Here is a 71703-nt window from a genome sequence, read left to right as displayed (position 1 = left end):
TGCATTTGTAAAAAGCCTTGAGAAACTCACCAGGAAGGTGCCAGGGAGAAGGGCAAAGTGAAACTCTCTTGACAGACCACCCCATGCAGCAAGAGAAGAATGGCACCTTGTAACAGAAAACGAGAGAGCCGGCCATAAGCACTGCATTCACAAGCAGTGGGTCCAAAAACAGACCTTTCCTTTCGTGGGGAATGTTGACATTTCAAAATTAGTTTCCGGATCGGAACAAAAAACTGAAATGTCAGCATGTCTGGTCAAAACTAAACAAGCCAACGTGGCGAAACCAAAAGTGTTCCTTTGGCATGTCACTTTCAATGAAAAATGTGGCTTCCATTTCTCTCAATCGAAAAATCAAAAACAAATCTAGAAAAAAAATCACCGTTTTTCTGCAAACAAGTCAATTTTGACAAAACGCACACTTTGCAGTGGGAACAAAACTTTTCCCGTGAAAAATATCAACTAACTGCAGTCATTGATGCTTCAGAAGGAAGTCAACTCACATCTGCCACATGGCTTCCCCCCTGCCACGGTGCGCTCACGCATCCATAAAGCAACTCTGTCAGTGGCGGAAAAACTCCCTCTCGACCCTCTGCAAATGATTATACACCTCTTTCCCTGAAACCATAAACACTGATTACCTTATTATCTTAGCATGAACAGCTGCAAATGCTATTATCGGTTGACATTATCAAGCCTTTATTTATTTTAATGCTGTCCCATTGATTGCGATACTGACATCCTACTGAGGTAACTACACACAGCATAAAGAAATGCCTCCTCTCTTGCTTTCTGTTTGCTGCTTTTTAAAGTCCCTTGAACAATTTCTTACCTTGTAACTATTTACAGGGTTGGTTAATGATGGGTAACACACACTTACTCTGGGTGGCTCTCTGTCCCCCTCTAGGGGAGGACTGCAGAAATGGGAACCTGCTACAGCCTTGAGCTAACAGAGCTTAAAGTCTTTTAGCTCAGACAAAGGCTGAGTTTTAAGTCCTGGGTTTGATTCCCCCTGCCAATCACCCAAGCAGGTGTCATGCTACATATGTAGTGAAAATTTTTGCGATAGCTGGAAAATCTTGAAACCAGAAAGTGGTAGACAGATTGAAAACATCCTTATTTCAGCACATGAAGGGAAGCTGATAAATGTAACAGGAGGGCTACAAGAAACCCAGAAGGAGGCAACTGTTTCTATGCTCTGCTTTTTGAAGAGCCGTAGTCTGTTAGGTGTATCATAGCACCAACAGGCAGGCATCAGTCAGGACTGATCCCCCCGCACTGTGCAGGGTGCTGTACACACACACAGGAACTTGAAACCTAATCAAAGCCTAGATGAGGTCACCGACTATCAAAGGCCAAGAGCACCCTCTCCTGCAGAGAAAAACAGGAGGATGAGGCTCTTCTTCCAGAAACACACCGCCACATCATCCCCGTTAGGGAACAAGGTTCACATCCAACCCCTGAAGAAGAGCACATCAGGGCACACCTCAAACCAAACACATGCCCAGGGATCTGTGGGAAGCCAGGACCATCTATGTGAGGGCTCTATGCCTCCATCCTGGCTCCATGATCTATGGTGCCCGTTCCTTTACAGCTGCTCCCACAGGGACTCCCAGGACCCTTACCAAGCCAGCACATCTTCTTTTCTAATTCCTGTTCAGATGACAGAGGAGTGTCACATCCCCAATCCCATCCCCACCCCCTCTTCCACTTGCCCTGACCAGTGTCCACCTTGTCCCCAAGACCATGTGGAGAAGCCTCCAGAGGGTCCAGGGTTAGGGAGAGGGTCAGACAGGTCTCAGGAGATACCTGAGCCTCCTTCCATCAGCAGTAGGGAGAGCTACACGAGCACAGTATGAATCAAGGGAGCAAGCGCTGGCCCAACAGGAGAGAAGCAGCAGTGTGTGTGTGTGTGGGGGGGGAGGATAACAGTAATGAACTATGCACATAAGTGAACAATGTGCACAACTCCATCGTTCAGCCCCATTCACACCTCTGCCTAATTCTAATAATGGGTCAAGCGCAGGTTACAATCCTTGCTCCGATCACTGCTCCCTCTCTGGCTGGGGGCAGGTCTCTTACCCTTCCTCGTTCTATTTCCCACTCTGACAAATAATGCTTACCTACCTCATCGGGTGCTGGAAGGAGTAAAGAACGTTTGCAAGGTGCTCTGGATACTACCAACACGCAGGATGTGCTAAAGATGGTAATTACTGCTCCCAAGGGGGTTGAAATCCATTTGAGAAACGCTGCCGTTTTATTCGCCTGCAGCTACAGCTGCAGAGAAACCCTGGCTGCCTTTCGTTTACTTCTCGAGCTGGGCACTAGCATCATATTATCAATGAGCTGTGCACAGCCTTTGCATCCTCACTGTGCATATCGTTACGGCCCTTGTTCAAGGATTCAGTGGCTGCTTCCCACAGTCATTGCAAACAACAGGACTTCAGGCAATGCTTGAAAGATCCTTGCAGGAAAGACGCTAGTTTCACCAGAGATCACCCAGGTTTATTAAGGCAGACTCACTTTAATGGCTGCTCAGTTATATCATGTGTGATACATTCACTCCAGTGCATATGAGTTATCCCACGGTAATCCTGAACAGAATTACAAAGCTCTCTATTCCCGACCATTTTTAATGTTGTATACAGTGTCTTTCCCAAATGATAAAGGAAAGTTATATTTTACCCCTTTCAAATGGTGACATGTTTAAGAGCTGGCTGTCCAGACGATATCTGAAAATGAACTAGTATGATTTCTAAAACGATTTAATTATCTGCTGGACCACTTTAGAAAGCCCAATATGCAAAAAGAAAACCCCATTTATCACATCCTGTCATCAGTGAAATGATCTCCAATACAGTCCCCTAACAGCTGGGCACCTGAATGAAGTTCATGTCTCAATTAAAAAACTTGACATTCCCAGAGCCAAATCTAAGTCAGCTGAGTGTTTTTTGTCCTCAGCTGCACCAGCATAGAAAGCAAAGCATGCATCTTATGTAGGGAATCCCACACATTAATCAACAAAGAGGAGCCTGTCTTGGATCATCAACTGCATTATCTTTTTACGGCTGGATGAAAGAGGGGAATTTATCATCTTCATACAAGATAAAAATCACTGACCCGTGCAGTTATAGTGGAGGGCAACTTCCAAATAGCTTTTACTGAACACAACCATCCTTTGCTCTCTCTCTCTCCCCCCAGTGGCTGACATATTCCCGCAAGTAACCTCCCTTCTCTCATTTGATTGATCATTTCCAAAGGAATACAGCACTCAGGCATTAGATATTGAAAGAGTTGTTTTGATGAGATTGTGTTAAGGTGCGTTGTTTCCATTCGGCCCTAGTTAGGCTGCCAAATTTCCTTGAACCGATACAAAATAGTCAGGGGTGAATATCACTCCCTGAATCTTTCTTCTGTCCAGCCCAACTCTGGAGCAAACAGGCCCATATAAAAAGTGGAGTTTGCCCCCAATTAAAAAAACTCCTGTGTCAAGGACCCTTTCCAATGAGTAATTTCAGTCGCCTCTGGCCCAGATGCTGTGCAAATCAGACACTATGCTTTATCAGGGTCCCATCGAGGTCTCAGTTCTCTTCCAAGTCCACTCTGCTCAAGCTCTGCTATAACGGCCATGTACTTAAACTCATTAGGTCTGTGGTTGAAGGTCTCCACTAATCCATAGGTCTCTGGACGATCTGTCGCATAGAAAAGCTGCACCTGATTGGCTATGCACTGAGCTTCGGGGACATTCTGTAAGGTTTAAAAAAGAAAAGAAAGAAAAAAAGAACTTATCAAAATAGCGCAAATAGCAATTCTGGCATGAAAGTAAGTTCGCCTTTCAAAAAAGCTCTGCGGTTGCTGAAAAGCTGCAAACAGATCCCTCTTCAGTCTGCTTCTGTTGCCTTAGCAAGCTTCCTACTCAGCTCCTAACTCTATTCAAAGTTCACATTTTTCAAAGTTCTCCACAAGCCTGATCCATCTTGTCATTGACCTACTTACCTCTGTGTTGCTCCTACTAACTTCATCTCCTTATAGCTACGCATTTCAGGAACCACAGCTCCACCACCCCTCTCATGCTCCCCTCCCTCCAAGACTCTGAACGCCTTAACTTTCCCCTCTGCTCCTTGTCAGACTTCCTGCGTAAAAGTTTTCAGTAATACTCTGTATTAAACACAGCTAGGCAAAGAACTCAGAACAAAGTTCTGAACAACACAGTTTTTATAGCAGTATAAAATTCTGTCAGTTAGGGGTGAGATTTTATTTTGTAGACATAGTTATACCAGTACAACTGCTAATGTGGACAGAGTTATACTGGTATAAAGGTGCTTTATACTGGTATGGCTTATTCCTAGGGTGGCCACACTCAGTCAACCAGACATTCAGGTACTTCAGGGAATGGTATAGTCCTGCCTGCCCACCATGACCTCGCATGCATGGTGTGTGGGAGGTCACTCCACACGGTGCATTCAAGGTCACGGCAGAGGGGTGGAGTGGCACGCTCTTAAAGACGGTGCCCTCATCCAATACCAGACACAACTATGTCCGGTTTTGATCCAATATTAGACAGAGGACAAATCAGCCCAAATGAGGACGGTCTGTTTCAAAGCCAGACAAGTGGCCTCCCTACTTATTCCCCTTCCCGTATAGGAGTAAGCGATACTGGTGTAAGGAACCTTTATATCAGCATAACAGCATCCACGCTGAAGTGTCCTACTGCTTTAACTAGACAGATATAAGTTAGAGTGGTTCAATTCTGTGTGCAGACATGGCCCAAAGAGAAGGACCAATTTCACCTGTTTGGAAAGTATAAGAGAAAAAGACCAGAATTTTCTCAGTTTTATTAATTATAGAAAATTATTCAAAATGTTCTGCTTGGGAGCAGTTCTTCACACATATCCAATAGCCAAGCTGTGCTGGTTCATTTTGATTGGACTTCTGGGTCACATGCCTCAGTTTCCTGACTGGATGAGTAACTAACAATCAGAACAGGTAATCATCAAGTAATCCATCCCATTGCTCATTCCCAGCTTCTGGCAAACAGAGGCTAGGGACACCATCCCTGTCCAACCTGACTAACAGCCATTGATGGACTTATCCTCCATGAATTTATCTAGTTCTTTTTTGAACCCTGTTATAGTCTTGGCCTTCACAACTTCCTCTGGCAAGGAGTTCCACAGGTTGACTGTGCGTTGTGTGAAAAAATACTTCCTTTTGTTTGTTTTAAACCTGCTGCCTATCAATTTCATTTGGTGACCACCTAGTTCTTGTGTTATGAGAAGGAGTAAATAACACTTTCTCATTTACTTTCTCAGTCGTGACTTTATAAACCTCTATCATATCCCCCATTAGTCATCTCTTTTCCCAGCTGAAAAGTCCCAGTCTCAATCACTCCTGATATGGCAGCCGTTCCATACCCCTATTTATTTTTATTGCCCACAGCATGGTTTCTGAATTAAAAATCCATTTTCCTTGAATATTCTCCAATTTCCACACTAACTATTTCTATGAACATTTGTGACCCAGGAACTTCTTGGTGCCGACAGAGGACACACGGGGCACACAGAGTTTTACAGTGATCCCCTGTGTCAGATGTATGCATAATAATTCACTAAAGGGTGGCATTGGAGGTCTCTACCGAGATCCGGTAGCCCACTAGACATCATAATCACTGTGAAATGTGTGTACAGATAATATTTAAGGAGTTCTATGTCTATACTGAAAATTATTTTCTTAAGGCAGGTAACCAGGATGTGACACGTCCCCAACAGGTTCCTTTCACAGCAAGAGATAACAGACTGTTATCTCTCTGTCTGGTCATATGTGTAGTGGGTACTGTATGTCTTACAACGGTTGCTTGTTTGTATAGTGAGCAAAATGCTAATAAAGAGATTGTGAAATATTCAAGAGAGGATATTTACAAGAAAAAATAAACAGCAGCAGGGGATCCTGTGCACAAGTAAAGACAGTGGAATGAGGATGTAAAATTAGTTTATAGAAACATTACAGAAAGCAGAGAGATGAAACAAATTTGTTTAAAAATTCATACAAACATTCACTAAAAGGTTTTTATTTTGAGTATTTGCCTCACTCTAGTATTAAGATAGAATATACTTATATATAATATATAATTCACAGACAAAACTTTGGTGATGGAGTTAAAATTGGAAATTATCAACAACAGAACATTGGGGTGATTGAAAATAAACTAACATTGGAGGAAAAGAAAACGTGCATAACAGTAAAATGTCACACTTTGTTTTGCCAATGTGTGGAAATGCAGAATTAAGGTATCTACATTCATAGATTTTAAGACCAGAAGGGACCATTAGATTATTTAGTCTGACACAGCACAGACCATAGAATTTCATCCAGTTACCTCAGCACTGAATCCAATAACTGTGTTTGACTAAAGTACATCTATCAGAAAGGCGTCCAATATTGATCTGACCACTTTATGAGATGGAGAATCCATCACTTCCTTTGGCAGATTGTTCCAAACAACATGAAACGACCTTAAACTCTCACCCTTTAACAGCCCATCCTCTAATAAAACATTCTGCACGCGTGCTAGTCATGTTATTGGCAACATGAGTCCCATAAGCTCATTACATGTCCTATGAGAGCTATCCAAGTGGCAGTACATCCTCACTCAGGGGAGGTACGGGAAGGCACAAAGAAAATCCACTGCAGGCTTAAAAAAAGGGCCTCCTGATTTGTCCATCAGTGATAACTTTAAAAAGTGTGTTTTAACATTGCTGGGGAGTGCCAACTTTTTATTATTATTCTTTAAATCCCCTTCCCTAAAAAAGAGAAACAGAGGCTCCAAAATTCTGCACTTTTCTAAATTATCCTTCTGAATTATGCTACCGTCAAGAATGGGGGGCGGGGGGGAATTAGACGTGGCATAAAATACAATCACTAGACACCCAGTCTGCAGACTTCGGGAATTTTTCTGCTGTTCCCTAGATTAATTATTCAATGGATAGCTGTAGATATCAGATCTTAGAAGAACACTAAGGAAACAATATGAGATTCTCTTACCAGGAAACTGGAGTCCATTTCGGCTGTCATTAGCACTATTCCCTTTTCCTTCTGAAGTTCAGGATAATGGTACAAGATCAACTGGCTAGAGGCAGTTTCACCTCGGGTCTGCAGGAGATAAGAGAGAGACTTAACAGTGCCCTAGATTTATTGCATATTTAATAGTCTGCTAATAAAGAATCTGAATATCAACTGAGTGCATAGACTCACTCATTCAGAGTCTCCCCACTGTCCTCCTAGCAAGGTCAAGGAGACGCCATTTTAATTAAGAGTCAATTATTTGCATTTCTGTGTGTCTGTAGCCAACAGTAAGTCACAGATTAAGGCCAGAAGGGACTATCAGATCATCTAATCTGACTTCCTGTATAGCAGAGACCATTAAATTTCACCCAGTTACCCCTGGATTGAGCCCAATAACTTGTGTTCAGCTACAGCATAACTTCCAGAAGGCCCCCAGTCCTGATTTGAAGACAGCAAGAGATGAAGAATCCACCACTTTCCTTGGTAGTTTGTTTCTACGGTTCATCACTCTCACTGATAAAAATGTGTGCCTCGTTTATCATCTGAATTTGCTGGCTTCAGCTTCTAGCCATTGGTTTGTGTTCTGCCTTCCTCAGCTAGATTAAAGAGCCCGGAGTACCAGGTATTTTCTCCCTGTGAAAGCCTGTATATCTTGTACTCAAGCCATCTCTCAGTTGTCCTTCTGATAAACTAAACAGATTGAGCTCTTTAAATCACCCACGGTGAGACATTTTCTCCAGCCTATGAATCGTTTTCTCTCTCTCTTCTGCCTCCTCTCCAATTTTTCAACATCCTTTTTAAAACGTGGACCCTATTCCTTTAGTCAGGCTTGGTTTCACCAATACCATGTGCAGAGGTAAAATCCTTTCCCTGAACACCTCCTCATTACTCCCGTTTACACATCCAAGGATCTCATTAGCCCTTTTTGCCACAGCATCGCACTGGGAACTCATGGTGAATTGCTTGTCCACTATGACCCCTACATCCTTTTCAGGTCACTGCTTTCCAAGACACAGTCCCCATTCTGTAGATATGGCCTGTATTCACTGTTTCTAGATATATATCTTTGCAAATGGCTGTATTAAAGACATTTGTTTGAATGGGTCCATCTTACCAAATGATCCAAATGCCTCTGTACGACTACCCTGCCCTCCTCATTATTTACCACTCCCCCAATCTGCGTGTCATCTACAAATTTTATCAGTATTTACTTCTAGACCACTGATGAAAATGTCAGGCCTAGAACCGCTGCCTTCAGAGCCCCACTAAAAACATCACCATTTGATGACGATTCCTCACTGAAAACCACTTTTTGACATTTGCAGTCAGCCGGTCTTAATCCATGTAATGTGTGCCTTACTGATGCTGTACGGTGCTAATTTTCAAATCAGACCGTCATGGGGTAGCGAGTCAAATGCCTTACAAAAGTCTATTACGTCTACTAAGTTATCGTTATCAACCACACTTGGAATCGCCTCGAAGAATGAAATCAGGTGCGTTTGACAAGACCTATTTTCCTTTCAACCATGTTGACTGACATTAATTATATTCCCATCCTTTAATTGAAACTGGCACAACATTAGCTCTCACCCAGTCTTCTGAATTTCCCTGGTATTCCAAGTTTTATTAAAATTTAACATCAGAGGACTAGAGATCTCATCAGCCAGCTCTTTCATTACTCTTGGGTGCAAGCTATCTGGGCCTGCTGATTTAAAAATATGCATCCGTAGTAGATGTAACATCCTCAGTCACTAATGGACTAGAAAGTACTTCATCATCCTCATGTGATAGGAGTACATTATCCTGCTTTGTTACAAATACAGACCAGAAATATTTAACGAGCACTTCTGCCTTTTCTGCACCATTAACAGTTTTACCATCTACATCTAGTAATGGGCGTCTCCCATTGCTGTGATTTCTTTTGTTCCCAACATGTTTAAAACCTCCTTCTCATTGTCCTTAGCCCTGTCAGCCATTTTTCTCTGATATTTTTAGCTTCCTTGATCAATTTTCTACCCTTCAGACTTTCTAATGTATATTGACTGCTTTCCCCACCCCCCTTTTCCATTTGTTATATATTGCCTTTTTAATTCTAATTGCCGCCTTCACTTCACCACTGAACCACGATTGGCTTTTGGGCAAAAATGTCCATTTTATTGATTGTGGAATCATGGCTTTTTGGCTATCTAATAAACTCTTCTTACATAACTCTCAATTTTCATATTTTTCTGTCTAAATTTTTCCCCCTCAATCAATTTCTCTGATAATTTGCCTCATCTTTGGAAAATTAGCCCTTTTAAAGCACCACGTTAAATATATTACTGGTTGGGATTTTCCTTTGTTTGCCCAATTTGAATGCAATCAAGTCATGATCACTGGTCCCTAGGCAATGACCAGCTTCCAGTCCACTGATTCATTCATCTTTATAAAAAGAAAAGGAGGACTTGTGGCACCTTAGAGACTAACAAATTTATTTGAGCATAAGCTTTCGTGAGCTACAGCTCACGTCATCGGACCAAGTGAGCTGTAGCTCACAAAAGCTTAATGTTCAAATAAATTTTAGTCTCTAAGGTGCCACAAGTCCTCCTTTTCTTTTTGCAGATACAGACTAACACGGCTGCTACTCTGAAACCATTCATCTTTATGTGTCACAATTAAGTCCAAAACAGAGTTACCTCACGCTTGGGACAACACCTTTTGTGTTAGAAAAGGTTTATTCTAGATGATAATTTAAGTACATAATATATAGGTGTCAAACTAATCATAGAGAGGAGAAATTAGAAAGCCTGTCTAAAACGAACAAGAATAACTATGCTGGTATACAACAAAATTAAATTATAGAGGAGTTAGAAGCCAAGGTCTTTATAGACATTTTATTTATGACTCAAACATTTTCATAAGGCAGTAAATACAGAACCACGGAAATGCTAGAGAACTGCTTAATATCCCTATATTAAATTATAGGACTCCGCTGAAGGGTCCACATATCTATTTCATCAAATTTGTAAACTTCACTATGGAATCATCAGAACTGGCACCATTTCTATTATTTGAGAGTCAGTGGCATAGTGCCAAAATTGAGAAAACAACAACAGTGACAATTTCCATGTCTATGGTACTACTTTAGGTCGGATGTGATGAATTTACGGACTCCAATGCTGCAAATGGTCAAAATATAATCATTCAATTTGATGTTTATATAGCACATTTCATGCTCAAGGATCCCACGATTGTTTAGAAACCAAAACCAGGAAACATTTCATCCACTAAAGAAATGAAGCTTCCTCTGGGGTCAACGACATCAACTGTTTTACAGCACACATCACTCTATTTCAACTGAGAATCAGAAGGGAATACCTTATCCAATTAAAAATGGAGAGGCCATTTATAGTGTCAGCGTCTGAATGACCAATCAGGATTAGCTTCTCTATTCTTGCAAGAGGTACCAAGGAACGTTTAGTGGCTGTAAACCGTCAGCTCTTTGGTTGCAAGTCCGAAAATATGGCACTTCCAGCAGTGCAGTACCACCCTGCAGCATGGGTTGGAGATAATGATTCTGATCTCCTTTGTAAAGTGCTTCCAGATCTCCTGATGAAAAGCACTATCTAAGAGCTAGGGACTATTATAATTATTATTGTCAGAATAAGGAGTAATGGTCTCAAGTTGCAGTGGGGGAGTTCTAGGTTGGATATTAGGAAAAACTTTTTCACAAGGAGGGTGGTGAAGCTCTGGAATGGGTTACCTAGGGAGGTGGTGGAATCTCCATCCTTAGAGGTTTTTAAGGTCAGGTTTGACAAAGCCCTGGCTGGGATGATTTAGCTGGGGACTGGTCCTGCTTTGAACAGGGGGTTGGACTAGATGACCTCCTGAGGTCCCTTTCAACTCTGATATTCCAGGATTATTGCACCACCACCATAAGAGTGCATGGTGCTTTACTCACAAACCCAGTGCTGTCCTCCGTGTTGAGGAGTTTACAATCTAAGCTAGACAAAGGTCAGTGAGTGATGATAAACTGAAAAGGTCACAAGAGAAGCTTACGTTAAGTATATTGTTGGCCCTGTGGTTCTCCCCACACTTTTTTATTTAACTTGTTTATTAATATATTTCAAAGGTTAAAGGGAACAAAATAAGGCAAGATGGCAGAAGTGGTGGAGGGAAAAGCCAAACTGGAAAGCAAATGAAAAAGAAGCAACTCAGAAAAGACTTGAAGGAAGAGTGAGGCGGCTTAGCACACTGGGTCTCAGGGGTGTTTTGCTAATAGATGAACCTAAAGAAAGCTTGTGGGAGGCAATGAACAAGGGATTATCAAGTTCTGATTCAGAGGAATGAATGTCACAAACTGAATCTTGGAGTCTCCCATCCATGTATTGAGCCAGTCCGAGCCTGCCTAGCTTGCCGAATCTGAAGACTGTAACATGTGGACATGTAACTTGCAAATCAGAGAAAAATCCCATGCACGGATTTTTAAAAGGTTGGGATGATTTTCTGGACTCATATGCACCGGCTAAGAGAAGAGCAGTCAAATACTTCATGCATAAACTGATTGCTGGTGGGTGTGTGAAAGGAAACCTTGCTTAATTGAGTAGACAGACTATGAACAGGTAGGGTAAGGCTGCAAAACACTAGAGCAGTTGTTTGATCTAGTATGGCAAATCAAATGGAACAAAAACCGTTAGGGCCTAACAAACATCTGAGACGATTACAACCTCTTTCATTTACAACACCAAGAAGAAATACACTACCACCGAACTAGAATGCCTCATTTGAAATCATACACCAGTCCTGTACATGCTGCATGACATGGAGCTGGAGGAAACCATGCAAACTATTGCCTGGTTTTGTAGTTTTGTTTAAAGATACCTCTGTGTCTTGACGTCACTCAGAGTTGAATACAGCTGGAGTCTCAAACCTAACCCTGGAGAGTAATACAAGAAAATACACCCACCTGAATGTTTATAAGCGCGGTGAAGTGCAGTTCTGTCCCTGACCACTGCCCCACAAAAAACTCATAGCCTTCTTTCCTTGGCAAAGCACACAGGAACTGCGGAGAAAAAGACAGTCAGCATTATATGTGCTCCCCGCCCACGTCAGCGTAAATGGGCACCCCACTGCACGAAATGGGACCTAACTGGCAACCTTGTTAGGAGTCACAGCGGGGAGTTGGTTACGGAGACAGAGCTTGCGGCTTTTCTGTGCTGGGGCTGGAGTGCAGGGTATGTGTAGCTACAGTGAAAAATAGGCTGTGCCCACGTTGTGGTGTGTAGCTACACACCGCACTGAAAGGGAGCTGATAGAGCGTTTCCCTGCTGCCAGCCTCCTCCCGGAGCCTTTCCCCACCACCAGGAAAGCCTTCCCGATGGGGAGGAAAACACACAAAGGCTTGGGTCGAGCCTTACTAGCAGGGCAGCGTAGGGAAGTCTGCACTGCTGCTTCTTGTTTACTACCTGCTTTGTGGAGAGAGGGGGCATCCATCTTCCAGGCAGACAACACGCCAGCTTCACATTTCCTAGTAGATAGTTTTAGAAGCTCAGATTTAAAAGACTCATGACCCTAAACTTTACTGTGTTCTCAGAATCGCTTGATTCACTGCCACGGGAGGGACTCCTGGAGGATGTTCAGTAACAGTGTTTTGAGACATTTAAAACCGGACAGTGAACAGTATGGTACAGGAACTCTTCACTTAAAGTCGTCCCGGTTAACGTTGTTTCGTTGCTGATCAATTAGAGAACATGCTTGTCTAAAGTTGTGCAATGCTCCCTTATAATGTCCTTTGGCAGCTGCCTGCTTTGTCCACTGCTTGCAGGAAGAGCAGCCCTTTGGAAGTAGCTGGTGGGGGCTTGGAATCAGGGTGGACCAGCAGCCCCCCTATCAGCTCCCCACTCCCTAAGGTCCCTGTGCAGCAGTCGCCCAGCAGGCTATCAATTGCCAGCAGTTCAGCTGTCCCTCCCCTCACTGCCATGTGCTGCTCCTGCCCTCTGCCTTGGAGCTGCTCCCCGAGTCTCCTGCTTGCTGGGGGTGGGGGGTGGGGGAAGACAGGGGAGCTAATGTCAGGGTGTCCCCCTCCCCCCGCCTCCCCGCTTACCCCTTCTCCATAGAGCAGGGGGACACAGGACAGGGCTCAGGACAGAGGGAGCTTCCTGGCAGCAGTTGCTGCAGTCTCAGCTTGCTGATTAACTTAACAAGGCAGTGTACTTAAGAGTGGGGTCAGTGTACTTAAAGGGGAAATGCGCATCTCTCTCTCTCACACACAGGGTGCGTGTCTCTGTCTGCCATGCTGTCTCCCCTCCCTCCATTCGTGCGGCCTTGTAGAGCGTGAGGCTACATTAACAACGAGTTAACCTTTGAGGACTCAGCCAATTGCTAATTCATCATTTAGCAGTAAGGCATTCCCTGGGAAATACCCCACCCTCTGACTCCTCCACCTCAACCAAGCTTACCAATCATCATCGCTGTGTACAGTATTAAATTGTTTGTTTAAAACTTATACTGTGTATATGTGCGTGTATATATAGTCTTTTGTCTGGCAAAAAAAAAATTCCCTGGAACCTAACCCCCACATTTACATTAATTCTTATGGAGAAATTGGATTCGCTTAACATCACTTTGCTTAAAGTCGTATTTTTCAGGAACATAACTACAACGTTAAGTGAGCAGTTACTGTACAATGAGACGGTGGCCTAGCACTCCCGACATTCTTGCCCTTCTCCCCAGATGCTGCAATGAGGGATTAAAGTCACAAAAGGTCAGTCAGGGACGAGGAGAGGCGAACAGCTTTCACATTTGTTTAGTTTTTCTAACTCTGTCCCACAGCAACTTGAAAGCAACTTCTCTCTGGAGATTTCTGGTCTATTTGGCTTTATAGGCTTCAGTGTTGCATCTGTAACACTATCACATACAAAGAGAAAGGATGACATGGGACCTGAAAGAGAAGTGACACACCAGACAATGTGCTGATGCACAGGGTTCTCGCTGTAGCATACAAAGCTCGCTTCTCCACAGAGCCGCATGCAGGCGATTTAACAACATGACACCTAGTACGGTGAATGCGAGGCATGTAGCTAAATCTCCATCATAAAACTAAGCTTGAGAGACTGCTTGGTTGTAGAACTCCTTGCCTGTTATGCCCATACTGAAATGTTTGACAGATATGAGCATCCTGCTGTCTTTAACTGACCGCTAAAACAAATACTTGATCAAATGGCTTTTACAATCAAGTTACGACAATCTGAATAACAAAAGGTCAAAAGTTTATAAACTTCTACTCTAACTTCTATGTAGAAGAAATCCATTAAAGCTGTATATGCATGTAGTATCTATCACACTTACTGATGGACAATTCTGGGCCCGCTTCCATATTACATCGAACGTCTCTGCCTTTGGAGATGAAACAAGATCATTTAATTAACTTTCACAACATGAAAATAATGGATACACAGTTATCACTCTGTCACTCCATTAACCTTTATACGGTTCAACCTGCATATACAGTCGGTCTCAAATATGTAAATATTAACAATTAAGCAAGTCAGGCTGCCTTAATTGGTAAGGTTTGCAGAAATGAGCGAATGGAAAGTTATAGTTAGCTCTTAATTTTCTAAGTATCATCAGCACCCTTTCTAGACAATGCAGTCCCTAGAAGACAGTAACAAACTCTTGGAATTCAAAGCTTTTATCTCTTGAAAAATGTCTACGCTTCAGACTTATACTTTTTTTTCTCCAATATAGTTCCACGGAGTGCATGGTGGTGCTTTATACACAAGCAAACAGGCAGGTTGCTGACCCATAGGAACTTACACTATAGATTCTCTTCTGCTCTTTATTACAGTACAAGCCAGATTATCATTCAAGTGAGTCGTACATCATATTTATCTTATTAAGTTATATTGTTCCCCACAAACATGCGAGTTCCACCATGCTGCACACATGCCTTTCCTGCATAACAATGTAATTTCGTTCAAGTGTTCCCCAATATCCCCTCCCTGCTGTTTTCTTTGCCCCTTTGCTGTATCATATGCTAATACAGATTATAAAATATTCAGGGCAGGAGAAATGTGCTGTTCAACTGTACTATGAATAGAGCTCTGCGCTGATACAAAATTTGTATCTGCACCCGATCCACAAAAATGATCCGTGGATATTAAGCAGATATCCGCAGATTTGCAGGGCTTTAGATATAAAATTTGGATCCACATCCATCCGTGATCCGCAAACATGGTCTGCAGATATAAAGCGGATATCCGCGGATTTGCAGGGCTCGAACGATGAAGCTCCTAGACTCCTTTTGGACACTGTAAAGAGATAATTCAGCATCCAGCCAAGTAAAACTGCAGGCTACTGAAATGCAGCTGCTTCCTTAAACAACATGCACCATGCATTGCTCCCCTACTTATACAAGATCTGGTTTATACTGAAGTTTTAGAACCATCCACAACCTCTCAGATAAATAGGGGGTGCAATATATAACAAAAAGATTGTTTCTCTTCTGAGATCTACTCAGCTTTAATTGGAGACACATCTTATTGCCAATAATAGCAATCTCTTTAAGTATATATATTTTATATTACCCACAAACATTATGTTAAAAGGACATTAAGGTTGCAAAGTCAAGCAGTCAAAAGTTAGGAAATGCCAGAATTCAGGTTGCTTGTGCAACCTTAATTTGACCCTCTTGCACATAGGCATGATCCAGTCTTTCATTACAGGATCATAAACGATTTTTTCCACGGGACCTCTGCCTCATCCAGTGCACAGGATGGACGGTGCTCAAGGAATGAGCAACTATGATTAAGGTTAAGATTTTGTCACAGTTGTTTTTAGTAAAAGTCATGGACAGATCACGGGCAATAAACAAAAATTCATGGGAGCCCGTGACCTGTCCATGACTTTACTAAAAACAACTGTGACAAAATCTAACCCGGCGTGCAGGGCTAGGTAGGGGGGAATGACAGCAGGAGTCCCATGGTGGGGAGAGGGGGGTGGGGGGGGAACACTGACAAACTGAGCCCCCCACCATTGGGGGGGGGCAAAGCCCCGGCTCCAGCACCCATGGAGGGGGGGACGCACAGCCCCTGCTCCAGAGCTGGCTGCAGCTGCGGGGCAGGGGCACACAGTCCCAGCTCCAACCCCAGCCACAAGTGCACAGCCCTGACTGCTGCCGCGGGGAGGGAGTGGTGCATGACCCTGGGAAGCTGTCAGGGGAGCACACGGCCCCTGCTGCAACCATGGCCATGGAGCAGGGGCCCTGGCTGCAGCCCCCACCGCAAGCCACGGGGCAGAGGTGCATGGCCCTGGCTGCAGCCCCCACAGCAAGCCGCTGACAGCTGAAGCTGAAGAAGTCATGGAAGTCACGGAATCCGTGACTGCCATGACCTCCGTGGCTAAATCGCAGCCTTAGCTATGATGAACTGAGAATTATCTATATTATATTTTATGAATATGATACATGCCTCTGTGTTTGTTTATGGTGGGTTACTTGCTATGGAGTAAGATCAAAAGGGGTTGTTAAAAAAACCAAGCAGGAAAGGTAAAACACTGGCCCAGATAAGGAGTCCCCCCCTCCAAAACACAACAGCCAGGTTTATAGCTGTGATGGGAAGAGAGATCAAATCAAACAATAAGCCATTTCCAGACCAAGGGCCTAGAAAAGAAAGACAGGCTGGCTGAATGAATTGGGAGACAGGCAGGCAGGCTGAATGAATTGGGAGAGGCTGCTCATGGGGTGTCACTGAAAAGCTGGGATTGTCTAAGACTGCAGTTAGTTGAGGTGTAAATCTACCCTGCAGCAGCCTGACACACACTAACTGTCCAAATGGATCCAGCTGCCGCACACGAAAAGTTCCACAGTGCGCTTTGATCTGCCCTGCTTCGAAACAAGGATTTTTACCGAATTTGGGCATATTTTCTTGGGGACACACAAAACTCACCCTGGACACAAAAGCCACCTTACTACCAATTTTCAAGTCTTTACTCCAAAGCATGCGGCACTAGAGAAAAGGTCGCCAGAACTGTTTAACATGGGAAAAGCTATATATTTTCCCCTAGGCTCATTCTTGGCAATGGATAAACCATTCTGGCTGAAATTTTTCGGAACTATTCTGGTCTAACAGACCACTGGCTCAACACTGCTATGAGAGAGACCTGGGTGTGATCCCAGTGCTGCAGAAAGGAGATTGACACCACAGGCATTACTGATTCTGAAAGTCAACAATTGGGAAAGTATGAAGACTATGCATTTCATATACACAAGGGGCCTTCTCCAAAGACCACTGAGGTCAACGGAAGCCTAAGAAGCTTGACTTTCAAATTACTGATCTTACATGCAGAATTATGGCTGGTCAGCTTAGGAAGGAGACTGGGGTTGGAAACTTTACTTTCATTAAGTGATTGTTGTTACAAGCAACAGACACCTAGAGGAAAGGAAGCTTGTATTGCAAAGCTTTTTATGCTGACCTCCCTGGTGTACATTTTGTTAAAGTAACTACTTACAGGAATAACCGCATAAACTGTATCTTTTGCAGAAAAATACTGCTTCCAGATCTGTAAGAAAGGAGGGAAGCCATATATGATTAACACCATAAACAAGCATCTAGCATTTAATATTAAACACCTTTAAAAGTATTCATTTATCAACTAATCTTCGTTTGTAAGTACATCAGGGCAGGGGGAATTTTTCCATATATTTTTGAAAGCTGTAATTTCAAGTTCCAATACTATTAGTATCAAATAATACATATTTCAACCAGACAACTGCCATAAACAATGGGGTCAGATTGGGTGGCCCACAGTTTAGTGATGGTGAGAAATGCTTCAGACCATGTGACTTTTCACAAACACAGAATTCAAGCAAAAGATTATTTCTAAGTAAGGAATGTACAAGACCCTTCCCATCAGAAGATAGTACTTATATTTTTAATGATTCTCTGTATTTGCATCGTGTTTTGCTTCTGAGAATTTCAAAACATTTGATTCTTTTCATTATGCATGCAGGGAAAGTGATTTATACGACCAGCTCAAAGTCACTAATAAAGTCAGTGACAGAAATACAACCCACACTCTCAAAACTCTTTTCTAACTGCTAAACACTGCCTCCCTCTAATCCTTGATACTTAATCAGAATCTTCAGAAGGGCCTTTAACAAATGAAATCTTGAAGTGTGGTGCAGCCCTAGAGACATTTGTGCACACAAGGTACCCTATTATATACCATTGCCTCACAATCTGATGACCAAACAGAAAAACTCTGCTTGAGTTTGGCTGCTTCAGATATGTAGAATGGAAGCAGATTTTAAAAAACAAAAAGAGGAAAATAAATCTCAGTGGAATGCCCACAACTGTACCAGGAAAACCACCTTTCATCTTACTGTTGTTAATAAACATTCACTTCCCTCCCCTCCTCCTCAGCGTTGTTAGCGCTAGCCAGGGCTGTCAGCTCTTCTGAAGAACCGCAGAATAGGTGTAGCCCCGGCGACATTAGCTTCCTGCAAGATGTCCTACCAACATGCTTCAACTCTGACTGCAGCTGGTGAACAGACAATTCTGTCGCCACGCTTCTCCAATTGTTGGGACACTGCCAGTTGCACAGACGGCAACTGTTGACTGATCAGGTCGAGATATAAACTGCTGATCTACCCAAAGGCGAAAGGTCCTATGTCACGTTACCTAACCCCGAGACAACTTTCATTTTTGTTTCTATTTAATTTTTTTTTTTAATGTTTGGCTGAAAGAGATGCCTTTATTTTCACAATTCTTCTTAGTACACATTCCAACCTCACACGTAAAATACTAATAAGTGAATTCCAGAATGACAATTAACATTTAATTGTAAAATTTCCATGTAAATGTATCACCTGTTTTATTTCCTCTGGTGTTTTCTCTTTCACCATTTCAACATTAAGTATTGAATCAAGTGTCTGCAACAGAAAGCACAAAGAAGTCACTATGAAGGCAATTCACTGGTACGTTACACAGGACAAATGCAGGCTGCAGAAAGTTCAGAAATGACATCTCATTTAAACCATACCCTGGTACACTTAATTGTCCAAAAAAAAAAAAAGGTAAGTCATAAGATAGACCTACAATGAAAAGAAAAGGAAATATATACTGAGCTAAATAACAGAATCCATAAGGATACAAGTTGGTTCCAGGAATCTAACTGCAACAGGACCCATGTGCTCGTAATATGTTTTGTGACCTTTTCCCTTTCAACTATTACCTGCATGTGCTCTGTTAGTAGCTTTCACAATTTTAAACAAGGAGATTGCTGGCACTGAAATATTAACCACAATACAGTCCCTCTGCAGCATCTCCTCTGATGGAACTAGGAGAGGCATCAATAAGCTCTAAAGGGAGCTTAATTTTTTGTATCAATTTCTGTGTGCACTCAAGTCTGATCCCCAGAATAGCACAGATTTCCAATATTTCACAGAGACAAGGATAGGAATGGAACCCTCTGAACTATTCTGGGATTTTAAGACTATTCCAGTACTAAAAAAACCTCCTAAAATGAGATACAACACAAGGAATTTTGGATTCCTGCATCCCACACAACAACTGGCCTACGGATAATGCAGTGTTTAAAATTAATCTCCATGCACACCACAGCCAGATGTGGAGGTCCATGTTATCTTACCTTATCTTTTGTGAATCCTTCCTTTGATGCTTTTGTGCCCAAGGTTTCTGCCTAAAATTAAAAATAAGCCTTCAAAGTTTGTTTTCATGTTATTTATACTGCCATATCCAGCAAGCATAATAGGCCCATTGACAAAACCTTTCAAGCACGTGCCCTGTGAGTGGAAGTGAAGAAACCAAAGGACATACCTATGTAGTTAGTAACCTTGGTTGTTAAAGGGGCATTGACAAGGTCTAAAATTAGACCTACAGGCTTTCTTTAACATGAGGTCATACCCACGGGATTGTTCCTCTGCTCTGTTCTTGAAGCACATTGGGGTATTACAAATAAACAAGAACAACAGAAATTAGCAAAGGAAATATCAGTTAAGACGACATGCCCACCCTTGTAGCTAATGAAGGATTGCCCATTGCTTCAAAACCTTGTCTCTTTTAAAGAGCCTCAAACAATGGAGATTCCAGCACTTCTCATGGCCCTTGTCTACACACTGTTCACAGCAGATGGCTGCCTGTATTCGTCAGCAACCGTCTCCACCTTAACTGGTACAGAAAATTATTTAACTTCTCGTGTGGACAGGCCAAAACTAGTTTCAATACCTTTAAAGCAAGCAAGTATATTCCAGATCTAGTAAAACAAGATTTCAAATCATGCTCACTGTAACAGTGGTGAAAATGAACCTGGAGAAACTAGTATCAGGGGGCAGCCGTGTTAGTCTGTATCCACAAAAACAACAAGGAGTCCGGTGGCACCTCAAAGACTAACAGATTTATTTGAGCATAAGCTTTCGTGGGTGAAAACCCCACTTCTTCAGATGCATGGAATGAAAATAATTCCTCTCTCTTCTTGGTGTTAACAACTTCAAATACTTATAGGAAGTTAAGTCTTCCTTTAGTCCCTGCCTAGCCAAGCTATAGGTAGTTTTTTTTATGAGCTGACCCAGCAAGGTATGTGAGCATAAATGGTCTCATTTACTTTAACAGGACTATTGACATATATCCTACTTAGGGCCTACATCTTTCCACACAGCTCAGTCCCTCCAGCCTCTTAATCAACCAGTGGAGGATTTCCACAGTTCTCAGACCTGAACTCCTGTACACGTCCATGCAACTCAAGCTCATAAAAATGTGAAGTCCTAATGGGATGCACCCAATGTGTGAATGAGCACAACTTCAGCACCCTACGTGTGATGATGGTGGTGGGTCACCTGGTGGAGCAGTCCTGTAATTGGCAGTGCACTTGAAGGGAATACACTCAATACACCAGTCTAGACTGGGTAGGTGGTGCACTGATACTTCACACAAAGAAAAACACTGTAGAAAAATTAACTCTGCATTAGTCTTCATGCCCACCAAGAGAAGATGGTGTCCCTGCAACATTCTAGCAGTGTCTCTGGAAGGGAATAAGTAGTAAAGATGCTTAAAATGCAATTAACTTAGATAAAATACTGGATCAGGACAAGTAAACATCAACAATAGGAGTACATTAATGTAGATTATTAATTACAAAATCAATATGCAACTGCCTAATCACTCCATTTTATTAATTGTTCAGCATTAAGTTGGGAAACGTCAGAGGCTCTCTAAAGACCCATTCCAGATCCAATACTATTCAATAGTTTGTTTCATTCATAAAAAGAGAATGAAGGTGAGAGAATATGTCAACCAAGTTGGACCTCATGGATCTGGGACTGATCACAAACACTTTGAATAAGATTCAAACACAGCATTTACTAGCAATATCACCATTTGGGGCAAGCACCTGTCTTGCATATCTTCAGTGAGCCTTGTACTTTCAGGCACCATATAAATAGCAAACAGGAACATTTTTAATTCCAGACAGTAATTCCCATTCCAGGATTACAGCTGTAAAAGATGACATTTTGAAGCTAATTTGAACATGATACTGAACGAAGTTAACAACTGGTCTTGCCTTTTCTTCCATATATCTGATAAATTCCATTTGCTTGGAATGTCCCACTGGCTGCTTTTTCACTTCACTTCGTTTCTCCATGCGGGATTCAAAAACACCTGGATTGGATCTGAAACAAAACTGAGACTATTACTACATTTTGGCTACTACCATTCTGGCATTTTAAAGGTTTCAGAGTAACAGCCGTGTTAGTCTGTATTCGCAAAAAGAAAAGGAGGACTTGTGGCACCTTAGAGACTAACCAATTTATTAGAGCATAAGCTTTCGTGAGCTACAGCTCACTTCATCAGATGCATATCGTGGAAACTGCAGCAGACTTTATATATACACAAAGAATATGAACCAATACCTCCTCCCACCCCACTGTCCTGCTGGTAATAGCTTATCTAAAGTGATCATCAGGTGGGCCATTTCCAGCACAAATCCAGGTTTTCTCACCCTCCACCCCCCCACACAAATTCACTCTCCTGCTGGTGATAGCCCATCCAAAGTGACAACTCTTTACACAATGTGCATGACAATCAAGTTGGGCTATTTCCTGCACAAATCCAGGTTTTCTCACATCCCCCCCACCCCCATACACACACAAACGTGTGGGGGGGTGGAGGGTGAGAAAACCTGGATTTGTGCTGGAAATGGCCCACCTGATGATCACTTTAGATAAGCTATTACCAGCAGGACAGTGGGGTGGGAGGAGGTATTGGTTCATATTCTCTGTGTATATATAAAGTCTGCTGCAGTTTCCACGATATGCATCTGATGAAGTGAGCTGTAGCTCACGAAAGCTTATGCTCTAATAAATTGGTTAGTCTCTAAGGTGCCACAAGTACTCCTTTTCTTTTGGCATTTTAAAACTTGACTTTCCGTAGCACAGATTTCTATTCTCAGTGTTTCTAGTTAAAGCCCTGCAAATCTGCAGATATCCAGTTTATATCAGCAGACTGTGTTTGTGGATCCCGGATTGGATGTGTAATATCTAGACCTTTGAGAAAACCATGTCCCAGACTACGTTCTGGAGGGTCCCATCTACCGCACCCCAGAGCTCTCCACAGCTCCCTCCTCGTTCCCCCTGCAGTGCCCCATTCCCGTCAGAGCCCCAAGCCCTCACTGCCCCCCAAACTCTGAAGGCTTTATCTGCTTCCAGGAGACCCAAACTCTGGGCCTCTCCCAGCACCCCTGACCCCCAAGTCCCACCAAGCACCAGCCCCCCCCTTTCCATTCCCCCTGCTCCCAATGCTGTCAGAACCCCAATACCTGAGGACTCCAGCCCCAACTCCCGAGGGTGCTCCCTCCACCCGGGCAGCTCCCCATCCCCCAGGAGTGTCCGCTCCCCTCAATGGCCCGGGGGGAGCCCCCTCCATCCCAGTGACCCCCCCATCCCCCTGGGCAGCCCCCCCTCCATCCCAGTGACCCCCCCATCCCGGTGACCCGCCCCATCCCCCTGGGCTGCCCCCCCTCCATCCCGGTGACCCCCCCCACCCCCCTGGGCTGCCCCCCCTCCATCCCGGTGACCCCCCCATCCCCCTGGGCTGCCCCCCCTCCATCCCGGTGACCCCCCCATCCCCCTGGGCTGCCCCCCCTCCATCCCGGTGACCCCCCCATCCCCCTGGGCTGCCCCCCCTCCATCCCGGTGACCCCCCCATCCCCCTGGGCTGCCCCCCCTCCATCCCGGTGACCCCCCCATCCCCTTGGGCTGCCCCCCCTCCATCCCGGTGACCCCCCATCCCCCTGGGCTGCCCCCCCTCCATCCCGGTGACCCCCCCATCCCCCTGGGCTGCCCCCCCTCCATCCCGGTGACCCCCCCATCCCCCTGGGCTGCCCCCCCTCCATCCCGGTGACCCCCCCACCCCCCTGGGCTGCCCCCCCTCGGCGGCCCCCTCCATCCCAGTGACCCCCCTCCCCCGCGGCCCCCCCGCGGCCCCGCACCTGCGCAGCGCCTGGATCTTGTCCCGGTACCGCCCGTAGAAGGGGTTCTCCTCCAGGCCGGGCCCGCCCCCCGCGGCCGGGCCCCGCGGCACCGCCAGCAGCCGGGCCGGCGGGGAGAGCAGGCCCAGGGGCCGCAGCACGGCCCGGCTGCGCAGCGCCAGCGCCCCCCGGTACAGGCCGGAGACCTGCTGCAGAGCCCCCGCCATCGGCTCCCCCCCGGCGCCCCACATGCGGCGGCTCCGCCCGCGAACCCCGCCGGCTCCGCCGCGCTGCCCGCGCCAGGGTTCCGGGCACCAAAGGTTCCGGGAGGGGCGGGGGGAGTTGACAAGGGGAGGGGAAGGTGGGGTGAAGTGTGTGTGTGGGGGCGTGGGGGTGAGGATTAGGGGCTGGAAGGGGGAGAACTGCATTATGCAGCACATGGGAAGCCCAGAGCTTAGGCACCCATTAGCCAGGATGGGCAGGGATGGGGTCCCTAGTCCCTGTTTGCCAGAAGCTGGGAATGGGCGACAGGGGAGGGACCCCTGGATGATCCCTGTTCTGTTCGTTCCCTCTGGGGCACCTGGGCGCTGGCCACTGTCGGAAGACAGGACACTGGGCTGGCTGGGCCCTTGGTCTGACCGAGTAGGGCCGTTCTTATGTCTCTAGGGGTATGTCTACACTACGAAATTAGGTCGAATTTATAGAAGTCGGTTTTTTAGAAATCGGTTTTATATATTCAAGTGTGTGTGTCCCCACAGAAAATGCTCTAAGTGCATTAAGTGCATTAACTCGGCGGAGCGCTTCCACAGTACCGAGGCAAGCATCGACTTCCGGAGCGTTGCACTGTGGGTAGCTATCCCACAGTTCCCGCAGTCTCTGCTGCCCATTGGAATTCTGGGTTGAGATCCCAATGCCTGATGGGGCTAAAACATTGTCGCGGGTGGTTCTGGGTACATATCGTCAGGCCCCCGTTCCCTCCCTCCCCCCGTGAAAGCAAGGGCAGACAATCATTTCGCGCCTTTTTTCCTGAGTTACCTGTGCAGACGCCATACCACGGCAAGCATGGAGCCCGCTCAGGTAACCGTCACCCTATGTCTCCTGGGTGCTGGCAGACGTGGTACGGCATTGCTACACAGTAGCAGCAACCCCTTGCCTTGTGGCAGCAGACGGTACAGTACGACTGGTAGCCGTCATCGTCATGTCTGAGGTGCTCCTGGTCGCCTCTGTGAGGTTGATCAGGAGCGCCTGGGCAGACATGGGCGCAGGGACTAAATTTGGAGTGACTTGAGCAGGTCATTCTCTTTAGTCCTGCAGTCAGTCCTATTGAACCGTCTTATGGTGAGCGGGCAGGCGATACGGACTGCTAGCAGTCGTACTGTATCATCTTCTGCCGAGCAGCCATGAGATGTGGATGGCATGCAGTCCTTCTGCACCGTCTGCTGCCAGCCAAAGATGTAAAAGATAGATGGAGTGGATCAAAACAAGAAATAGACCAGATTTGCTTCCTCCCCTCCCCTGTCTAGGGGACTCATTCTTCTAGATCACACTGCAGTCACTTACAGAGAAGGTGCAGCGAGGTAAATCTAGCCATGTATCAATCAGAGGCCAGGCTAACCTTCTTGTTCCAATAACGACAATAACTTAGGTGCACCATTTCTTATTGGAACCCTCCGTGAAGTCCTGCCTGAAATACTCCTTGATGTAAAGCCACCCCCTTTGTTGATTTTAGCTCCCTGAAGCCAACCCTGTAAGCGCCCCTCCCAGCGTCAGAGCAATGGCAAACAATCGGGCATCTGAGAGTGCTGTCCAGAGCACTCACAATGGAGCACTCTGATGGGGCTAAAACATTGTCGCGGGTGGTTCTGGGTACGTGTCGTCAGGCCCCCGTTCCCTCCCTCCCTCCGTGAAAGCAAGGGCAGACAATCGTTTCGCGCCTTTTTTCATGAGTTACCTGTGCAGACACCATACCACGGCAAGCATGGAGCCAGCTCAGGTAACCGTCACCCTATGTCTCCTGGGTGCTGGCAGACGCGGTACGGCTTTGCTGCACAGTAGCGGCAACCCATTGCCTTCTGGCAGCAGATGGTGCAATACGACTGGTAGTCGTCCTCGTCGTGTCCGAGGAGCTCCTGGCCACGTCGGCTGGGAGCGCCTGGGCAGACATGGGCGCAGGGACTAAATTTGGAGTGACTTGACCAGGTCATTCTCTTTAGTCCTGCAGTCCTATTGAACAGTCTTATGGTGAGCGGGCAGGCGATACGGACTGCTAGCAGTCGTACTGTACCATCTTCTGCCAGGCAGGCAAGAGATGAGGATTGCTAGCAGTCGTATTGTACCATCTTATGCCAGGCAGGCAAGAGATGAAGATGGCTAGCAGTCGTACTGTACCATCTTCTGCCAAGCAGCCATGAGATGTGGATGGCATGCAGTCCTTCTGCACCGTCTGCTGCCAGCCAAAGATGTAAAAGATAGATGGAGTGGGTCAGAACAAGAAATAGACCAGATTTGTTTTGTACTCATTTTCCTCCTCCCCTGTCTAGATCACACTGCAGTCAGTCACAGAGAAGGCGCAACGAGGTTAATCTAGCCATGTATCAATCAGAGGCCAGGCTAACCTCCTTGTTCCAATAACAACGATAACTTAGGTGCACCATTTCTTATTGGAACCCTTCGTGCAGTCCTGCCTGAAATACTCCTTGATGTACAGGCACACCCTTTGTTGATTTTAGCTCCCTGAAGCCAACCCTGTAAGCCGTGTCGTCAGTCGCCCCTCCCTCCGTCAGAGCAACGGCAGACAATCGTTCCGCACCTTTTTTCTGTGCGGACGCCATACCAAGGCAAGCATGGAGGCCGCTGAGCTCATTTTGGCAATTAGGAGCACATCAACCACCACACGCATTATCCAGCAGTATATGCAGCACCAGAACATGGCAATGCGATACCGGGCGAGGAGGCGACGTCAGCGCGGTCCCGTGAGTGATCAGGACATGGACACAGATTTCTCTGAAAGCAGGGGCCCTGACAATGCATGCATCATGGTGCTAATGGGGCAGGTTCATGCTGTGGAACGCCGATTCTGGGCTCGGGAAACAAGCACAGACTGGTGGGACCGCATAGTGTTGCAGGTCTGGGACGATTCCCAGTGGCTGCGAAACTTTCGCATGCGTAAGGGCACTTTCATGGAACTTTGTGACTTGCTTTCCCCTGCCCTGAAGCGCATGAATACCAGGATGAGAGCAGCCCTCACAGTTGAGAAGCGAGTGGCGATAGCCCTGTGGAAGCTTGCAACGCCAGACAGCTACCGGTCAGTTGGGAATCAATTTGGAGTGGGCAAATCTACTGTGGGGGCTGCTGTTATGCAAGTAGCTCACGCAATCAAAGATCTGCTGATATCAAGGGTAGTGACCCTGGGAAATGTGCAGGTCATAGTGGATGGCTTTGCTGCAATGGGATTCCCTAACTGTGGTGGGGCTATAGACGGAACCCATATCCCTATCTTGGCACCGGAGCACCAAGCCGCCGAGTACATAAACCGCAAGGGGTACTTTTCGATAGTGCTGCAAGCTCCGGTGGATCACAAGGGACGTTTCACCAACATCAACGTGGGATGGCCGGGAAAGGTGCATGATGCTCGCATCTTCAGGAACTCTGGTCTGTTTCAAAAGCTGCAGGAAGGGACTTTATTCCCAGACCAGAAAATAACTGTTGGGGATGTTGAAATGCCTATATGTATCCTTGGGGACCCAGCCTACCCCTTAATGCCATGGCTCATGAAGCCGTACACAGGCAGCCTGGACAGTAGTCAGGAGCTGTTCAACTACAGGCTGAGCAAGTGCAGAATGGTGGTAGAATGTGCATTTGGACGTTTAAAGGCGAGCTGGCGCAGTTTACTGACTCGCTTAGACCTCAGCAAAACCAATATTCCCACTGTTATTACTGCTTGCTGTGTGCTCCACAATATCTGTGAGAGTAAGGGGGAGACGTTTATGGCGGGGTGGGAGGCTGAGGCAAATCGCCTAGCTGCTGGTTACGCGCAGCCAGACACCAGGGCGGTTAGAAGAGCACAGGAGGGCGCGGTACGCATCAGAGAAGCTTTGAAAACCAGTTTCATGACTGGCCAGGCTACGGTGTGAAAGTTCTGTTTGTTTCTCCTTGATGAAACCCCCCGCCCCTTGGTTCACTCTACTTCCCTGTAAGCTAACCACCCTTCCCTCCTCCCTTTAATCACCGCTTGCAGAGGCAATAAAGTCATTGCTGCTTCACAGTCATGCATTCGTTATTCATTCATCACACAAATAGGGAGATGACTACCAAGGTATCCCAGGAGGGGTGGTGGAGGAGGGAAGGAAAATGCCACACAGCACTTTAAGCACAGCACTTTAAAAGTTTACAACTTTAAAATTTATTGAATGACAGTCTTCTTTTTTTTGGGCAATCCTCTGTGGTGGAATGGCTGGTTGGCCGGAGGCCCCCCCACCGCGTTCTTGGGCGTCTGGGTGTGGAGGCTATGGAACTTGGGGAGGAGGGCGGTTGGTTACAGAGGGGCAGCAGTGGCAGTCTGTGCTCCAGCTGCCTTTGCTGCAGCTCAACCATACACTGGAGCATTCTGGTTTGGTCCTGCAGCAGCCTCAGCATTGAATCCTGCCTCCTCTCATCACGCTGCCGCCACATTTGAGCTTCAGCCCTGTCTTCAGCCCGCCACTTACTCTCTTCAGCCCTCCACCTCTCCTCCCGTCATTTTGTGCTTTCCTGCACTCTGACATTATTTGCCTCCATGCATTCGTCTGTGCTCTGTCAGTGTGGGAGGACAGCATGAGCTCGGAGAACATTTCATCGCGAGTGCGTTTTTTTTTCTTTCTAAGCTTCACTAGCCTCTGGGAAGGAGAAGATCCTGTGATCATTGAAACACATGCAGCTGGTGGAGAAAAAAAAAGGGACAGCAGTATTTAAAAAGACACATTTTATAAAACAGTCGCTACACTCTTTCAGGGTAAACCTTGCTGTTAACATTACATACATAGCACATGTGCTTTCGTTACAAGGTCGCATTTTGCCTCCTCCCACCGCGTGACTACCCCCTCAACCTTCCCCCCTCCCTGTGACTAACAGCGGGGAACATTTCTGTTCAGCCACAGGCAAACAGCCCAGCAGGAACAGGCACCTCTGAGTGTCCCTGAAGAAAAGCACTCTATTTCAACCAGGTGACCATGAATTATATCTCACTTTCCTGAGGATAACACAGAGAGATAAAGAACGGATTTTGGTTGAATGCCAGCAAACATACACTGCAATGCTTTGTTCTACAGTGATTCCCGAGTACGTGTTACTGGCCTGGAGTGGTAAAGTGTCCTAACATGAAGGACGAAATAAGGCTGCCCTCCCCAGAAACCTTTTGCAAAGGCTTTAGGACTACATCTAGGAGAACCGCAAATGCCAGGGCAAAGTAATCCTTTCACATGCTTGCTTTTAAACCATGTATAGCATTTTAAAAGGTACACTCACCAGAGGTCCCTTCTCCGCCTGCTGGGTCCAGGAGGCAGCCTTGGGTGGGTTCGGGGGGTACTGGCTCCAGGTCTAGGGTGAGAAACAGTTCCTGGCTGTCGGGAAAACCGGTTTCTCCGCTTGCTTGCTGTGAGCTATCTACAACCTCCTCCTCATCATCATCTTCTTCGTCCCCAAAACCTGCTTCCGTATTGCCTCCATCTCCATTGAAGGAGTCAAACAACACGGCTGGGGTAGTGGTGGCTGAACCCCCTAAAATGGCATGCAGCTCATCATAGAAGCGGCATGTTTGGGGCTCTGACCCAGAGCGGCTGTTCGCCTCTCTGGTTTTCTGGTAGGCTTGCCTCAGCTCCTTCAGTTTCACGCGGCACTGCTTCGGGTCCCTCTTATGGCCTCTGTCCTTCATGCCCTGGGAGATTTTCACAAAGGTTTTGGCATTTCGAAAACTGGAACGGAGTTCTGATAGCACGGATTCCTCTCCCCAAACAGCGATCAGATCCCGTACCTCCCATTCGGTCCATGCTGGAGCTCTTTTGCGATTCTGGGACTCCATCATGGTCACCTGTGCTGATGAGCTCTGCATGGTCACCTGCAGCTTGCCACGCTGGCCAAACAGGAAATGAGATTCAAAAGTTTGCGGTTCTTTTCCTGTCTACCTGGCCAGTGCATCTGAGTTGAGAGTGCTGTCCAGAGCGGTCAGAATGGAGCACTCTGGGATAGCTCCCGGAGGCCAATACCATCGAATTGTGTCCACAGTACCCCAAATTCGAGCCGGGAACGTCGATTTAAGCGCTAATCCACTTGTCAGGGGTGGAGTAAGGAAATCGATTTTAAGAGCCCTTTAAGTCGAAATAAACGGCTTCACTGTGTGGACGGGTGCAGGTTTAAATCGATTTAACGTTGCTAAATTCGACCTAAAGTCCTAGTGTAGACCAGGGCTAGGAGGTGGCTATGGGGCCTCACCTGGATGCTGGGTGGGTGCAGGGCACATGGGGCTGTATAAGCCCCTCCTGTCCCCTCATGCTTCATGACTATCCTATAGCCCAGTGATTCTCAACCAGGGGTAAGTGGACCCCTGGGGGTACGCAGAGGTCTCCGGGGGGTACATCACCTCATCTAGATATTTGCCCAGTTTTACAACAGGCTACATAAAAAGCACTAGCGAAGTCGGTACAAACTAAAATTTCATACAGACCATGATGTGTTCATAGGGCTCTATATACTATACACTGACATGTAAGTTCAATATTTATAGTCCAAGGGATCTATTTTATAATTATATGGTAAAAATGAGAAAGTCGGCAATTTTTCAGTAACAGGGTGCTGTGACACTTTTGTATTTTTATGTCTGAACTTGTGAGCAAGCAGTTTTTAAGTGAGGTGAAACTTGCGGGGTGGGGGGCAGGGAAGAAAAGAACATAAGATAAATCAGATTCGGGAAAGGGGTACAGTAGTCTGGGAAAGGTTGAGAACCACTGCTATAGCCCACCAAGTACACATGGTAAATCTGTGATAGAGTGATTTTGGGAGAGGGACTAAAAATCTCCCCCACCCCCGGGCTGAAAACCACAGGGTTAGGCTAGGCTGTAAGATTCAGCTGTAAAGGCTCGTGGCTGTATGATCAGTAAAAAAAACAGACTTCTGCTAGGTTAAATCTGTGTATAGGGTGGGGTGGGATGGGATGGGGGCATGCTGACTAAGTGGACTTGGAAGGTTTAGATTATCATCATCGATAACTGTCCATGAACGTCAGTTTCACCCCAGCACACCCACAAACCCAGAAAAAATATTTCCATGGATAACAATTGAAATGTACAGATAGGCAAAGGAAGCAAAATGCTGCTTTAGAACTTAACAGAGACTGATGTGAGGATATTTACTTCGTATATTTTGATATGCGATGTTGGTAGATTGTGTTTTAACCGTTGTAAAGGTTTAACTTTTAGAATCTCAACATCTGCTGTCATTAAATAATAATCTTCCCCTTCCTTTCCCTCCACTGTGAAAATTTAAATCAATAGAAATAAAAAATGCTTAAAAATAAACATTGATATCCATCAAAATTATTATATATATATATATATATATATATATATATATACACACACACACAAAAATCAAATTCTGCCAAGCCTATGAATATACCACCCCAAATCTCTGCGGTGTCTACAGTGATAGATCAGCCCCTGGCTTTGGTGCTAGCTGGAGGAAGTTCTGGCTTTGTATAGAGTAAGGCTTTGTCTACACTATAGTTTTGTTGATAAAACTTGTTGGTCAGGTGTGAAAAAACACACCCCTGCTCGACACAAGTTACACCGAGAGAAGCACCAGCCCGTGTGGACAGCACTACCTACCGCTGCTCATTGGGGGTGCTTCAATTATGCTAACAGGAGAGCTCTCTCCCATTGGCATGGAGCAGCTACAGAGAGACCTTACAGTGGCACAGCTGCAGGGATACAGCTGTGCTGCTGTAAAGTCTCTAGTGTAGACATAGCTTTAGTCACATTTCTAGTATCTGTTTCACTCCTTTCAAAGGGAAATTTCCAAGACACAACATGGGTTAATTTTATGCCACCAGATATTACTGAGGCCCTCTGCCCCAGGAGGGCCCTGAACACCCTAGGCTGATGGTCTAGCTCTTGCTGATGCAGCTGTAGCAGCCGCCATTGTTTCATTGTGAGACGCAGAATGCTCAGCGACTGCAGTTCTGTTACAGCAAAGGCAGCAGCTGTAATCTCAGTGTGTTTGTGCCTTCAAAATCCCTCCTTGTCTCCCCGCTCCAGAGCGGGGATGGGAACCAGCACAGACCTGTGATTACCACCCACACCTCTTCGAAGAGCACGCTGTGGGTGGGTAAACAATGATTATCCCCATCAGTGAGTACCATATTTACCCTCTGAAAACTAGTCATCAGTTCTCTATTACCTCTTTAAGATGTTCTTTTTCTGAAACCTCAAATGATAATATTATGTAAGTGAAATGGACTAGCAAATAAGATCACTCACCCCTCCCACAGACTACTATGTACGGTGAAAGACAATCTCGCTGCTAAGCCTGTACAATTGTTCTCTTGTGGCAAGTTCTAAGAAATGCCCTGGCTCCCCGGAAATTGGGAAGGTCACATTAGCAAGTGATTGTCTGAAGAGGCAATATTTTAATCTAGGTTCTTTAAGCATCTATGGATTTTATTAGCTTTAATTATGGACCGCAGATAGATTTGCTATGTTCAAAAGGCATTTGGTAACAGTACAGCCGTAGGTTTTAAGGCACGAAGGACCCAGTATGCTCATCTAGCCTGAGCTCCTCATAACACATGCCAGAAGTTCACCCTGTAATTCCTGCATCCAGCTCATAAATGGTCTTTTTTACTTGCCTGGTGATTATCCCATCAACCAGATCCCACTATCTGTGTCTCCTTACTGCTGGCTATGCACTAGTTATGCCCCTCACAGACTGAAAGCAGCTCTTTCAATTAGCCAAAAACAATTGTTTCCCTGGTGCCTAAACTATAAAGCCAGGTGTTGACATTACATTTCTCACTGAAGGATCCCGAAGTACTTTACATCGTAACAACATTGCTATTTTTGCACAACAGGGTAGATTTTTGAGCCAGAGACCAGGCCCTTCCCTTACCCAAAATACCACATGGCCATGGTGTGGATCCCCCATCACTGGAGGTTTTAAAGAACAGGTTAGATAAACACCTGTCAGCAATGGTCTGGGTTTACTTGGTCCTGCCTCATGGGCAGGGCAGGGCAGGGCGGATGGACTGGTGCCTCTTGAGGTCCCTTCCAGGCCTACAATTTCTATAATTATACACAGTAGACAGGTCTTTATTTTTAAAACGATTTCTTAAAAACTTTTATACAAACTGCATGTTCAATCTAAACTGGCACTTCTGGGGTTTGAACCTGGCTTTCCAGATAGCCAGGGGAAAGTCTAAACACAGAGTTAGGTTGGTTTAACTAAAGGTGTTACTTAAAACACTTAGTAAAACCATTGCAAAAAAGGCTGCGTGGACCCTTAGCTTAAGTCAATAAGGAACAGCTTAAGACAAAGAAAGAATGTATAGACAGGGGGCAACACCAGTTTCAACTGGTGCTCATTTGTGCAGGGCAATCACATACATGTTTTAAAGCTGCAGTTTAGGTTCATTCAAATGGACCCTATTCTAAAAATATAATTTGACTTATTAACACTCAGACATTGCTTGAGCCCTAGCCTCGAACACCAAGATCCACACATAGAAAGGGAAAAAGGGGAAAATTTTCTCCTATACTTAATGGAAGTGGGTTAAAAAAAAAAATCAAATGACTGACAGACACTTCATGGCATTTATAGCAGGATAGCTCCAAAAAGGCACTTATCAGACTTAGGTCTCCTATCATGCTGGAGAAATGCATTTATAGATGTGATCCCTGCACCAAAGAGCTTACCATCTGCTCTTGCTTTTCAGGTTGGCTGCCTCTCTACTTTGCGAGCCTAGGGCTATGTTACATCTTGATATTCAGTACCATGTTTTTCTTTCACTGGAAGAAAGCCATCCAGCGGGAGCAAAGTGCAAAAGCGTGGGTTGAGCTGATGAGGAGCGAAACATTCTTCCCCAATGCAGTAGTTCACTGGGCAAACAAGAGAGCTCATTATGGGATTAAAGCAGAGGTATGCACTCCCAAGTCCAGTGCCAGCCCAAAGCAAAATGGCAAAAGCTTGAACAGAGAGACCACCACAGACAGGGATGGAGCTTTCTTCCCTTCCCTTACAGGTGTGGGTTCATACAAACTGGTGTTTCAGGAACTGCCTTGTGCTCGTTCACTCTCCAGCCTCCCACCGCTGCTCCATCATTCAACCTCTTATCCTTTTTCAGCCATTCCATCAAGGACCGTTCCATTCAGCTCTCTTCCTGACTTCGTTACATTAGGAAATGGGAGATGCCACCTCAGTAACGGCAACTCTGCTTGTGAGATCTAATTCATGTCAAACCCAGAGTGGACTGCATCACTTGTGATGAAAACCAAAATAAAACATGGAAAAAATTTTTAAAGTCAAACAAAACAAACTGTCACCAGAATACTTTCAAAGCCAGCTTAAATGTGTTTTCTTTGTTACTCACAAGACACATAGGGGCTGCAGTAGAGATACTTCCCCCTTTGAGTGAATTAAACCTGAACCACCCCAATTTCAACTTCCTATATGTAGGGGGGGGAGGGATAGCTCAGTGGTTTGAGCATTGGCCTGCTAAACCCAGGGTTGTGAGTTCAATCCTTGAGAGGGCCATTTAGGGATCTGGGGCAAAAATTGGGGATTGGCCTTGCTTTGAGCAGGGGGTTGGACTAGATGACCTCCTGAGGTCCCTTCCAACCCTGATCTTCTATGATCTCCACTTAGAGTTAAACCAGCTATTTGGTGCCCCAGGAAATCACCACAAAAGCCGTTTGCTCAGCTTGGCACACAGTTTGCTTTTCATCTTCACATCATTCTGACTAGTAGAGAATGCACCTTCTCTTATTTTCATGTCCAGAGCCCTGACCAAAGCACTGTATCAAAATAAGAAACTGAGAGCTTAACCCACCAATTAACTGAGCTGCAGACACCTTCCCCACCCCCCTTTTCTTGAGGTTTAATTAAAAAGTATTCAGCCACACAGGTTTGGTGTTTTTCATCCTTTCACCCCAAATCACGTCCCCACCCAGCCATAGCTGGGGTTAAGCGCGGCAATCCATGCTAGAGCCTTGTTTTGTGTTGCTAATTTAATTATGGAGAAAATTTCTTCATAATTAAGGTTATAACCATGGTTCCATTATAAACCAGGGGTGAAATCCTGGCTCCAGTGAAGTCACAGGGAGTTTTGACATTGACTTTTAATACAGCCAGGAGTTCAATCCTTGATATTCAAACTCCCTCAACCTTCAACTTAGGCTAGGACATTAGTTTGCCCATCAAAATATGCATGGTTAATGTTAGATTGGAGCAGAATTTTCCCCACATACATTTTGGGTAATTTCCTGAATGTTTTAGAAGTTTGAGATGCCCCTTTAAAAAACAAAAGCACACTTTTTTCCAGCCCCCTCTAGTTTAAAAGCTGAAAGGACAATGCTTAATTTCATCCAGAGAAACTTGTCCATATTTTTTTAACTCCTTTTTATCCCAATCATGGAAGACACCGATGAAAGAATTGCCTCAAACATCATCACTTTCCAAGTATAAAGCATTTCTTTGTTCTTGCCTTCAATAGCACACACAGCAGATACAAACTAATTAAAATCAAAATTTTCCCCCCAGAGGAAAAATGGAGGAAAAAATTACACATAATAAATGTGTGTCACATTGCTTAATGCACTTCTGGAAGGTTCTATGATACTCTGATACTATGGCAACAAGGGTGGGATAAGAACCCTGAATGAAATAAAAAGGTTTCATCAGTACCCACGTGCTGAAGTTGAACATTTGAAACATCAGGGAAAGTGAAGCTAATCTCAATTTGCAATGTCTTCTCACTGGTTTTATTTAAATTTTATCTTCTTATCACTAGTATTGTTTATTCCACAAATGATTTACTCAAGTACACACTACAAAAATGAAATATTTTATTTAGATAAATTAAACAGTTATGTTACATGATGACATGTGCAGAACTATAACTAAAATCAGCTTTAATTTACTCCATATACAGCTCTAAAAAGCTTCTGTACATTTCCAAAATAGGTCCAACTTTATTGAAATAAAATCCAACATTTCACTTATTGTACAGGAAAGGTCAGGTAAACTAAAATTAACAAAATGGTCCTTATACACTGTTGAGTCTAAAAATCTGAGTTTAGTAAATCTAAGTTTAAAAACAAGTTAGCAGGCAAGAACATAACATATATGGAAACAAAACTTCAAAAAAAATCACTGCAAAACAACTTGGTAATTATTTACAATTCTAGGATAGGTTATAAAATGGGTGTGTAAGAATCCTGGACAGCAGTTGGCTACACCAGTGCCATGCTTTAGTACTAGTTTAACAGGAGCATCCAGAGGTTTCTCTCATGTAGGTATTCTCAAACAGGAGTCTACATCACTAAGTTAAGAGCATTGAAAGTCAATGATTTTAAAAGCCCATTTAATAAAGTGACGTACCTTCTCTCCTGTCCCTTTCCCAATGCTTAGAAGCAACCTTTTTCAAACTTCCACTGCTGCCAAGACCTCTGTCAAGTCCTCTTCTCCATCCGCTCTCCCAAAGTAAACCCACCTCTGCTTCTCAGACTTAACCCTTTCCTGCTTGGGTTTCCAATAGCCAATGTCTAAGAAAGTTTCACTGGTACTTCTGTGGCAGCATCTCCCTTTAAGTACCGCATCCTAGTGACCATGGTTGAGCCTTTCTAGGGTAAGTAAAGAGTAACTACACTGGAATCCATGGAGTTAACCACAGTGAAAGACTAGAATTTAGGATCCATGTATCTTCCATGAACTATCCCACTGTTTCATTTTGGAAGAGCTGTTCTGGTTGTGGAGGGAAGCATTAAGTCCCATGGCTGACAGAACAGGATTAAAAAAGTCTCACCAATTGTGGCTCTATTTCCCACTAGTGCCAGGTGGTGCAAATGTAGACCAGCCACCAGTCATCTCACCCTGCTGAGAGCAAATCTAGGCAAGTATTTAACAGACCTGCCGCTACCACTGACCAGTCAACAATAGTGTAGATAAGGGCTTTGGACGATCAGCAAAAGCCTGCTGGTGCCTTACCTAACAATCTAGGCCAGCACATGGATTGATAACATCAGTGGCAACTGAGAAGCAGTACAAGTCTTGAGCATTTGAATGCTGAGCAATACTTTGAAATTAGGATGGCTGCCTGCGGGCCAAAATTAAATAGAAAAAGAACTAGTCAGCAACAAACAATAATTCACTGTACTTTTAAATGACCCTAGTTTGTTATATTTCTTGTACATGTCCACTCCACAATCATAGTAAGGCTGCAGACCTTGTGGCAAGGCCAATTAATGACCTTAGAGATGGCAATATGTATCCAAGATGCACAATAACCAAGGTTAACCAGCACTACAAAATGGTCTCATGTCTTAGTACCTCAATAATTGATCAATTCAGTGCTACTGCCATATACAGGACATAAAAATACTAGAGATCAGAGATGCATGCACTCTTTCCAGAGTTTTGTTTGAGTAAGATTTCTCATTACCATAGAAGAACCCTGCAAAATTAAAACAGACTGCAACAAGGGAAAACATTCAAAGTTGCGATTATAGACAATTCTAAGTTTTACCTTTTACCGAAGTTTTGTTTCATACAAATAAACCTTGCAAAAATACCGTGCAAATTCTGGCATACAGCTATGATACACAATGTACAAATAAAATACCAGAATGGTTATTTTTTATTGCTAGAAATTTTATTTGGTTAAGGGATTTATACAGAAGTGTATAAAAGGGGTGTGGAAACTGGTCAGAACAAGCGAGTGTTGACTTCTACTTGCCTTAGAAGCCAGGTTATACTGCGTTTCAAAACTTCACATCAATGAAAGCATCTCCCTGTTGAGCAAAGCAAACATGCCCAAAACAGGACAGAAGAGTGATGGTGAAACAGACTAGATAACCTAGGAAAGGGTTCCATTTTGCTAAACCTTTCACTGATTTGAATACTTCCAGAGAATATTTCCTTGTAAAAATTATAAACATCCCATTCAAAGTCACATAAAATTAACTATGAACAGACTTCCAGATAGCCCATATCGATAGACCATCAGTGTATTTCACAGTCCACTAAATCAATATTCAAATGACCACAAAAAATGAGCTATGAATTTTGCTTGTGGCCAATGAAACGATTTGTATAAAGTCTAATTTGTCCCTGATCTGGCCTGCGGGATACTACATTTTGCAAAAGCCTTTCTGTATGGTCCAGAGAAAGTTTCTGGATATTGCAGTCTTCAAGTTTAGATTTATAGTATGAACATATTAGTATGTTCCTCTCTGAGTGTGGATATTGGTTTCAAGGTCAAAGCAATACCTATAGTGAAGAAAATTTATATTGCACTCATCAATAAAAAAATTATATGTAGTACAATCTTACCCTGCACCTGCCTTTTGTCCCCGTTTGAATGAGAAGAATATACAGTCGTCTAAGATCCTAAGAACTGTGAACATTCATGCAGCAAGGAAACTGCATCCAAGTTCTCTTTATTGTAGGCTTTCCCATCCTGTTGGAGACACTGCAGCACAAAGAGGCTTGTTTAGAAACAAACTGCTTGTGGTCATGGATAGACTAACAACATGAAACAATATCAGAAGCCCTGTTAAAAATAAACACCCATGATCAGTCAGGGAGACCATTATCGCACTTGTAAGCTTGCCAAGTATATGGAGGGTAGGGTTGCAAGTTATCTTGTCATGATGGCAGCTGGCAGCAGCTTCAGGGGACAAGGTTGCTTTAAACTCTAAGAGTCCATTAAAATGTCCCAATAGTTTTCCCTCCCTTACAGCCATCCTCCTCCCACAAATTATAACCCCGGACGCAACAAAGTTAAAAGGAAACACTGAACTGGGTCATAAGCTGCTAGCTTACCTAGTCCCAATCATGTCATTATTCGGATGGGCTCATGATGTAAAAAGAAACAATAAGTTTCTCACTCCTTGCCTCTTAAAGTGAAAGCCCTCTGTAGGATGGCATGAAAAATCATGCCTTGCATCTGCCTCAGTCTGAACTCAAACACCATCCCTGGATGCACTGGCAATTTAAAATCCAAGTGGAAACTGAAATACCCTCTGCCTCCAGACTATCCTGCATTTTTATGTTTTACAAACCAGCGTGGTTATCAATGCAGCCCTGAAAACACCCCCTCTCCCCAAAATATGCATAATTTATTCAATTTCAAATATTTACACGAAGAAAAGGCCTACCTTTAAAAGACAGATTTCTTCTGGCTCTATATAAAGTGCAGCTCTCTAATTTAAGGCAAATTTATGTGAAATATAAAACATGGGTTTGTCTATATGTACACATGTTCCAATTTAAACACAAGAATGCCCCTTAAAGGGAAAGAAAATGTTGGCTGACTATTCCTAATGTAGTTTGAGTTTATGATCTTCCTGGAATTTTGAAGGAACTTCCTAACATTATGCCATACATAAAACCCTTTAAAAATCTTTAAATATATCCAAAGAATGCAAATTAAAAAGGTGGCACCATGTACATAAAGTTAGCTCCAAAGATTTGAAGAATGCTGGGCAAAGTGCAGACGTAGCTTTTGCAGTTTTCAGTAGCTACAGTAAAGTTCATCAATACTGCATTGCTAAATATGTATGCTATACACCTAAAGCTAATCTCAGTTCTGGTAATGAGTATTTTTCATCCCCGTCTGTATCAAATTCCTTAAAGCTCTGTGGCTCTTGTATTGCCAAGCCAACCAGAGTTTGGAGATCTTCATAGGATAGCTTTCCATCAATGCCTTGATCTGTCTTTTCAAACAAATCCTGAAGATCTGCAAAAAGGACAAAGTTTTAAGGAGCAAGCACTTTAATTACACGATGTTATAGTACAAGTTATGCTCCTTTTTTACTACATTATATGGTCCCTTACAAGCCTGGAAAGCTACATGAGGCTTTATAAGATGTTCTTTGTATACATATAGTAGGTCAAACACAAAGCATAAGCCAGTAACCATGAGAATTCAGAAAGCAAGTGTAAGCTCTGCTGAAGGTGTGTAGATTTAGTTGGAATCCACTTAGTGAATGTGAACACAAAAGCATTTAATTGCTATTTCTAATGACATCTAAAAACCCACTCCCCCAACCAAATATTGATAAAAATATACAGACTTAGTTGACCTTCCATGACAGAAGCCTTTCAACTAAAAAGTTTCTATACTTGTTATGTAGATCATATGGAGGGACAAGCATTTCTATTATTCTCTGCACATTTTTTGAAGCTAAAACATTATATTTTTGCCAACTTAAGAGTTGAAATAGTTCTATCCAGATACCAGTTTGCTCTATCTTACAGCTATATCCTGCGCCCTTGACACCTTCCCACTCCTTTTATCCCTTCTCTCCCACCCTATTTTATGTATCTTTCATGATACACCTTACACTCAAAACAGTCTCCCATTTCATGCAAATGGCCCTTCTCCAAATCACTAAAGCCCATTTTCTTCCATCCATCCTTCCTTCTGTTGGACTTGTCAACATACTTTCTATATGTTCCATTTCCAGAACTACCGTCCCATATTCTGCCTCAGCTATGTTATACCACAACTATTCATGGTCTGTTAGTCTGCACTTATAGGAAGTGTTTATGAAAATCAAAGGTAAACCGAGATGTACCTTTTATGGTGGCAATTCCTGGTAACGACAAGCGTCTTGGGTGTCCATTTCTCTCCATGTTGCCTCCAACTGTTCTCGATAAAAGTTTTGGAAGATTTGTAGGCTTTGACGTAGCAGTCTGCATTTTTCCACCTGTTAAAACAAATGTAAAATAACTTCTATCAATTTTAACACAATTAAAATCAACAGGGACAAGACAGACCTGTGGTACAAAGACTTTTTGCCTTACAAAAACTAGGTTCAAGCGTACTATGGGGTGGTTTGCTACTTTCAACATGTAGCAAGATTTTGCTATATCTCACTAGTAGTAGGGAGACCCACTAGAGATCTAACTTGGAGAAACAGGAAGTAAGCAAATAAGCCATCTTATAGGACATATCACCGAAGTATATTCTGTAAGACAGTTATGTGGTTTTAATATTCCATGCTATACTAGGAAATGTACATTAGTACATTTTGTGAAAAGAACACACACTTGCAGTATGAGTGCACTTCAGGGCATATGCCGCTCTCTAGCTGAGGGGGTTAAAGAACAAAATTTCCTAATGGCTAGATACTGTAATTGTCCACTCCAGGGTTTCTTGCACCTTCCTCTAGATCACCTGGTGCTAAATTTTTTGGAGAACGGCCACTGGTCTGATTTGGCATGGCAATTCCTAAACAGGTCTCACTATTGCTCTTACCTCTTTCCCAGTAAGTGAGGCGAGAGCCTTTTTTTGGAAGGAACTGTCAAGTTTAGCAATTAGCCAGATGCGAATTAGCAAGTTTCTACTACAGTAAAGTGTGGCCATTTGATGCACATGTTTGGTATTACTTAGGACTGGAATAGCAGAGATACTGAAGTTCGGGACTGAGGTGCAGTAGTAGAGCTGTAACTCTTGCTGGCATTATGCTAAATTTTTAGAAGCACTAATATTTATTGAAAAAGCAGTACTTAATTTGGCTACTGAGCACCAATTAGTATTAAAATGATAAAGTGACAATGTGATAGTTTAACAGACCCTGATGACAAACAACATTTCATTCCATGCCTGTATTGCTTCTACATAAATGGAAATGCTACACAGCATAAGTTAAGGGGTCCTTCTAAGCACCATGGGAAACCTCACTTAATTTCTACATGTTATATTTTGAACTCTAAGCAAGAGTTCTCCATTTTAGTACCATCAATTTCTTTCTATTTTAAAGACTACTCATGTTCCCTGACCAAGATCTTAATATTAATTATTCACCTGTGTTACTTATTCTCGGAATTATAGAATGATCCTTCAAATTTATGTGACATTACTACATAATACTCCCACCTTTTTTTGATGCCTCAGATCTTTCATTTTCTGGCTTGCTTGTGAGAGAATTGATCAGTTGAAGCTTCTCTCTTAGTTTTGATACCTGATGATCTACATTTTCTATTTTCTGTACAAAGCAACAGGAAAATATTTCTTAAAAACCACCTTTTTTTTTTTTAAACCAGGTATAGCACAGCACAGCAGGTAAAGAGAATTCACTTTACAACTGTTGGTCTACATACTTCAGTTGGTTAAGAAGGTAAAAAAAATCTTCAGGGAACTATATCCCATCAGAGTTCACTCCTATGCAATGCATTAGTCTCTAATACCAGAACCTGAATCTAAAACAGGCAAAAATACTTTTTTTTTTGCATTATTTGTTTCTAAACAAAAAATTCCCATGCTTTATTTACCACTATTTTGTATCTAAAAGTAAGGTGTCCAGTATGTTGACTAAAGCCTTCATTTACTATATTTTCCCAACGTAATGTGGGGTAAGCTTCTGACATCTTAGTAGAGCTGCACAGCATTGTTTCAACTGCTTATTTTTTAAGTCTTTGTGCAACAATGATGGCCGTGGTGGGATGCAGGAGTTATAAGTTACTAAATCCCTGACAAATGAACTGAAAATATCCAGACCTTTATACAGAGCTTGTTTGTCACACATGGGATCTATTTTGCTAATTCTCATAGTGAACATAGGATTTAAGCCATGTACTAAAACCCAGCCACCACATGCAGTTGAACTTGGGGTCTTGTTTATAAGTTATGGCAACTCACTGACTCTTAGGACATCTTAGGAATTATTTCATCCATCTGAATTCCTTTTAAGAGTATTTCCCCTTGTTTATTCCTTTCCCCCTCCCCCCCACTGTTCCTCAGACGATCTTGTTAAACCCTGGATTTGTGCTGGAAATGGCCCACCTTGATTATCATACACATTGTAAGGAGAGAGATCACTTTAGATAAGCTATTACCAGCAGGAGAGTGGGGTGGGGGGAGAGAAAACCTTTTAAGTGATAAACCATTTTTTCATGGTCTGTGTGTATAAAAACATCCTCACTGTATTTTCCACTTTATGCATCCGACGAAGTGAGCTGTAGCTCACGAAAGCTTATGCTCAAATAAATTGGTTAGTCTCTAAGGTGCCAAAAGTACTCCTTTTCTTTTTGCGAATACAGACCTAACATGGCTGTTAGATACTCTTAAAAGGTATCAGAGTATCTAAGTTAAGTTTTATCACACTGTCCCTTTCAAACTTTTTGCTCAATCTATCCATTCTCTGGCCCTTACTTCACAGACTGAACATGTAAATCAAGATTACATAAGAGTTACAAAAACAGGGTTACTGAAGGTATTTGATCTTCAGCAAGTATCACTCGGATGATCACAGGTTGTTTTTTTAAACCTGTGCACAAGCATTTCTTATGCATCCAACTACCACTCCAACACTATTTATATACTGAATATAAAGGAATAAACTGTTTTCCAGAAATAACTCCCACCCACAACAATTCAGCTGCTGTTATTTAATCAGGGTGGTCTTTTGTTTGTCTATTAGAGATGCTCTCAGTTAGTCTTTACAGTTTGTTACTTGAGGGGGAAGGCTTTCACTGAACCACAAAACATGCCATGAGTGTCCTGATCTCTCTTAGTAAGCAGTTGATGTGCCAAGGGCGATGTGCCAAGGGCTGTCTGCCAAGACGACCCAGCCCCTGGCCCCTCAGAGTCTCCCTCAATGCTCCTTCAGTTGCAATATTGCTGTTGAATGCAGCTATCTTGGCAAGTTACAGAGGGAGATGTAGTTACTGGGAGCCTGGATCCTGCAGCTTTTACTCATGTGCATGCTGCTTCTACAGATTTCAAGATGGCAGGATCTTACCCTATTATTAGTTTTACTTTCATCTTAACTCATTTCCCACACACACAGTGTTGTGGGAAAGTTACTTTGCTACCTCACTGTCTTTGAAAATATGTATTAGTATCAGACTGATCTAAATAAATGCGACTTAAAATGACTAATGGCATGATCTACTAATCAACACTGATTTTACTTTCCTCTGCTTACCTTTGCATTCTGTGCTTTTTCTGCACCAGTTTCATTCTCTAGTTGATCTTGACTTTCCACTTTTGGGGAGGTAGTTGTATTACCCACCTGAAGAAAAAGGTGAGAATATTAGAACTTAGACATTTGCTTAAAGTTTTCTGAAATTAAGTTTGCTTCCTTCAAACTGGGCAAGCATGTAGCAGTAAAACAGAATCAAACTTACAACAAATATACACCAGAACCACATTAATATTAAGAGGTTAATTCTGGTTACCACACTATGTGAAACATATTTCTGCAGGATCTCATGCATGGACTTGGCCACACTTTCTACTTTCCAACAACCAACCGAGACCCTGCAGAACAAGATGGGATTAAGTAGTGTATTTAAATGCAAATTTCAAATATGGCATTGGGAATCTTACCTTATGTAGTCCTAGAATTTAATTTCAGCCCGGAAATTTATCTGCATGACTCAATGTTAATGAGACTTATACAGTAAATTCCTACACACTGTAGCATCAGCATACCCTTACTGTATAGCATACACTTCGAAAACCCTATCCCAGAGGCAGTACTAGGTAGGAGCATTCAGGGATTGGCCTAGATTCTTGATGGGCTGGTGGAAGAACTGTGTCGGTTTCAGCACACAAACATTCTTAAGGTTGCCACTTAGGATACCTGAACAGCAGCCGACACTTCCAACTTCCTTTAAAATCAAATATTAAGCCTCTCAGAACATCAGCTTGACACCTTTCCTTTAGGTTAGCCAGTGGTTCTCAAACTTCATTGCACCGCGACCCCTTCTGACAACAAAAATTACGACAGGATCCCGGAAAGGGGGACTAACGCCTGACCCTGAACCCCACCACCCAGGGGGAGGAGGGGGCCCGAAGCCAGAGGTCTTCAGCTCCAGGCAGGGGGGCTGTAATCCAAGCCCCACCACCCAGGGGATTCGGCTTCAGCCACGAGCCCCAGCAATTCTAGCACCAACCCTGGCAACCCCATTAAAATGGGGTTGTGACCCACTTTGGGGACCCAATCCACACTTTGAGCACCGCTGGGTTAGTCCATCCCCAGTGTAGTGAAAGGCCTCCCTAGTCTCTTGCAGACTGGGACTGCTGCACAGGAAGCACCCTCAGCCACTCAAGTACCCTACAAGGCAAGCAGGCACCCATGGTCACTGAGCACTTACCACAGTAGTGGACAAATTCTCTCTGTTTTCCAACGTATTCACAGCAACCACAGAGTTTTCTAACCATGTAACCCTTCGAGTTATATTACTGATTGTTGTATCCATACTTAGAAGCTTTAGATCATTGAGCTTTTGGTACGCCACTAAGGAAGCATTTATCTCTTCTACCGTGGCATGCAGGAACTGGTTATCCTGAAATAAAAAGACAGCAAGTTGTGTTATCCTACTACGGTTGTTTGGAAACACTGCCACAGCATTATTTTAGTTAACGAAACAGCGAATGGGCCCAGCTCAACCAAGTATCCTTCTCCAAAGGGCCTCAGAGCCCCACAAATTACTGTGTATTTGGAACTGCCTGACAGTGAGAGAGAGAACAGAGTGAGTCACTTTAGCTTTTGCTGTTTGAAAATGGGGTTTCCTAGTGCTAAAACTCACTGCTGCCAATGAATACTCTGATTACAACAGGTGCCATGCAGTTAACTGAAGTGTGCATTAACCTAATTTCAATGCAAATTACCTTAAGCACAATACCAATTACTGTATTAGACAAAAAGCTTAAGCACTAGGCATTGTTCATACAAGGTTTACTTCTGAAGTGGGCACGGTTTGTATTGAAAACACAAACACTGGTTTCACTCCCATCCCAAGGTTATTTCCGTCTAGTCATATGTCCCATTCACTCATTTTTCTGAAGCTGTACTTTACCACCTTCAGAATGACTCATCACCTGCCACTCCTTCTCTTGCTCAAGCTGACAGGCAAGTACCTGACACTAAAGCCAGGTTCTATTTCAAGTCCTTAACTCATTAGTCGCACTTCTACTACAAGATACACCCTTAACTTGTTCAGCCACCAGTTACTAAGCCTTTGCAGTGCACTCACTTACACTGTACTCCTAGTAAAGCTATGAAAAATGTCACTTAAGGAGGCACTGTAAAGATCCATCTAGAGTTACATGCAGAAACATTACTATGGGAAAACATTACAGGAATATCATTACAATATTGTATTTGGCTTATGTGGACTCTATTCAAGTTCAGCCTTGACACAAACATACTTCATAGTATACTACAATATTGAAGGGCCTAAGGGAAATATTAATTGTACTTTTACCCATTGCAATACTGCTGGTATTTAATGGAAAAGCAAGAAATACCTGTTTAAAATTCTCAGTCTGATTCCCATTGCTAATTCTTGGACTGACAGTTGCGGAAAGTGAAGATATCTGTTTTTCTCCATTTTCTTTAATGTATTCATTCTAACAAAAGAAGCAGAAGTTACATTAATAAATATTTTGTTACATCTATGAAACAAGACTGTAGACATAACTTCACATATTTTAGTAAAATATCTGCAAGAATTACACATTTTGAACCATAGGTTGGTTGTGCATGGAATATTTTAAGTATGCGAGTAGAAGGCACATTGTACGATTTCTGTTCTATTAAATAGGTAGGGTCCAGACATTCGTTTCACCAAAATAGCGGCCACACATTAGCCATTTTCCCCATCACATGCAGCATTCAAAGTACACATGCACGTAATACACATTTCAGTTAAGAAAAATTAAGAATGAACTGCATAGTTTCTTAGAATAAGCACCAACGATTTTCCAATACATAGCACAAAGAATCCCTGGTTGTCAGTGACCCTGCTATAAAGGAAAAATCGGATTAGTGGAAGTGAACAAATCGATTAGCATTATGGTGTTCTTGAAGTGTTTCCTGCTGCAGCAGCAGAAGTTAGTTTACAAACGTCCATTCCCAGTCTGGCAGGAAGACTGAAGGTTTAAAAGTAAAAAGGTTCAGTTATTTGAGAGTTTCAGCTGGTATTAGTGAACCTATATTTCCTATGTATGCACCTTGATTTGGGCCAGAGACTTGTTCACCCCAGCCTACTCCTAGCACCACCACAATCCCAACTGCTCTCAAGTTGTTGTGCCGAGAGCTACAGTAAGTTGTACTTTGCAGCACGTAGGTGGTGTAAAGCCCTCCGGAGATGCCACACCTACACAGTGGGCAACCAGTATTTCTGGTCTTGAAAACCTATGGAGAGAACCAGAGATTCTGGCCTCAAGAAAATATGCTCTCATTACTGTACAATGGATGCCACATGAAGACTATTAGCTATTATATTATTATACTAGCCAGCATCTTGCAGAGATCTTTAATTATTATTTTTCAAGTTACACAGCACTTGGCAGAGTTCACATTAAGCTTTACACAGATTATGCAGCTAATATTTAACTCTGTTAAATTAGTACTGTCCTTACCAAATCATTTTGGAGTCTTTCTGTGGTTTTCTTGTGTTCTTCAATCGCCGCCTGCATAGCCTCAACATCATGAGCAACACTGGTTAGAGTGCTACCTATAGTAGCTACGCTCTGAAAACAGAAATAGCAACTTAATAAATTTCAGCTGTGCTCAGCTGCAGAGCCTGAAAGACCAACTCGCAAAACAATGTTTTGTTAATGAAATGCCAGGCAGCTAGATTGTGAGAAACCTATGTGATGAACTGGAGGATTCAGATTTGCATTTACAGAATATAATAGCCATTTTATCCTTAGTCTTTGCTCAAAATGTTTTGATGCAAACAAGGAAGATTAATATAACCTCCATCCACATGTATTCTTCCATTTTTCATGTGGGTGACTTAAGGGGATCTATAGGGGCATGCTCCTCCTGCAGCAATCTAAGTATTTCTGGGCTGTTAAGCCGTACTTAGATGAACTTGACCATTTTCTCCTCTTGTAAATCCCAACACAAGCACACAGCATACACCCTCTCCACTCTTCCATAAGAGTGTCCTACTGCAGCAACAGTGCTCTCACCACTTACCCTCAACCAGTTGCCCTTCTGCAGGGGGAACTCTGATACAGTAAAGGAATTCTTCGGGCTTGTTTAACAGTATAAAAAAAGCCTCCCCATTGCTTTCAGAGACATTAAACTGCAATGGAAGAGGAGGCTTAAAAATATTCTTAAATACAATTCAGGGGGTAGCAGCAGTTTCCCTAGCAAACAAGGCAACACCCAAATACAAAAATTAAGAAGCTCCACATATGCTTCTTTTCCACAAGAGTATTAAAAAAACCATGCTACCACCTACGCACTGCAGCAATCTCTTGAGTGATCTAATGTGCTGCAATGTACACACAGTGAGGAGTGAAGGACACCAAGCTTAAAGGTTAGAATTTCACCACTTTTTTAGTTGTCAAACCTAAAAACTAGTTAAACAATTTTATTTAACTCCCTATAGTGTTTTTCAAGCACTTTTTTTTAAATGAAGTTAAGGCATAATGTACTTCCTGGCAGGCTTCCAACTTTACACTGTACTTACCAAATGTAAGACTGCAAGCAAGAGGATATCTGGGAGAAGAGTGAAAATGGATGCCACTATTTCTAATACCTTAGCTTAGGGTTGGAAATAGTGCCCTTCATGAACCTAGTTCAGCTCCCAAAGTTCCGTCATACTGTCAGCTGGGCCTTCAACTTTAGTGAGATGTGGCCAAGCATGACTTGTTCCAGCAGGAAACGCAGCCTTATCATTCAGCTCAAAATGGAGCATTGCATGCTGAAACCTGAAGCCCTAGAGACCACAGTTCTATATTAAAGTCGGTGGTGGCAGCGATGGGGAATCTGGGGACACTGCAATCTTCTGTTTTGTGCAAACTAGGTGCAGCCCTTGGGCTCCTGGAAAATTACTTTAAGACTTACCACTGATATAATGCCTACAAAATGGAGTCTCCTGATCATGTCAAAACAGGTGACTAGCTATAAATACTCTCCTCTTCCCCTTCTTTCCCAAACCCTACACCCATCTCTAGCTTCAAATAAAAAACAAACCCCCTACAATGTAACCAACCACACTGTGCCAATTCTTCATTATATTGATTTGTTTGTTATATCCCCATCTCCAACCCTTTACTCTGTGTCTGTAGACTGTAAGACTTCCACTTAGATACTGTCATCATGATGGGTATCCAGCCCATCTGTAGCCTTCAGGTATTCCCTTAATATAAATATTTGCTTTAACAAAACTGCTAACGTGGACCTTAGGAAAGTTTAGGCAATCACTTAACCCAGGGAACAAGCCAGCTCCTCTTTTTGAAAGAAAGTTCAGCTAAGGCGTGAGCCACAGAAACCACCCCTATAACAGTTAACAGAAGTCCAAGTACAGTTACACTTGTTTCCATCTAGCTAGTCTTTCAAGAGGTTATCAATTGCCTGGAAATATTCTCCACGTGGAGCCCTGCTCTACAAGAACTCTGACCACAAGAGGGGTGTGTATTTGTTACTTTTAAAAAAAGAGTTTAAAACAGTGCAAATTTAAAATAAAAAGTAGCTGAGATACAGAAGGCAAAACTAATTTCAAAGACACTTTTACTAATCAATTTAAATTTTGTCAGCTATTAACATAAAATGGCAGATATGTAACTTGGAAATTCTGGTTAGTATGTGTACACTGACCACTTCATAATGAATTTCACTATGCATATACTGAAAACACAATACCCTGAGGACTTTCCTACTGTCACTTCAGTCTATTGGATAAATGACACAGTTTCTGCACGTCTACATGTTAATATAAAAATAAACCATACAGAGAATTACATTACTGTTGAAATTTAAGAAGGTTTTCCAAAAAATGATATGTTTCCACTTCCAACCAAAGAAAGCTAAATAAATATTGATTTAGGGTTGTAAGGGTTATAAAACAAAGCCAAGCCCTTCATGTACATGTGAATGGAGGAAGATTACCAATGCAAATGGTAATATACGTATAAAACCAACATAAAGGCGTACCCATTTCATGAGAGATTTCTCATTTTACCAATTAAAATGTGTCTAGAGAATTCTCTATCATATTCTAGCTTGCCTTAAGTAAGGATCACTGAGCATGACAGTAAAGGTGCTCCACTGAAATAAACACAAGCTAACAGTGTTTCATAGAGGCATATGATCTTTGAGACACTCTGGTAGTTACTGCTGTTTGACGAGTTTCCAAATGTTTCTGCAATCAGCTATAGTTTAGAGTTAGTGTGATGTTCACCAAAAGCCATATTTAGAATACTTACCTTCTGAAGTTCCTCTACAGTAACAGGAAGAGTAATCAAATCAGAAGCAGACTTGATGTTGGCTTTGAGGTGATTTACTGCTGATGTCAAAAACAATATCTAAAAACAGAGAAAAGTATTTAGAATTAGTAAACACATCAAAGTTCTTTATTTCAATCTTCCCCCACCCCTAATGACTGTTACTTTAATTTATAACTGACATTCAACACAAGCAACTACTCAAGGCCATGTGTTTTTCTTGGAAGTGCACAGAATCCATAGCCCAACCAGTCTTCACCACCACAAAGATGTGGGATGGCTGATGTTTCTAACACTATTAATGCCTTCTCATAAAACAAAAAGCAAGAATTTAATCAGCTTGGGCCCTGCAAGTCACAGGAAAACCCTGACCACAAACTTTAGAATTTGCAAAAAAGAATTTGTGGTGTACATATCAGGTTAATTTCACTCTTTAGACTGCTTTTGTTTGGACAGATTGCTACCCTCCTTTACTATTCATGTTAAATCTTGTGTATAAGACAGACACCGAAAATCATTTTTGTGGTACTAACATCTGGTTAAGTTATAATAATCAGGATTGAGAACTAGCATAAGAGACTGATCGTCTGGATGAGATACAAGTGCCTGAAAATAGGACCTATAGAGTAATATCTTCTCTACTGTGTTATTTTATTCATATCACTGCCACCTGAAAAAGGAAAGAATCTTAATGCCTTTTTATTAATAGAAACTTTTTAAATGCAAAGCCTTAACAGAAATGTCCAAACTGGATATTTTTGCACTTTCACTATTCAGTGAACTCTCAAATATGACACTGTACCTTGATAATATTGTAAGTACTTTATTGAACTTCGCAGTCACCTGAAAAAGAGCTAGAAAAGGATGGCCCAGTGGTTGGCATGCCAGCCTGGATTTGGGAATCCCAGGTTCAATTCCAGCTCTGTCACAGACTTTCTGTGTGACCTTGGGCTTGTCACTCAGTCTGTGCCTCAGTTCACCATCTGTAAAACGGGGACAACAGCCCTACCCTACTTCACAGGGGTGGTGAGAGGACAAGCACCTTCACTATTGTGAGGAGCTTTGTTTATAGTGTAATGAGGTCAAATAATTAAGAAAATAGAATATTACACTGAACAACTGACATACAACTAATACTGTAAATTGGCCTATGTAAGAGCTCTATTACATGAAACATCAGTACTACTCCTTACATTGTTTAAAATTTTATTGTATTTGTAAGAATCATAGGAACTAAAGCCTACATATTTGTTTGCAACAAATTTTTTCAATTTGTATTTGCCCATTGCTATAGAATTAGTTTCCTGTAAGAGAACAAAATGACGAGCAATAATCTTTTAAAAGCAGGAAATGCACTATCATCTAGTTCCTTATTGGTTAGCGTGCTTATTCACAGTATCTGATACAACAAAATGCTCAACTTTCCTGTCTGTCCCTCCCTTAATATGCTTCAAACAGCTACATAAAATGGGAGCTACATATATAACGCACTGAAAAACTAAGTTATGAAAGTAGAAGAATTTCTGCAAAATAGTTTAGCTCAAAAATTAGTTACAAATAATGCACCAGAAGTTGAGTCATTAAAAAGATTAAGTCATTCAAATGGACTTATACATATGATCTATGCAAGTTAGAAAATTGCCAATTAGCAAGTAAAACTATCAGCAATTTGTGGTCATTTGCTAAACACATCACTTTAAAAGCAGTTTACACTTCTCTGCAGTTGAAGTGAACAAAGTACAAAGTTCTTCCATTTGACAATCCAGTTGTTAAACATATAAATTCAGCCTGCTCCTGTAAAAATATATGCAGTTTCCCAAGCGGCAGAAAGGCATAGATACTGGTTTAGCAGTAGGCTGGCCATGACAGAAATTAGTAAACCCCTTGTATGTCAGGCTATCAGATTGGCCTGAAGTGGCCAGCTATAAAATAATTGAAAACTTGGAAGGGATTAGTGCCAAAGGGCCAAATTTAAAGGTATTTAGGTGTCTAAGGATGCAGAGAGGTGCCTAGGTGGATATTTAAAATTTAAAGATCCCAGTAAGCACCTATTTGCATTTTTAGGCACCTAAATATCTTTAAAAATCTGACTCAAAGAGATGACTTTATCCAACATGAAATTGTTTTTGAAAACAATTTCACAGACTGAATCTAAATCTCCATCTTCCCAGCAAAAGGTATCTTTATCTTCACTAAGATTCTTATCTGTCAGTTTTAATTAATAAATTATTATTAAAATTAGATAACACTCAAAAAGGTTCAGATCCTCAGCTAATCTAACCTAGTTTAGTGCCATTAACTTCAATGGAGCTACATTTTATACCTGCTGAGAACCTGACTCATCTTTTTTAGCATGTTACATACTAATAGAGGTATTGAGTTATTTGCCTTTACAATACCATAAACGGGAGACAGATTGTGGTTTAGGCATCTTTCATCCCCCTCAGCTTCTGCTGTAATTAGGTATGCTAATTCCCACTTCCAACAGCCCCCTCACACTTGGGGCTGCCCTCATGTTAGGAGGGACAAATGGCATAATTATCTCTGTCACAAAGATGAAGCAATCTCAACCTGAGGCTGTCTCCTTTAAACTTTTCCTCCCAGATGAATGGCAGTCAGTCACTATTTTTGATCCACTGTAATGTGCTCTGGTTGCGATTTTCAAAGCTGACTAACTAGGGCATTTTGCCATATATGTGCCATGAAAACTATAGGGAGTTGTGTCTGAATCCCTTAGTCAGCTTTGAAAATTTCAACCTACATCTACATAACTTCTCATATTAAGTCTTTAGAGAACTGATTACTAGCATGCTTGTAAATATAGGACAGTTCATTTTCATTCTTACTTTCATACAAAGTGTAAACACACAGTAAAGTCAAGACGACAGAGTAAATTTAAAACATTGAAAATATCCCATGAAATATTTTTCAATATTAAACATTTGTTCCTATTACCTGTTTATTGATCTCAGTGATATTTATCCAAATTTTATTTAGTCCCATGTCTCCAGTCTCTATTTTCTCAAGGTGCTTTTGCTTGTCAAGCAGATCTTCATTTAATTTGGGGATCTCTTGGAATGATGTTTTTTGATTAGATTCCACTAAAAAAAGAAATGAAAAACTGAATAATCCTGCAAAACAGACTAAGATGTGAAAATTATACAAGCTAAAACACAAGTCGTAGCCAGTGACATCTACAGTAGTCGGGGAACATTGCAAGTAACATTCTCCATTGTATAATCCTCATATATTCAGAATCAACCCAGAAATAGAGTGTTGATTTAAATTGATAGCTCCTGCCCAACAGTATCTAACACATGATGCCAAAAATTAGAGAGAGTCTACTATGTTTGGCACTTTACAGTACCTTCGTATTATGGTTATTTCTGACAATCTTTAGAATCTCTTCAGGTAATCCAATCATTTTGCACTATTTTCTTATTACATCATAGTTGGGAGCATATACAATAACTGATGTAATAAAGAAACTGTGCAAAATGACAACAAGAGTCCGGTGGCACCTGAAAGACGAACAGATTTATTTGAGCATAAGCTTTCGTGGGTAAAAACCCCAGTTCTTCAGATGTAAAATGAGTAAGTGATGAGAACTACCAAGAACTGTACTCTCACAGAAAAAAACATATGAAATTAACCCCAATCCCCAATTCAAACACTGACTGCTGACTATGAAGAATATTCCAAAGAGATTAGAGTGATTTCATATCACTTGAAGGAACTTGGAGTACTGAACAGAGTAAGCAAGATGAGGCTCTGAGACAAACTCTTGATATCAGAGGCCTAAACTAAAGTAATGGTCAAGACTTTGCTAATATAAAGCAAAGTTAGGCTATGAGCCAGAGGCGAGCCCTGCTCAAAGAAGTTGGCAAGAAGGCGGCTACTAACTGCACGTAAACACATATCTAAAGGGTATGAAGTACTAATAGGATGAACATGTGCCAGGATGGCACCAGAACATCCCGGTACGAACACATTCCACAGAGATAATGAGGAACAGGCTGACCCATCCTAAAGACAGGGTCAAAAGGATAATATGATGAGAGAGTTGTTTGTTCGAACCTACATGTACCAGGAGAGAGGTAGCACGCTAACATGTAGAGGGGTTGTACCTCAATGTGTCAGGAGCGATGTGCAACTTGTTTGTATCTGTGTATAAGAATGCATCCCTGAGTGGATGTCTTCGTTCAGCCTAGAAGGCAGTGGAGAGTCCTGCCACTGATTGAGCCAGTCCATTGTGAGGGGGCACATATTCGTCGTATGTCCTTTAGAGTCTGCTGGAAATTATTACTGTGCTTCATTTGACAATAAACCTGGCCAGGTGCCTTTGCACCTTATTGGAGTCTGTGGTCACTGGGGGTTCTCTCGGGGTCTGCTGTGTCAGCAGAGGGAACACACGCATGCAGCCGATTGTTATCATTGAACAGAGCGGAGCACCACACCGGTGGCGTCTGACAACAAACTCCGTTTACAAAAAAAATGCATGTACTTACACACTAAAAGTCTGCTTGTAAAACAAGTTGGCGAACAGAAAATTCTTTGACTAAAGAGAAATTTGTAAATAAAGAGTAAACAGCACACCTTTAAAGAAAGTGCAGTGAATTCTGTGGATTTATGATCTACAGGAAAGCGACATTTTTATTTAGAATTTAAGATGGGGATTTTTAAAAGGGCCCAAAGGAAATGAAGAACAGTAGCAACTCCCACTGACTTTATATGGTTCTCCAAGGAAAATAAATGTACTTGATTGCTGTATGCCAGGGGTGGCCAACCTGAGCCCGAGAAGGAGCCAGAATTTACCAATGAACATTGCCAAAGAGCCACAGTAATATGTCAGCAGCCCTCCATCTGCTACCCCCCTCCAGCCCCAAGTGCCTCCTGCCCACCGGCAGCACCCACACAATCAGCTGTTTTGCAGTGTGCAAGAGGCTCTGGTGGGGAGGGGGGAGGAGTGAGGGCACGGCAGGCTTGGGGGAAGGGACAGAGTGGGGGCAAGACCTGGGGCACAGGAGGGGGTTGAGCAGTGAGCACCCCACAGCACATTGGAAAGTCAGCATCTGTAGCTCCAGCCTCAGAGTAATCGCCTATGTAAGAAGCCGCATATTAACCTCTGAAGAGCCGCATGCGACTCCGGAGCCACAGGTTGGCCACCCCCGCTATATGCTGTGCTGGGCTTCCTTAAAGCCCTAAAGGGTGGCAGCCCCACGACACTTCTGTTTTCTAGTCCCACACTTTCCTCATCCTGAAAGGCTGCTTCCCCTCATTTAACTGCCTACCTCTTTGGGCTCAAAAATATACCAATATTTAAGAAGCTTTTATTTAAAAAAAAAAACAACATTACTTTTTATAACTTGTTTAAAGAAAAAACAATTTTGGGTCCTGATCAAGGATTATAATAGATCTGTATGGACTCCTCAGGATCCAAACAGTGTTTTATTCAGAAGCTCCTATAGGTAAATCAGGTATTTATAAAATAGCTTTAGAAAGTAAGTAAATGTTTTTACCTAAACAAACTGACAGAGTCCTTTGCATTTCTATGCTTTTCACTTTAAGAGCTCACATTGAAATACGATGGCTTGTCCTCCCACTCCTACTTATAATTCCAGGAAACCCTGCAAAAGTTTTTCACATTAATGAATGCGACTGATTTCCCCACTTTCATGTGTTCATTATTATGCGTTTAAGTGACCTATTTAAAGCTGGTACGACGCTTTGAAGATTAAGTACTATATAAATTCTAAGCATCACTATTGACAACTGACCTGAAACTGTCTTAGTGAAAGGCATAGTGTTAGTCCCAGGATATTAGAGACAAGGTGGGTGAGAGGTAATATATTTTATTGAACCAACTTGAGTTGATGTGAGAGAAGCTTTCAAGCTACACAGAGGTATTCTTCGGGTCGAGGAAAGGCATTCCAGGCATCACAGCTAAATACAAGGTGGAACAGGTTCCTTGTATTTAGCAGTGATGCTCAGAGTACCTTTCCCCGACCTGAAGACGAGTTCTGTGTAGCTTGAAAGCTTGTCTCTCGCATCAACACAAGTTGGTTCAATAAAATATATTACCTCACTGACCATGTTTCTTTGGTGAAAAATTGTCAGATTTTTTTTTAAAAAAAAGCCTATTTGAAGTTAAGAGATTTTCCATTTGAATTTTCTTAGTATCATACTGAAAAAAATCATAAGTGTGAAATCCTCTCTCTTACACAAAGCTGCTTCAGACATCAATGGCAGAAACTACCATGTCCACTTTGCATACAAGCTCATAATTATAAAAAATACATCACCTACCATTTAAATCAAAAGGAAAACACTAATTAAGGGATATGTTCATGTTATAAGAACATGTCCATAAAATCTGGTTTCTCTGTAATTATAACAAAAGTAAAGCAGAGGTGTTTTGGGTTATCAGAAGCAGTTTACTGAGCGTATTCCCAGTGCAACATCAGGAACATACAATAGGAATAACAATGAGAAACTGTTAAAATAAAAATAAACCCCAACAGAACAAAAAGGAAAACTGGTCTTGTAATTACAGCCCTTCACTGAGACTCAGGAGATTTGGGTTCAATTCCAAACCCTGCCAGGGAGCCTCTGTGCCATCTGCAAATGGGGATAATAATGTTTCCTCTCTCCGAATCTTCATCTGTCTTGTCTATTTAGATTGTTAGCTCTTTGAGGAAGGGACAGTCTTCTCTGTTTTTGTACATTATGCTTAGTACAATATGGCCCAGAACTTGGCTGAGAACTTGAGGCACTACTGTAATACAAATAAACAGTAACAAGATAGTTCTGTATTTCTTTTCATGTGAGGGTTCATACTCTGATTTTGCAGCATTGTCCCTTTGGGGGGACAAGCTTAATTGTTTGAGGGAAGTCTATGCACAGGGATGTGATTTGATCGTGCTGCAACTGTGTCAACCTTGTATGAGTGAACAAAGCAACACTCATACTAATAAGCAGAATGTTTCATGTAAACCTAAATTCCTCTAAGTTCAGAATTATCAGCTATCAGTTTTAAACAAGAGATGAAGATAAATAATGAGAAAAATGGGTCCTGGAGTGAGCAATTTCAAATGAAAGTAAAGATACACAGAAATAGCCAAAGTTGTACTAAAGCAGGACATAACTGGCAGCATTCAAAGACATGAAAAGAAGCTGAGTTTTTTTTAAAGCAGCCAAAGGAATTTTCACAGCTTCCATTAATTTTAATGAAAGATGTGTTAAAATCCCTTAAGACTACTTGCCATCCCCCGCCTCCCTCCCCCCCTTTTTTAAAAAAACAGTGCTGCAATCATGTTAATCTTTAACAGTCCACAGACCATACACCTCTGGTATTTTTGAGAACCATTTTCACAGTTTGTTTTTAAGAAAGATATATACAAATCTCCATAAAAACACATGGACAGCTGAGGCTCTGACCCCGTCTATCTAGACCTTGTCTTGTGACAATCTGAAGCACAGGACAGCATGTTACATTACGCACAGCCTACCTTCTCCCAACAGCAAGGGTAAAACACAGCTAAATTATTCAGTTTAATATATAGGTTGATATACTTACTAGTTCGAAATTTTTCCTTTAGTGCATCCAGATCTTCCTTGAGGGCAACCTGCATCCATACTAAGCCAACGCAAGCTACCACACAAGCAGCCAGAATAACAAAAGCACATAGTGGATAACAGAGCTTGCAGCATCGCAGGTATTCTCCCCTGAATAAAAGATCAAAAATTGACCATGAATCTGCAATGGGACATGTACAGCTATATTCTAAGAGTAAGAAGACCTACAGTCAAGTTCACTTAACTGACACACTAACAAAACAGCAAGTTTGCTTCACTGGGGAGAAGAATCTATGCAATGCATTTCCAGGAACAAACAGTTGATTAGTGGGATACCGTGAAAATCTGATTTCAACAGTATTCATAGTAAAATGTATCCCTATGAGACTGAAAACATGCTTCCTCCTCCATGCCTGTTGTCAATTGTCATGCTTCTGTTTCCAGAATTTCCTGCTTTATTACAATAGAGTTACAATGCAAAATTAAAGTTTGTTTGGAAAGTAATGTAGACTTAAAGGGTAGGACTAGACCAATTATGATATGACAAAAGATATTTTAAAAGTATTGTAATCCTGAGATGTAAAGCCTTTTATTTTAAGTCATTGTTGGAGAATCTTCAATATTTAACGGCAGAATTTATTTACCAGCAAAAGTATTTCCTCTATACCTAGTATAACAACAACACTATGCATCAATTCATCTGTAAATTTAATAGTATAATTAAAGCATATGTGCATATACTGGTAACCATTCAACCTGTCTAATTACTATTCTTTACCTCTGTGGATATTTAACATGCAACATATGCCACATACATGTTACAAAATACAGAAGCTATTTCAGATCTATTTCTACTCGTTGTATGAAGATAAATTCTTTCATACGGGACAACACACAATTTAAGAAAAATCTTTCTGAAGATCGTTTTGCCCTTACTGACTTTTATAAAAGGAAAGATTCTAAGAACACATTAAATGAGTTACTTTAGAAGAGTTAAGGATCCATTTGCAACGAAGAGACTATCATCAGACTACCTGGTAAATAATCCTGTAAGGTTAGCTACTGGGGTCATGCAGTGATGTTGAGATGGAAGACAACCAAGGAAGGATGGAGGAACTTTTTTCCTCAGAAGGAGAAACTGAAGCTAATTTCCTGAGCATCAACAAAATAAAAGTGGTGCCTACAACTACAGTGGTTGGTGCATTAGAAACACGGAAGACAGAAACCCCTTCTGACAGAAGGGGATTTATTCATCCAGAAACCAGATAGCTAGGTGTGTGACTAATCTGCCCAGTGGGTGCAGAAGTGTCAGATTCCAGGAAGAAGATAAGCAATTTTTTAAAAATAGGGAGAAGCCAGTGGCAGGCTTACGTAACACCACCAGTAACTTAGAAAACTGAAGAGCTCAGTCTTGGAAGTAAATTTAAATTAGAAAGACCAGTCAGTGCCTGTGTGAGAGCTTTATATGAAATGTCACCAGCCAGATAATGTCAGCTAGACATGGGTAATGTGTTATGCATGGATACAAAAACAGTATAATATGGACACATGAAAGCAAGGATGGGATGAAGGCTATTAGAGGCAGCCTAACCTTTTGGAAACAGAAATTATGCAGGAAGAATGGTCTCCATCTTAACCACGAGGGAACCACGCTGCTGACAATTAAGACTTATTTTGTGTTTGAGAAGAGAGAATTGAAGAAGGGGTTGAAACTAGGAGTCAAGGAGCACTCAGGTTTACTAAGGATAGAAAGTGAGCAACTGAAATAACTGATGGTAAGTAGAACAAAGATGGAAGTAACTAGGATCAAGTAAGGGGTAAGACAGATGGGAAACAGGGAACAACAAACTCAATAGGGCAACAACACTGTGCTATCAAAAGAGCGCACAAACCCCTTTTTATCTTCAAGGGTTATTCCTCATATGTCAGAGCCTGATGAAACTAGGTGCTAAGGCCAAGTTACCCTCACAGCCCAGAACCATCTCCCAGCTCCCATGTCCTATAACCTCCAGCTCCCCGATACGCCTATCCTACACTGTAGCCCAGTGATTCTCAAACTTTTGTTCTGGTGACCCCCTTTCACATAGCAAGCGTCCGAGTGCGACCTCCCCATATAAATTAAAAACACTTTTTAATATATTTAACACCATTACAAATGCTGGAGGCAAAGCGGGCTTTGGGGTGGAGGCTGACAGCTCAAGACCCCCCGCATAATAACCTCACAGTCCCCTGAGGGATCCCGACCCCCAGTTTGAGAACCCCCACTGTAGCTCATAACCTTGATCCCCTCCCAAATTGTACCTCCGGTTCCTCTCACCTATTACATCCATTCTATGCCCCCAGCTCTTAGCCCCCTTAAGCTCCCTCCACACCCAATACGCAACATCCAAAATAACCTTCAGCCCCCCTTTATCACACCAACTAATCCCCTAATCCAACCACCTTCCAACTCACCCCCTGCTTCCTTCCAACATACAACCACCCCCCCCGCACCCCGTCCCAGTTTCCCCCCCTACCCCCACCCCCGCACCCCGTCCCAGTTTCCCCCCCTACCCCCACACCCCGTCCCAGTTTCCCCCCCTACCCCCACCCCCGCACCCCGTCCCAGTTTCCCCCCCTACCCCCACCCCACCCCTCTCGTCCCAGCTCGCCCCAGACCCCCCCCCACTTCCCTCACCCCAGCTCCCCCCGGGCCCCCACTCCCCACGTCCCCTACATTTAACCCAGCTTCCGCCGCCCAGACCCCGCCCCTTCCCCCCCAACCCAGCCTCCCCGCTCCCGGGGCTCACTTGGCGAAGCGGGAGCGGGTGCCCGGCGGCCCGAACTCGTCCTCGTCGCCGTCGGAGCTGGACTCGGAGTCGGAGGCGGGCGGCTCGGTGCGGAGCAGCCGGTGGCCCGACCCCTTCTTGGGCAGCTTCTTCCGGCGGCCGTCCCCGGCCAGGCCGATCAGCGCGTTGAGCTCCTTGCGCTTCTTCATCCTCTTGTGCGGGGTCAGCGGGGCCCCGGCGGCGGGGGGCGCCGGGGGCTGGTACCCGACTCCCAGCACCGCCGCCGGGCCCCGGCTCTCCAGCTTGGGGCGGCTCCGCGCCCGCAGGAGGCGCCCCCCCCCCCCCGCGCGGGGGCGTCGGGCGGGTCTCAGCGGGGGTCGGCCGGTCCCCGGGCGGGTCGGGGTCCGGGTCTCCGGGCCCCGCCCTCAGCAGGGCCTCGCGCCTCGGCGCCGCCGCCGCTGCTGCCTCCGCCTCCTCCCCGCCGCCGCCTGGGCCATGGCTGCGCCCTCGGCCGCCGCTCCGCTCCCCTCAGCCCCAGCGCGGCCCCACCTGCCAGTAAGGGCCGCTCCCATTGGCCAGCGGCGCCCGCCTCGCCCCGCCCGGCCGGGAGGGGGCGGGATCATTAAAGGGCCAGCCGCCCCGTCTGGCGCGTTCGCGAGCGCGTGCGGGTGGAAGGGGCCGGTTCCAGTTCCAGTCCGGCTCCCGGCAGGCCCGAGTGGTATCGCCCATCAGCTGTTGGGAGGGGTCCCCGGGCCGTATCCAGTGGCAACGGCGGGGGCGGGGTAGCTGAGTGGTTTGCGCATTGGCCTGCTAACCGCAGGGTTGTGAGTTCAATCCTCGAGGGGGCCATTTAGGGATCTGGGGCAAAAATGGGGGATGGGTCCTGCCTTGAGCAGGGGGTTGGACTAGGGGACCTATCCTGATATTCTGTGAACGCACGGCAGCGCGGGGCTGTATCAGACTTCCAGGGCGAGGACATCGGGGTGTTCTGATGTGGCTGCATTGTGTGATGCAACGGTGACATCACAGCACCACGTGCGTCCCGAGGGACTTCCGCCCCGACCCATGACAAATTCTGCGCACGCTCTTTTAAAATTCTGCAAATTGTATTTGTCAATAAATGAATGTGGGGGCTCCAGCATGGCGTGCACGGGCCACTGGCTGCATGGAGGCGGGAGATCACCCTGCGTTCCCCCATGGGACAGGGACTTGGCAGTGAGGTGGCACCCACCCCTGACACAGTGTGAGGTCCAGGTCTGCCCCACAAACACCCCAGGGCCCTGCCCCTCTGCGCCTGGCACAGCGGGTGTGGGCAGGCAGGCTCAGCCCATCAGGATGCAGTGGCAGAGGGCTTAGTGCGGGGGGGGGGATCCATCATCCAGGTGTGGAGAGAGAGGGCTGTGTGTAGGGCAATCTGGGTGTGGCTGGCTCAATGCGGGATCTGGATGCATTGGGGCTCATTGGGGGATTCCACATGCAGGGGCAATGGGACTCTGCAGAGGGGTCCAGATGAAGGTGGTTGGCACTCTGCAGGGGAGGTCTGGGTGTGGGGGGCTCAGCGGGGAGTCCAGGTGCTGGGGGAGTGGGGCTTGGTAGGGTGGGGGCAGTGGTGAATTCCTCATAATTTTCTGCAGGGAAGCAAAGAAATCTGCGTGGGGGACATGAATTCTGCTTGCATGCAGTGGGGACACAGAATCCCCCCAGGAGTAATCACAGGTGTTCTCGTGTGGCTATATAATCCAATACCATGATGACATCACAGCATCACGTGTTTCCTCATGTATCTGAACAGATATCATACAGGAACACGCAGGCTCCCACTGAAGCCTTGGCAGGACACCTGAACCTTTTTTAGATCTGTTTTTTAACCTCTGTCTTCCTCAAACTATTTGCCACCTTTATTGATAGCGGCTCTCCATTCAGATCTGTCTGTGGCCATGGCTTTGAACTTATCAATATCTATGCCGCGTGCGGTGAGATTCTGCTTGAGGGTGCATTTCCACTGACCACCCTTCCAGGGTTTCCGGGCTTCAGCTCACCATCAAAAACTATTTTGGGGAGCCTATCGTTGCCCAGTCCAATAACACCACTTCTCCATCTAAGCTGACCATTGCTGGGTGTTTTTGCTTTTTTCAAGGATGTTAACGTTTGAGACTGTGTCTTGCTAGTGGACCTTCACAACAGAGCAGAGACAGCACATGTGAAATGTGGGAAGATGGGGCTCAGTCCACCTCCTGTCACAAAATCTCTCGCTAGAGCTAGGGGCCCATGGACTAGACTTAGTGGTATAGTTTGGCTGAATTGCTCACCGAATTGCTCTCAGTGCCGTACGTGCTCTGTGGATCAGTGGAGGGTTTCCGTCTCAGCCTGTGTGGCTTTGCTTGCCTGTGCTCAACTCACAAGAGCAATGCATGGTTTCTAAAGTGAATTAGATTTAAAGCCTTTCAGAGCAGCAGCTAGATACAAGACAGAGTTAGTTATTGGGTTACATTTCACTTGCACTAGAGTAGCTGTTTCTAATAAGGAGTACATAACTACGTGAGTTTTTAATCTTTTCTCTTAGCTATCCTCAGAGACGGCCCAGGCCTGCCAATAGTGGGGGGTGGAGCGGCAGAGTGAGGGCAGCCGGGTTCAGCAATCTGTGTGAGCATGCTCCGTGCAAGCCAAGAAGCAAATCGGAGAGGTGGGAGGGGGAACACATGACCCCGGATGCCCCCCTCCCCACACAGGTCACCTCTGTTACCCCTATAAATAATTACAAGATAAGGGCTCAATCTAGGAATTTACTTAGCAAATGTAAAGCAAACAAGAAGAGACCTTTCTTATGCAGTGTCTAGTTATTGCAGTAGGATGTCAGTATAGCAAACACCAGGGCTGGATTTAAATAAACAAGAGCTTGACAAGGTCTTAACTGATCATATAGTTTCAGCTGTTCACGCTAGATTATAAAGTAATCAAACTTTATGGCTTCAGGGAGAAAGGTGAATAACCAGCTGCAGGAGACAAGAAGTTTTTTCCCCCTCTTTGTGTGTAACTTTAAGGGTATGTCTGCACACACACATGCAGGAGGTGGGCAGGTGTGTGCCGTATGGGACTGTGCCTTCTTCTGAAGCATCAGGTACGAGCCCTTGCTGATGTACACAAGCCAATAATCTATTCTGATATGGAAGGAGGCAGAAAAGCAGACCAGATGGAGCTGGGCTCTATCCTGTGTGACAAACCCTGTGTTCTTTGTAGATATTTGGGAATGAAAATAGAAGGCATCACCCTGACAAAGAGATTCTGTATATCGCACACATGAAGTATCTGCAGTCCAATGGCATATATGTCTTTAACACATGGTTAGCTGGCTCCATTCTCAGATAATTCACCTCAAGCATCCCTGACACCACCCCACTGAGGTCAACTCTCTTTGTAACTCATTATTCTACCATCATGATGAAAGGTTGGGCTGGAACAAGCTGGCCCTGGTAAAGCTGTGAGACTGTCTGTGCCAGCTTTCCTATCAGAGATGAATTTGCTAGGGCCCGTCACCCACAACCAATGACCTTCTCTGAACAAGTGTGAAGCAGTGGAGACACAATGAGGATCTAGTTTTTAACCACTCTATTTATTCGTGTTACATCAGCAACACAAAGGTAGATTGCTGTGGATAGGGTCTTGAATCAGCAAGGGTTACACGGTAATACAATGGGATAATTCCCACATATATAATCTGGACACAAATAAAATCAAAACTAAATAAAGCACTACTCACATTCTTCTTACTGCTAGTGGACGCATAGGACTGTATTGTGGCTCTAATTATATTTAACAAGGGAAACTCCTTTTCCTCCCCTCCCCCTGCACTTCCCTGAGCCATCCACTCTTCCCACCCTGTGATTGGATTGGAGATGTAGGAGTGTAAAAGCAACAAAAGGCTATATACCTCACGGTCAGTCCCCCTCATCCATCCATCTTCATATCTTTCTTTCTCTCTTCCCTCTCTGCATTGCCACACACCTGATCTGTAGGGTTGCCAGACTTCCCCGATTGTCCTGGAGTTTCCAGGAATTAAAGATTAGTCTTTCATTAAAGATTATGTCATGTGATGAAACCTCCAATTGTATTCTCTTAGCCCTTTATAATATCCCCCTGACCCCTTCCCATCTGCATCTGATTATCGAACAGGGCTTGCCGGCTCCAGGCCTCCTGGCTCTTCAAGGGGCAGAGCAGCTTGTTATAACATCCAAAGCATGCAGACACCCTGTATAACCCCCTATTGTAACATGGTGTCATGAAATTATTGCAGTGGGCAATTATTACACAGTGACAAAGAGCATTGTTTCCCAGGCTGTTGTAGTCTGTAGCACAGATAGCTTGTTGAAAGTAGGTAGAGCCAGATGATCACTGCAAGAAGCATCCAGCAAAGCAAATCATTTGCCTGTGGTTGTGATTGTTTTCCCCATGACAGGGCAGGAATTTGAGGTGTTGTCAGGGTGAATAAGCAGAGGCATGTGCAGAAGTGAGTCAGGATTGTCCATGGAGGGTGTATGCCACGGCGCTAATCACCTGTGACAACTGAACTTGATAAATAGATTTCTATTGCTTATTTATTCAGATTTATAACACTATGGATAAAAGCACCTGGCCTAGGCCTTTGCCAACAGTTAAAAAACCAATCAATCCAAAGTAAAGTCAGCAGCTATGCTCCATGCCCCTATGCCAAGGCTAACAGTGCACAGGAGAAGCCACACCCAACAATTCTCACACTCTGCCACATAAATGATAGTTTCTAGGGTGTCCCTCCCTCCACAAAGGCCTGGCTGAATAAATGGACTTTGCAGCCTGCCCACATCTGAGCCATTTCAGACTAAGGGCTCATCGACACTTGAAAGTTGGACCACGATAACCATGTTGGTTAAGGGTCTGGTTTTTTTACTGATATAGTTCTACTGGTACAAGCCCAAATGAAGACACAGTTATATCAGTATAAAAGTGTCTGATACTAATATAGTTATTCCTCTTCCCTTACAGAAATAGCTATAACTAAGCACCTTTAGGGCTTGCCTACACTTACGTTTTATAGCGCTCTAACTTGCTGGCTCAGGGGTATGAAAAATCACCCCCCTGAGTGCAGCAAGTCTGAGCGCTTTAAAGAGCTAGTGTAGACAGGCTCTGAGCGCTGGGAGCCATGCTCCCAGAGCTCGGAGCTAATCCCCTCGTGGAGGTGGATTACCAGGAGCGCTGGGAGAGCACACTCGCACTCCAAAGCGCTGCCGTGGGAGCATTCCCGCTGCAGCGCTTTGAAGTTTCCAGTGTAGACATACCTCTACTCATGCCCATATACTCATATAACGCCCGTACCACTTCAGCTATACTGGAATCATTAAAGTAGCACAACTTTCTAGTGTAGACATGGCCCACATGGAGAGTAAGTTCCAGACAGGGCAGCTTGGAGATTTTCCATCAAAAGAGGCTTTGTAACTAAATTAAATTTTCCACAAAAAGTATCCGCTTTCTGTGGAAAATGTCAGCTTTTCATTGAAAAGCTCAGAATCCCAATACGGGAAATTTTTGGACTGGAAACTAAAGCTTTTCAGGTTTTTTGGCAAAAAGTTGAACTTTTCATTAGAAACCAGACCCATCCCCCAACATTTTCCTACTAGTTGTAATACCCCTGGAGGACCTCACAGAGGATGGTCTGCTGGTTACTTGCCACCAGTGATGAAGTGGGAATGTTCTGTAATATTTTTATTAATCCTATGTGTGCCTTAGTTTCCCTCTGTGATTTCCATTGCTCCACAGCGGGCTAAAAACGGTTAAAGATGCTCTTGGAGTGGAGCAATAGGCATGAGGTGTTTGTGTCACCTAGCTGTCTGGGATGGAATGAATGGGCTATTAAAGGAGTGGCTGAAACCGACCCAAATCTATGGTGAATCTGAGACGACAATGGGAACCCCACTGGCCAGAACATTCACACCTTACAGCAGCCAACCAAGAGGAAGGAATTTCCCCCCTCCTCCCAACAGTGAAGGAGAGCACAGGTCCCCACTTAAAAGCAAAGGGAAAAGGTGGCTGGTGGCTGGGTTAAGCTCAAACCTTGAACTGACAAAGGGCTTGGCTACACTAGCAAGTTACAGTGCATTAAAGGAGCCCCGGGCGCAGTAGCTCACTACGCGTCCACACTGGCAAGGCACGTAGAGCGTTCTGACTCCGCCGCTGGTCCGCTCCTGGTACTCCACCTCGGCTAGTGGAATAACATTTGGTGTGCCCCCGCTGGAGCGCCACGGCGCCAGTGTGGATGCCCTGGTCCTATAATGTGCTCTGATCGGCCTCCAGAAGTTCCCACAATGCCTGTGCTAGCCACTCTGGGCATCACTTTGAACTCTACTGCCTTGCCCTCAGGTGACCAACCGTCAGACCCGCCCTTTAAATTGTCTGGGAATTTTGAAAAATCCCTTCCTGTTTGCTCAGCCAGGCGTGGAGTGCTCTCAGCGAATCTTTCCAGGTGACCATGCCTCCACGCGCCAGGTGAGCCTCAGTATGGAGCAATGGCGAGGTGCTGGACCTCATAATTTTGGAGGGAGGAAGCTGTCCAGTCCCAGCTGCGCTCCAGCCATAGGAATTACGATACCTTCGGGCAGATATCAAGGGACATGATGGAAAGGGGCCATGATCGGGACACACTGCAGTGCAGGGTTAAAGTGAAGGAGCTGCGGAACGCCTACCGCAAAGCCCGCGAGGCAAACAGCCGCTCTGGTGCTGCCCCTGCGACCTGCCGTTTCTACAAAGAGCTGGACACGATACTTGTGGACGACCCCACCTCCACTCCGAGGACCACCATGGACACTTCAGAGCCCAGTTCAACAAGGTGGGAGGAGGAGGAGGAGCAAAGCAGGAGTGAGGGTGCTGAGGCTGGGGGAGACACCCCGGCATCCCTAGATGCATGCAGCCAGGAGCTGTTCTCATGCCAGCAGGAAGGTAGCCAGTTGTGGCGGCCGGTGCTTGGGGAAGGACATCACCAGAGGAGGTTCCCAGTCAGCGGTTTTTATTTTGGGAAGGAAGTTATTCGGTGCAGGCTCTTGGGGTGAGGAGGGTATGGGCTGCATGCATGCCTAGATGCGGAACACGGCACTGATGTGCTCTCTCACATCGCGGTAATCGGCCTCAGTGATCTCTTCAAAGGTCTCATCCAGAACTTGGGCAATGCGCTTGTGCAGGTTTCTCGGGAGAGCAACTGTGGTCCTTGTCCCATTAAGGCTAACTTGTTTGCGCCACTGTGCCGTGAGGGGCGGGGGGACCATTGCTGCACACAGGCAAGCTGCATATGGGCAGGGACGCAATCCGCATTGCCGTTGAAGACCCTCTCTTGCTTCCCAGGTCACCCTCAGCAGCGAGATATCTTCCAGGACGAACGCCTGTGGAAAATGTGGGGTCCGTGTTCACTGTAGGGGCCCCCTGCTGTTGTTGGCTCTCCCCAAGGCACAGAACCCCAGAGGACAGTACAGCCGTGAAACAATCAGTCATGCTTGACCCTGTGCTTACTCACCATTTTGGGGCTTCCATGGGTTATGTGCGCTTGCTTTTGGATGGGCAAATTATGCTATTGGGTAGACTGTGCTTGCCCTTAAGTAGGGGGGAATCATTGCTCTGTCTGGCGTGAACAATGCTGCCTCTGTCAAGTGTTGCAGTTTGCCTTTACAGATGCAACCTTGAGATCTCAGCTGTCCGTGTTATCACTGGCTGAAAGACCCCAAAGAATCAGAAAGAGAAGAAGCAAGGAAGCAAGGACGACATGTTGCATGAAGTAATGCAGCATTCAAGTAATGAAAATCGAAAAGGGCAGGAGTGGCGGGACAGTGAAAGGAGGATCCGCCAGCAGAATGAGGAGCGCCGGCACAAAAGCGCGGTGCTCCGGCAGCAAAGCACGGATCGGCTGATAAGCCTAATGGAGCGCCAAGCGGACTCGATCCAGGCACTCGTCGCCATGCAGGCGGAGCACTACTGTCCCCCTGCAGCCCTTGTCCCAAAACTCTTTTCCTTGTGCCCCCATGTCACCTCCAACCCACTTTCCCCAACATCCGGGTTCTTACCGCCACCAGCTGCCGCCAACACCAGTAGCTTCACCACCCAGCCCTGAAAACTACGACCCCGACCCTCTGCACTCAACCCCCACCACCATGCAGTAGAGCCATCCTGAAGTGCAGCACTCATTGCACAGCACTCCAGACAGGACATACGCAAATCTGTGATTGTACTGTTCCCCACCCCAGCCCCTTGCCCTTTCTGTTTCCCAAGCAGTTGTGACAGGTTTCAGAGTAACAGCCGTGTTAGTCTGTATTCGCAAAAAGAAAAGGAGGACTTGTGGCATCTTAGAGACTAACCAATTTATTTGAGCATAAGCTTTCGTGAGCTACAGCTCACTTCATCGGATGCATACTGTGGAAAGTATAGAAGATCTTTTTATATACACACAAAGCATGAATAAAATACCTCCTCCCACCCCACTCTCCTCCTGGTAATAGCTTATCTAAAGTGATCACTCTCCTTACAATGTGTATGATAATCAAGTTGGGCCATTTCCAGCACAAATCCAGGTTTTCTCACCCTCCGCCCCCCCCCCCCTCCACAAACTCACTCTCCTGCTGGTAATAGCTTATCCAAAGTGACCACTCTCCCTACAATGTGCATGATAATCAAGGTGGGCCATTTCCAGCACAAATCCAGGTCTTCTCACTCCCCACCCCCCCACACACAAACTCACTCTCCTGCTGGTAATAGCTCATCCAAACTGACCACTCTCCCTACAATGTGTATGATAATCACGGTTGACAGACAGCCCCCCAACCTGAAGCAAATACTCACCAACAACCACATACCGCACAACAGAACCACTAACCCAGGAACCTATCCTTGCAACAAAGCCCGTTGCCAACTGTGCCCACATATCTATTCAGGGGACACCATCATAGGGCCTAATAACATCAGCCACACTATCAGAGGCTCGCTCACCTGCACATCCACCAATGTGATATATGCCATCATGTGCCAGCAATGCCCCTCTGCCATGTACTTTGGTCAAACTGGACAGTCTCTACATAAAAGAATAAATGGACACAAATCAGATGTCAAGAATTATAACATTCATAAACCAGTCGGAGAACACTTCAATCTCTCTGGTCATGCAATTACAGACATGAAGGTCGCTATCTTACAACAAAAAAACTTCAAATCCAGACTCCAGCGAGAAACTGCTGAATTGGAATTCATTTGCAAATTGGATACTATTAATTTAGGCTTAAATAGAGACTGGGAGTGGCTAAGTCATTATGCAAGGTAGCCTATTTCCCCTTGTTTTTTCCTCCCCCCTCCCCCCTCAGACGTTCTGGTTAAACTTGGATTTATGCTGGAAATGGCCCACCTTGATTATCATACACATTGTAAGGAGAGTGGTCAGTTTGGATGAGCTATTACCAGCAGGAGAGTGAGTTTGTGTGTGTGTGTTTGGGGGGGTGGGGGGAGGGTGAGAAAACCTGGATTTGTGCTGGAAATGGCCCACCTTGATTATCATGCACATTGTAGGGAGAGTGGTCACTTTGGATAAGCTATTACCAGCAGGAGAGTGAGTTTATGTGTGTGGTTTTTGGAAAGGGGGGTGGTGAGAAAACCTGGATTTGTGCTGGAAATGGCCCACCTGGATTATCATACACATTGTAAGGAGAGTGGTCACTTTGGATAAGCTATTACCAGCAGGAGAGTGAGTTTGTGTGTGGGGGTGTGGAGGGTGAGAAAACCTGGATTTGTGCTGGAAATGGCCCAACTTGATTATCAGACACATTGTAAGGAGAGTGATCACTTTAGATAAGCTATTACCAGCAGAAGAGTGGGGTGGGAGGAGGTATTGTTTCATGGTCTCTGTGTTTATAATGTCTTCTGCAGTTTCCACCGTATGCATCCGATGAAGTGAGCTGTAGCTCACAAAAGCTTATGCTCAAATAAATTGGTTAGTCTCTAAAGTGCCACAAGTACTCCTTCTCCAAGCAGTTGTGTTTCTTTTCAATAAATGGAGTTTTTGGCTTTGAAAACATTCTTTATTATTGCATAAAGTAAAAGATACCTTAGCCCAGGAAAGAAACAGGCACTGCAAGTCAGCGTAGCGAACACAGATTCCTATTAACATTGGAACCACTGCACTTCACTCCCGTGCAGGGCACCAGACATTACTGGTGGCTTTCAGCCTCAAATTGCTCCCTCAAAGCATCCCTAATCCTTGCAGCCCTGTGCTGGGCCCCTCTAATAGCCCTGCACTCTGGCTGTTCAAATTCAGCCTTCAAGTGATGATCCTCCGAGTTCCATGCCTGAGTGAATGGTTCACACTTCCCTTCACAAATGTTATGGAGGGTACAGCACGTGGATATAACCGCGGGGATGCTGTCATCGGCCAGGTCCAGCTTCCCATACAGAGAGCGCCAGCAGCCCTTTAAATGACCAAAGCACATGCCACAGTCATTCTGCACCCTGTTGTTGAACCGCTCCTTGCTGCTGTCAAGGCTCCTTGCGTAGGGTTTCATGAGCCATGGCATTAAAGGGTAAGTGGGGTCTCCAAGGATCACAATGGGCATTTCGACTTCCCCTACGGTGATCTTCTGGTCTGGGAAACAAGTCCCAGCTTGCAGCTTCCTGAACAGGCCAGTGTTCCAAAAGATGCGTGGATCATGCACCTTTCCAGGCCAGCCTGTGTTAATGTCAGTGAGATGCCCATGGTGATCCACAAGCACCTGGAGAACCATAGAGAAATACCCCTTCTGATTAACATACTCAGAGGCTAGGTGGGCTGGTGCCAGAATTGGAATATGTGTGCCATCTATCGCCCCTCCGCAGTTAGGGAAACCCATTTGTGCAAAGCCAGCCACAATATCATGCACGTTACCCGGACTCACGGTTCTTCTGAGCAGGATGCGATTAACGGCCCTGCAAACTTGCATCAACACGATTCCAACGGTCGACTTCCCCACTCCAAACTGGTTAGCAACCGATCGGTAGCTGTCTGGAGTTGCAAGCTTCCAGATTGTAATAGCCACCCACTTCTCCACCGGTGGGGCATCTCTCAGTCTCGTGTCCTTGCGCCGCAGGGTGGGGGCGAGCTCCTCACACAGTCCCATGAAAGTGGCTTTTCTCATCCGAAAGTTCTGCAGCCACTGCTCGTCATCCCAGATGTGCATGACAATGTGATCCCACCACTCAGTGCTTGTTTCCCGAGCCCAAAAGCAGCATGCCATGGTGGTGAGCATGTCCGTGAATGCCACAAGCAAACTTGTGTCATATACGTTACTCGAGTTTATATCGTCGGAGCCCTCATTGTCACTTTGGATCATAAGGAATAACTTGATTGCCAAACGTGATGTGCCGGCGAGACTCGTC

The 71703-nt window shown here is 44.2% G+C and overlaps 3 protein-coding genes across 6 annotated transcripts; 1 reads left to right on the top strand and 2 right to left on the bottom strand.

The window, feature by feature from the left end:
* Positions 1-2501: 2501 nt before the first annotated feature.
* Positions 2502-23831, bottom strand: ATPAF1 (ATP synthase mitochondrial F1 complex assembly factor 1). Its single transcript, XM_073357811.1, has 9 exons — positions 23539-23831; positions 21613-21721; positions 19684-19734; positions 18902-18964; positions 17542-17592; positions 14383-14430; positions 12002-12097; positions 7036-7143; positions 2502-3744 (listed from the first exon to the last, which is right to left on the bottom strand). Exons 1-9 carry the CDS (start codon positions 23766-23768, stop codon positions 3550-3552), a joined length of 951 nt encoding a protein of 316 aa, XP_073213912.1. The 5' UTR covers positions 23769-23831; the 3' UTR covers positions 2502-3549.
* A 7270-nt stretch (positions 23832-31101) lies between these two features.
* TEX38 (testis expressed 38) lies at positions 31102-34653 on the top strand. Its single transcript, XM_073357813.1, has one exon. The coding sequence runs from the start codon at positions 33406-33408 to the stop codon at positions 33985-33987; it is 582 nt and encodes a 193-aa protein (XP_073213914.1). The 5' UTR covers positions 31102-33405; the 3' UTR covers positions 33988-34653.
* Positions 34654-35581: 928 nt separating this feature from the next.
* On the bottom strand, positions 35582-60669 carry EFCAB14 (EF-hand calcium binding domain 14). 4 transcript variants are annotated; one of them, XR_012160500.1, is made up of 12 exons: positions 60322-60603; positions 57534-57682; positions 52913-53058; positions 49940-50038; positions 47138-47248; positions 46022-46123; positions 44866-45057; positions 43692-43778; positions 41642-41750; positions 40338-40469; positions 38089-39496; positions 35582-37547 (listed from the first exon to the last, which is right to left on the bottom strand). XR_012160500.1 is itself a non-coding variant. In XM_073357810.1 (11 exons), exons 1-11 carry the CDS (start codon positions 60507-60509, stop codon positions 39321-39323), a joined length of 1491 nt encoding a protein of 496 aa, XP_073213911.1. In that variant the 5' UTR covers positions 60510-60669; the 3' UTR covers positions 35582-39320. The 4 variants fall into 4 exon arrangements, 1 of the variants encoding a protein (XP_073213911.1); XR_012160501.1 differs by having other exon boundaries at positions 35582-36853; XR_012160499.1 differs by having other exon boundaries at positions 35582-38227; positions 38916-39496.
* Between the last annotated feature and the right edge of the window lie 11034 nt (positions 60670-71703).

Source organism: Lepidochelys kempii, chromosome 8, assembly GCF_965140265.1.
Source record: "Lepidochelys kempii isolate rLepKem1 chromosome 8, rLepKem1.hap2, whole genome shotgun sequence".
Taxonomy (NCBI): Eukaryota; Metazoa; Chordata; order Testudines; family Cheloniidae; genus Lepidochelys; species Lepidochelys kempii.
Note: the sequence above shows the minus strand (reverse complement) of the source record. Positions and strands in the feature narration are given on the sequence as shown.

Excerpts from the sequence above, each read along its gene's own strand:
- EFCAB14 (XM_073357810.1), bottom strand. The coding sequence starts at position 60,509 with ATGAAGAAGCGCAAGGAGCTCAACGCGCTGATCGGCCTGGCCGGGGAC. Across the intron at positions 53,059-57,533 it reads AAAGGAAAAATTTCGAACTA|TGGAATCTAATCAAAAAACA; the intron begins GTAAGTATATCA and ends TTCTTTTTTTAG. Across the intron at positions 47,249-49,939 it reads CTGTAGAGGAACTTCAGAAG|AGCGTAGCTACTATAGGTAG; the intron begins GTAAGTATTCTA and ends TTCTGTTTTCAG.
- TEX38 (XM_073357813.1), top strand. The coding sequence starts at position 33,406 with ATGCTGGAGAAATGCATTTATAGATGTGATCCCTGCACCAAAGAGCTT.
- ATPAF1 (XM_073357811.1), bottom strand. The coding sequence starts at position 23,768 with ATGTGGGGCGCCGGGGGGGAGCCGATGGCGGGGGCTCTGCAGCAGGTC. Across the intron at positions 14,431-17,541 it reads CAGTTTATGCGGTTATTCCT|GCAGAGACGTTCGATGTAAT; the intron begins GTAAGTAGTTAC and ends TCATCTCCAAAG. Across the intron at positions 7,144-12,001 it reads CCGCGCTTATAAACATTCAG|ACCCGAGGTGAAACTGCCTC; the intron begins GTGGGTGTATTT and ends TATCTCCTGCAG.